This window comes from Lissotriton vulgaris, chromosome 10, assembly GCF_964263255.1.
Source record: "Lissotriton vulgaris chromosome 10, aLisVul1.2, whole genome shotgun sequence".
Taxonomy (NCBI): Eukaryota; Metazoa; Chordata; class Amphibia; order Caudata; family Salamandridae; genus Lissotriton; species Lissotriton vulgaris.
In genome coordinates, this window is record NC_141698.1 from 21,439,390 (window position 1) to 21,511,197 (window position 71,808).

Genomic DNA, 71,808 nt, shown 5'->3' on the forward strand with positions numbered 1-71,808 from the left:
AGGTGTAGGAGCCCCTTGATAAGGATCTACCAATGAAGGTGTAGGAGCCCCTTGATAAGGATCTCCCTGACGAGGGTGTAGGAGCCCCTTGATAAGGACCCCCCCTTGCCCGATGAAGGGGTAGGAGCCCCTTGATAAGGATTCCCCCGATGAAGATGGATTCCCCAATGAAGGTGTAGGAGCCCCTTGATAAGGACTCCCCCGATGAAGGTGTAAGAGCCCCTTGATAAGGACTCCCCCGATGAAGGTGTAAGAGCCCCTTGATAAGGATTCCCCGATGAAGGTGTAGGAGCCCCTTGATAAGGATTCCCAGATGAAGGTGTAGGAGCCCCTTGATAAGGATTCCCCCCAATGAAGGTGTAGGAGCCCCTTGATAAGGATCCCCCAATGAAGGTGTAGGAGCCCCTTGATAAGGTTCCCCTCGGTGAAGGTGTAGGAGCCCCTTGATAAGGATCTCCCTGACGAATGTGTAGGAGCCCTTTGATAAGGACCCCCCCCCCGATGAAGGTGTAGGAGCCCCTTGATAAGGATTCCCCCAATGAAGGTGTAGGAGCCCCTTGATAAGGATTCCCCCAATGAAGGTGTAGGAGCCCCTTGATAAGGATCTCCCCGATGAAGGTGTAGGAGCCCTTTGATAAGGATCTCCCCGATGAAGGTGTAGGAGCCCCTTGATAAGGATCTCCCCGATGAAGGTGTAGGAGCCCCTTGATAAGGATTCCCCTCGGTGAAGGTGTAGGAGCCCCTTAATAAGGATCTCCCCAATGAAGGTGTAGGAGCCCTTGATAAGGATCTCCCTGACGAGGGTGTAGGAGCCCCTTGATAAGGATTCCCCCAATGAAGGTGTAGGAGCCCCTTGATAAGGATTCCCCCAATGAAGGTGTAGGAGCCCCTTGATAAGGATTCCCCCAATGAAGGTGTAGGAGCCCCTTGATAAGGATTCCCCAATGAAGGTGTAGGAGCCCCTTGATAAGGATTCCCCAATGAAGGTGTAGGAGCCCCTTGACAATGATTCCCCCGATGAAGATGTAGGAGCCCCTTGATAAGGATTCCCCAATGAAGGTGTAGGAGCCCCTTGATAAGGATCCTCCTGACGAGGGTGTAGGAGCCCCTTGATAAGGACCCCCCCTTGCCCGATGAAGGGGTAGGAGCCCCTTGATAAGGATTCCCCCGATGAAGATGGATTCCCCAATGAAGGTGTAGGAGCCCCTTGATAAGGACTCCCCCGATGAAGGTGTAAGAGCCCCTCGATAAGGATTCCCCCAATGAAGGTGTAGGAGCCCCTCGATAAGGATTCCCCCAATGAAGGTGGAGGAGCCCCTTGATAAGGATTCCCCCAATGAAGGTGTAGGAGCCCCTTGATAAGGATTCCCCCAATGAAGGTGTAGGAGCCCCTTGATAAGGATTCCACAATGAAGGTGTAGGAGCCCCTTGATAAGGATTCCCCAATGAAGGTGTAGGAGCCCCTTGACAATGATTACCCCGATGAAGGTGTAGGAGCCCCTTGATAAGGATTCCCCCGATGAAGGTGTAGGAGCCCCTTGATAAGGATTCCCCAATGAAGGTGTTGGAGCCCCTTGATAAGGATCTCCCTGACGAGGGTGTAGGAGCCCCTTGATAAGGACCCCCCCCCCCGATGAAGGTGTAGGAGCCCCTTGATAAGGATTCCCCCAATGAAGGTGTAGGAGCCCCTTGATGAGGATCTCCCCGATGAAGGTGTAGGAGCCCCTTGATAAGGATTCCCCAATGAAGGTGTAGGAGCCCCTTGATAAGGATTCCCCAATGAAGGTGTAGGAGCCCCTTGATAAGGATCTCCCTGACGAGGGTGTAGGAGCCCCTTGATAAGGACCCCCCCCCCCGATGAAGGTGTAGGAGCCCCTTGATAAGGATTCCCCCAATGAAGGTGTAGGAGCCCCTTGATGAGGATCTCCCCGATGAAGGTGTAGGAGCCCCTTGATAAGGATCTCCCTGACGAGGGTGTAGGAGCCCCTTGATAAGGACCCCCCCGATGAAGGTGTAGGAGCCCCTTGATAAGGACCCCCCCCCGAGGAAGATGTAGGAGCCCCTTGATAACGTTCCCCCGAGGAAGGTGTAGGAGCCCCTTGATAAGGATCTACCAATGAAGGTGTAGGAGCCCCTTGATAAGGACCTCCCAATGAAGGTGTAGGAGCCCCTTGATAAGGATTCCCCCGATGAAGGTGTAGGAGCCCCTTGATAAGGATTCCCCCGATGAAGGTGTAGGAGCCCCTTGATAAGGATTCCCCCGATGAAGGTGTAGGAGCCCCTTGATAAGGATTCCCCAATGAAGGTGTAGGAGCCCCTTGATAAGGATTCCCCCCCGAGGAAGATGTAGGAGCCCCTTGATAAGGTACCCCCGAGGAAGGTGTAGGAGCCCCTTGATAAGGACCTACCAATGAAGGTGTAGGAGCCCCTTGATAAGGACCCCCCCCCCCCACCAGGAAGGTGTAGGAGCCCCTTGATAAGGATCCCCTCAGTGAAGGTGTAAGAGCCCCTTGATAAGGATTCCCCAATGAAGGTGTAGGAGCCCCTTGATAAGGATCTCCCTGACGAGGGTGTAGGAGCCCCTTGATAAGGACCCCCCCGATGAAGGTGTAGGAGCCCCTTGATAAGGACCCCCCCCCCCCTGCCCGATGAAGGGGTAGGAGCCCCTTGATAAAGATTCCCCCGATGAAGATGGATTCCCCAATGAAGGTGTAGGAGCCCCTTGATTAAGGATCCCCCAATGAAGGTGTAGCAGCCCCTTGATAAGGACTCCCCTGATGAAGGTGTAAGAGCCCCTTGATAAGGATTCCCCGATGAAGGTGTAGGAGCCCCTTGATAAGGATTCCCAGATGAAGGTGTAGGAGCCCCTTGATAAGGATTCCCAGATGAAGGTGTAGGAGCCCCTTGATAAGGATTCTCCCAATGAAGGTGTAGGAGCCCCTTGATAAGGTTCCCCTCGGTGAAGGTGTAGGAGCCCCTTGATAAGGATCTCCCCAATGAAGGTGTAGGAGCCCCTTGATAAGGTTCCCCTCGGTGAAGGTGTAGGAGCCCCTTGATAAGGATTCCCCAATGAAGGTGTAGGAGCCCCTTGATAAGGATTCCCCCCAATGAAGGTGTAGGAGCCCCTTGATAAGGATCCCCCAATGAAGGTGTAGGAGCCCCTTGATAAGGATCTCCCTGACGAGGGTGTAGGAGCCCCTTGATAAGGACCCCCCAATGAAGGTGTAGGAGCCCCTTGATGAGGATCTCCCCGATGAAGGTGTAGGAGCCCCTTGATAAGGATTCCCCAATGAAGGTGTAGGAGCCCCTTGATAAGGATCTCCCTGACGAGGGTGTAGGAGCCCCTTGATAAGGACCCCCCCCCGATGAAGGTGTAGGAGCCCCTTGATAAGGATTCCCCCAATGAAGGTGTAGGAGCCCCTTGATAAGGATTCCCCAATGAAGGTGTAGGAGCCCCTTGATAAGGATCTCCCTGATGAGGGTGTAGGAGCCCCTTGATAAGGATCTCCCTGACGAAGGTGTAGGAGCCCCTTGATAAGGACCCCCCCCGATGAAGGTGTAGGAGCCCCTCGATAAGGACCCCGATGAAGGTGTAGGAGCCCCTCGATAAGGACCCCGATGAAGGTGTAGGAGCCCCTTGATAAGGATCTCCTTGACAAGGGTGTAGGAGCCCCTTGATAAGGACCCCCCCGATGAAGGTGTAGGAGCCCCTTGATAAGGACCCCCCCCCCCCCGATGAAGGTGTAGGAGCCCCTTGATAAGGATCTCCCTGACAAGGGTGTAGGAGCCCCTTGATAAGGTTCCCCTCGGTGAAGGTGTAGGAGCCCCTTGATAAGGACTACCTCCCCCCGAGGAAGGTGTAGGAGCCCCTTGATAAGGACCCCCCCCCCGATGAAGGGGTAGGCGCCCCTTGATAAGGATTCCCCAGATGAAGGGGTAGGAGCCCCTTGATAAGGATTCCCCAGATGAAGGTGTAGGAGTCCCTTGATAAGGACCCCCCTCCCCCCAATGAAGGTGTAGGAGCCCCTTGATAAGGATTCCCCAATGAAGGTGTAGGAACCCCTTGATAAGGATCTCCCCAGGTGAAGGTGTAGGAGCTCCTTGATAAGGATTCCCCCGATGAAGGTGTAGGAGCCCCTTGATAAGGATCCCCCAATGAAGGTGTAGGAGACCCTTGATAAGGACCCCCCCCCCCCGATGAAGGTGTAGGAGCCCCTTGATAAGGATCCCCCAATGAAGGCGTAGGAGCCCCTTGATAAGGATCCCCCAATGAAGGTGTAGGAGCCCCTTGATAAGGATCCCCCAATGAAGGTGTAGGAGCCCCTTGATAAGTATCTCCCCGACGAGGGTGTAGGAGCCCCTTGATAAGGACCCCCCCAATGAAGGTCTAGGACCCCTTGATGAGGATCCCCTGATGAGGGTGTATAGAGGTGTAAGGGGCTCCAAGGTTTCCCTGATGAAGATGTATGCAACTTTTGATGATGTTCCCTGATGCAGGTGTATTGGGCAGTTGGTAGGGTTCCACAAATGTGGGTGTATGGGGCTCTTGATAAGGTCTCCCCGATGAGGGTGTGAGCATGCTCTTGGCCAAGTTCCTCCTGTGGCTGCTAAAAAGGTGTCCTGAGGACGTTCGCCACTATGATGGTATAAAGGGACACCTGAGATGGCTTTGTCTGGTGCCACTGAAGATGAGGTGATGCTCTTACGGCTTCCACAGATGCCGGTGTTTGGAGACATCAGAAGGATCATCTTGGGGCTCCGGCATGTTTGGTCTTCATCAGGTCCACTCACGAGCCCAGCCTGTTTCTTTAGGCTGGTGTGTCAGAGCGCTCTTCCTCCTCCTCCTCCTCCTCATGTGCATCTGCCCTGGGTCTCTGAGGAGGGGGTGCATGTTTGTATCCAGAGGGTAACTCAGGAGAAGTGCCCCATCATTAGGCTTGCAGCCAGGAGGAGCAAGGTTGGGGTGCCCGGCCGCGAGAGCTGGTCCTGTCCATTGTTTCCCACTCTGATCGAGCTGAGCTGCACCTCTATGGGGTAGTGATCGCTGACCTCGAGAGCCTGGCGGGAGAAAGAAGGATGAGACAAGTATTCGTAATGAGCCCGGTACCCAAATAAATGGCACATCGATACAGAGATGCTGCAGGCAGACAAGCCCACCAGGACTGCCTACTCCGTCAGTTCACTGCTGCCGCAACAACAATACACAACTTACTTAGTCTCCTGCTCTCTCTTTGTAATATGATAAAGTTTCTTAAAATGCCAAAGACAAAGAATAGCAATAAAAACATTCTGGGAAATGATACTTTCTCCTACTTCCATGATTTCCCTACTTCTTTAACCCACTATGACATTGACCGCATTTAGTACAAGCGGCCTCTTAAGCAGAATTACTTGCGAAGCTTGTCAACAATTACATGGGGCACAAATGGATCCAACCACTTGACAGCAACTCACATTCAACACTAAACAACTTCAAATGCAACTTATTGACAAATCTCTAATTAAATAACCACATCTCCACTCAAACACAAAATCCCATGGTAGCTGAACGGTAAGGCGGCACCTGAACCAGCCAGTGGCATCTCAACTAAACAAATTGACCAGACCTAAACATAACCACTAACTCATAATTCAGCATAACCACAAAACCATCTCAGATCAGCAGATGAAACAATGACACAACTGCTACATCACATCTTACGGTAAACGCCAGGTCACATTTCAGCATAACCACGTAGTTCTCTCTCTACCTGCCTAACAAACCACACATTTCAATTAAACCACTAGACCACATTAACGAAGCAGCAAGACCCCAATCTGATTTAGCCACCCAACAGAATCTCAAATGATGACACAATTCACTCTTACCTCAGCCTCCGTGAGACCCAGGATTTGTGGGAAATCGTAGGCTCCGGCTGAACCTGGGATGACTTCTCTGCTGAGCTTCTCTCCATATATAACAATCCTGTGGGGGAAGAAATGGTTCAATCCACTTGTGCGCATGCACATTTATTCTTCTGAGCTTTCAACTTCTCAACCTAGCAGATCTGAAAACTGACATTCTGGTTTTGGGATTAAATAATAAGGGATTCTCGCTGGCATGGGGAATCCATGGCGTACCTTGACGGCATCAGTCACACCTGATATTAAGGTGATGTGTATCCAGGGATGAGATAAGGAAATGCTGGATGCTGTCAAATGGCTGGAGTACCTGAAATCCAGGTCTAAAATAGTGTCCCGCCGGGGGCAGAGCGTGCCAGCGTCCAGCACTCAGTGGCTGACATCCACCAGAACAGGAATGAGTAAATCCATGAACATCAAGTGAAAGGAGGTCCTCTCTCCAAGGGCAGGCTAAATCTTAAAACCGATTCATTTTGGGACCTCCAGTGTGTATTCTGAGACTCAACATTTGGTCTGTGCCGGAGTGTGGAGAACTGCAAGACGTGGGAGCTAATCCGTCACCAGGCTTGACCATCCAAGTTCACTGATTCTACCTGCTTTAAGGCAGAGGGAAGCCCCACACTCAATATTTCTGACAGCCTCTGAAGATTGAAATAAAGCGCCCTGGATTAGCATCGGAATCCACCACTGAACTTTATAGAAGGTAGGATTCCCCAGGGGTTTGTGCTCACTTATTGCCCCAATTCAGGAAGGACCTCAAGACCTGGCTCTTCGGATGATCCCAGCGCTCAGAGCCCCCCCCCCCCCCCCCCCCCCCCACCCCGCATCCTGGGACCCTCACGGGTGAGTAGTTGCGCTTTACAAACCCTTATTGATGGAATCTTTGTGGCTTCTCTGAAAGTGTTTATTGGCCTCTTAATTTCTTCCCATTGGCCCCATAATGAGTTAATTCTTGCACACAACTAGGGAGGAGTGCACCCGTAGTGCCTAGACACTGGTTTGTTGACTATCCTTAGATTAGTTACACTGGAGAAGCGTTTCCAATAGTGAGCAGGAGACACAGGGTTTCACTCTGCCCAGTGACATGTACGGCTTGTGGTCGGCTTTGTTCTCACACAGCATGGTGAAGAAAGAAATACATCAAACAACTTCTGCCTGTAGGTCAGCTGTGCTTGTCCTCAAATCAATTTACTGAATTTTTCAAAAGACACAAAAGTGTTACAAGTAGGGTAAATTAGCAAACAAAGGGACTAACAGCATAAAGAGAGCAATACAATATGCATGATGTAGCAACCACTTCCATTACACAGCGTCGAAGATGCAACCTCCCCCATAAGAAAACAGAAAACTACTCTGAAGTCCAAACGAGCTTTTACTTTGCACTTGGACTAAATTTTGGACTCAAGCGTATTCCTATATAGAACCAGGGCAGGAGTGTGAGGCAAGAGGTGGCAGCAGATGAGGAGTGTGAGATGAGGTGTCAGTAGGTCAGGAGTGTGAGGTGAGAGGTGTCAGCAGAGGAGTGTGAGATGAGAGGTGGCAGCAGATGAGTAGTGTGAGATGAGAGGTGTCAGCAGGGCAGGAGTGTGAGATGAGAGGTGGCAGCAGATGAGGAGTGTGAGATGAGGTGTCAGTAGGTCAGGAGTGTGAGGTGAGAGGTGTCAGCAGAGGAGTGTGAGATGAGAGGTGGCAGCAGATGAGTAGTGTGAGATGAGAGGTGTCAGCAGGGCAGGAGTGTGAGATGAGAGGTGGCAGCAGATGAGGAGTGTGAGATGAGGTGTCAGTAGGTCAGGAGTGTGAGGTGAGAGGTGTCAGCAGAGGAGTGTGAGATGAGAGGTGGCAGCAGATGAGTAGTGTGAGATGAGAGGTGTCAGCAGGGCAGGAGTGTGAGATGAGAGGTGGCAGCAGATGAGGAGTGTGAGATGAGGTGTCAGTAGGTCAGGAGTGTGAGGTGAGAGGTGTCAGCAGAGGAGTGTGAGATGAGAGGTGGCAGCAGATGAGTAGTGTGAGATGAGAGGTGTCAGCAGGGCAGGAGTGTGAGATGAGAGGTGGCAGCAGATGAGGAGTGTGAGATGAGGTGTCAGTAGGTCAGGAGTGTGAGGTGAGAGGTGTCAGCAGAGGAGTGTGAGATGAGAGGTGGCAGCAGATGAGTAGTGTGAGATGAGAGGTGTCAGCAGGGCAGGAGTGTGAGATGAGAGGTGGCAGCAGATGAGGAGTGTGAGATGAGGTGTCAGTAGGTCAGGAGTGTGAGGTGAGAGGTGTCAGCAGAGGAGTGTGAGATGAGAGGTGGCAGCAGATGAGTAGTGTGAGATGAGAGGTGTCAGCAGGGCAGGAGTGTGAGATGAGAGGTGGCAGCAGATGAGGAGTGTGAGATGAGGTGTCAGTAGGTCAGGAGTGTGAGGTGAGAGGTGTCAGCAGAGGAGTGTGAGATGAGAGGTGGCAGCAGATGAGTAGTGTGAGATGAGAGGTGTCAGCAGGGCAGGAGTGTGAGATGAGAGGTGGCAGCAGATGAGGAGTGTGAGATGAGGTGTCAGTAGGTCAGGAGTGTGAGGTGAGAGGTGTCAGCAGAGGAGTGTGAGATGAGAGGTGGCAGCAGATGAGTAGTGTGAGATGAGAGGTGTCAGCAGGGCAGGAGTGTGAGATGAGAGGTGGCAGCAGATGAGGAGTGTGAGATGAGGTGTCAGTAGGTCAGGAGTGTGAGGTGAGAGGTGTCAGCAGAGGAGTGTGAGATGAGAGGTGGCAGCAGATGAGTAGTGTGAGATGAGAGGTGTCAGCAGGGCAGGAGTGTGAGATGAGAGGTGGCAGCAGATGAGGAGTGTGAGATGAGGTGTCAGTAGGTCAGGAGTGTGAGGTGAGAGGTGTCAGCAGAGGAGTGTGAGATGAGAGGTGGCAGCAGATGAGTAGTGTGAGATGAGAGGTGTCAGCAGGGCAGGAGTGTGAGATGAGAGGTGGCAGCAGATGAGGAGTGTGAGATGAGGTGTCAGTAGGTCAGGAGTGTGAGGTGAGAGGTGTCAGCAGAGGAGTGTGAGATGAGAGGTGGCAGCAGATGAGTAGTGTGAGATGAGAGGTGTCAGCAGGGCAGGAGTGTGAGATGAGAGGTGGCAGCAGATGAGGAGTGTGAGATGAGGTGTCAGTAGGTCAGGAGTGTGAGGTGAGAGGTGTCAGCAGAGGAGTGTGAGATGAGAGGTGGCAGCAGATGAGTAGTGTGAGATGAGAGGTGTCAGCAGGGCAGGAGTGTGAGATGAGAGGTGGCAGCAGATGAGGAGTGTGAGATGAGGTGTCAGTAGGTCAGGAGTGTGAGGTGAGAGGTGTCAGCAGAGGAGTGTGAGATGAGAGGTGGCAGCAGATGAGTAGTGTGAGATGAGAGGTGTCAGCAGGGCAGGAGTGTGAGATGAGAGGTGGCAGCAGATGAGGAGTGTGAGATGGTGTCCGTAGGTCAGGAGTGTGAGGCGACAGGTGTCAGCAGATGAGGAGTGTGAGATGAGAGGTGGCAGCAGATGAGTGTGAGGCGACAGGTGTCAGCAGATGAGGAGTGTGAGGCGAGAGGTGGCAGATGAGTGTGAGATGGAAGGTGTTAGCAGGGGAGGAGTGTGAGAAGAGTGATGTAGGCAAGGTTCGAGAGTGAGGCAAGAGGTGTCAGAAGAAGAGTGAGGCTACAGATGTCGGCAGTGGAGGAGTGTGGGGCTAGAGGTCTTGGAAGGGGGAGGAGGGTGAGGCAAGGTGTCGGGAGGGGTGTGGGAGGGTGATTTCAGCAGGGAAGGAGTGTAAGGGAGGTGTGTTAGTGGAGCTATGTGTGGCAAGAGGTGTCACTAGGGGAGGAGTGTGGTGCTATAGGTGTTGGCAGGGGAGGAGTGTTGGGAGAGTGGTGTAGGCAGGGGAGGAGTGTCAGGTAAGAGGTGTTGTCAAAGGAGGAGTCTGAGGCAAGAGCTGTCGGTAGTGGAGGAGTGTGAAGCTAGAGGTGTTGGCAGGGGGAGGAGTGCGAGGCAAGAGGTCGGCAGGTGAGGAGTGTGGTGCTGGAGGTGTTGGCAGGGAGGAGTGTGAAGCAAGAGTTGGTGGTAGGTGAGGCGTGTGGGGCAGGTGTGGCATGCGGAGTGAGCCACATATAGGGAGGCATGCAGAGTATGAGTGGTAATGGAGAGGTGTCATTGAGGGAAAGTGAGAGACAAGGAGTGCATTTGAGTGAGAAAATACATATCTGGGGCAGATGGGTCTCTGGGATGGGGCAGGTGCAGTACATAGATTTGCGATAGGGCAGATTGCTGGCTCATCACAGTAGCCATGAAAGACATTGGTGGGGAGCAGGTTGAACACAGGGACAAGAGTCCTCCAGGACACCACAAGGAGTCGGGGAGGAAGTGGAGCTGTCCCCCGAGAGGGGACCCAGAGCTGGGTGTTTTGGTACAGTGTCCTCAGAGGTTGGCGGAGGCAAGTGTTTCTTGGAGGGGACGCATAGACCTGTTCCTAGTAGATAGTGTGACCTGCACTATTGCATGGGAATACACTGGTGCCCCCCCACATTGGTGGCACAATGGACGTGACCCCATTATTTATTTATTTAGTATATTTGTAGAGCGCAAAACCTGTCACCCAAAGGGCATCCTGGCGCTTGACCTAGAACCATAGACTTTAACAAACTCAGGCCATTTATGGAAACAGGTGGGTTTTTAACGCTTTTCTAAAAGGAAGGTAGTCCTTGTGGCTTCTCAGAGAGAGTGGCAGGGAGTTCCCAAGTTTGGCCGCTGCGACACTAAAGGAGCGGCCACCCATCCTCACTCTGTGAAACCTCGGAACTACAAGAAGATGCGCTGAAGAAGAGCGGAGGGGCCGCGAAGCAGAGTACCAAGCAAACATCTTTTGCAAAGGAATGGGGCCCTGTTGGTGAACAGCTTTAAACACAAGGCACGCAGCTTTATATTGTACCCGCAGATGAACCGGGAGCCAGTGTAGGTCTCTTAATGCGAGAGTGGAGGAGCTGGACCTAGGGCGGGAGAGAGCCAGCTTGGCGGCCATGTTTTGCACCCGCTGTAGCTTACTAGTCAGGTTTTTTGGGGCCTCCAAAAGAAGCCCATTGCAGTAGTCGAGGCGACTTAATATGGTCCCACGAACTACTTCCGGCCTTGCTTGAGCGGGGAGAAGGGGCAAAACCTTGCGCAGCATGTGCAGCAGCATCATACACGTAGAAGTGGTTTTATTGACGTGTATGTCAAGCTGTAGGTTAGGGCCAAAAATCACCCCCAAATTACGGACTGATTCCGCCGCCAGTACTGGCTCGAGGAAGGTACTAGGCCAAAAGTTCTCTGGGAGTGCCCACGGAATCCTGTCGATGGAACAATGGAGTACCTCAGTCTTGGAGCTATTAAATTGTAGGGAATTAGCTCGTAGCCAGTCTGCTGTGGCTGCCATGCAGCGATGGAAAGTATACCTGTCATAGGCGCAGTTTGTGTTTGCTCGGACCGTTGTGTCCACCTCGTCTCCAATGAGCCACGAGAGGCTGGGCTCCGTGCGCAGCCGGATCAGGGGCCACCTCTTCTTGGCCACATAGTCACAATCAGCATTGAAGTCTCCCAGAAACATGATGCTCTGGAAAAGAAGAGCAGAGGCCATGAAGGAAGTGTCTGCGTCACCGGTGGAACTGCCCGTCTCACATGAACAACCCCGACCTCTGAAAGGAGAGCACGTGGCCCCTGCACCCCAGTAACAGCTGTCCTTCACTACCCAACACCTGGCATGGGGCATAGCTATCAATAGTACAATGTGCAGTGGCACCGGGGCTCAGAGACTGGAGGGGCACATTACACCACATAGATTGCTGTCTTTTACTAACCAACCGATGCATTAGGTTCCTTGGTACCCTTGCACGCGCCCACGTGGCACCAGCAGGAAGCGTGTTAGAGGACCAGGTAGGACGCGTGCGTGTACCAGACAGTGAAGTAACCACTAGAGAACCTAATAGCGGTGATGCAGCAAAGTAACCACTGGACAACTTAAAGCGGTGATGTACCATGGAGTGAAGTAACTACTGGAGTGCCTGATAGCGGTGATGTACCATTTAGTGATATAACCATAGTGGTGATGTATCACGCAGGGGTGTAACCACTAGAGACCTGACAGCAGTAAAGTACCACACAATAAAGTAACCTGTTCTTACCTCCGGCTTCCATCGGTCCTTCACGGCTTCAAAGACGTCATAGAGGGCGTCAATCTCTTTAACAGCGTCCGGCGGCGAGGTGTGCTGTGGCACGAGCACCAGGTCCTTCAGAACTGAGAGGCAAGGCAAGATATGTCAGTGGTGGACATGGGCGAGGGGGGCTCGAAGGTCATTGCAGGAACACCTCCTCTAGTGCCGATGACGGCAATGGTAATCTGGACTTTACAGTAGTTCATATATGCACAGGGTACAAGGGCATATCCCCTACATGCACCAGGTACAAGGGCATACCCCCTACATGCACAGGGTGCAAAGGCATACCCCCTACATGCACAGGGTGCAAGGGCATACCCCCTACATGCACAGGGTGCAAGGGCATACCCCCTACATGCACAGGGTGCAAGGGCATACCCCCTACATGCACAGGGTGCAAGGGCATACCCTCTACATGCACAGGGTGCAAGGGCATACCCTCTACATGCACAGGGTGCAAGGGCATACCCCCTACATGTAGAGACACAGGGCCTGGTTCAGACTTGGATGGGAATAGAAAATTCGGGGATTTCGTGTGGAGAATCTCAGTGGCTTATTTTGAGCCTTTTGTGTCGCTGTTGCATCACTTTGTGACACTGCATAAGAAACGAGCCACATTGCGCCATATTTACAAAGTGACGCATCTAAGCAGATGCATCACTTTCTAAAGCCCTGCTCTACATTATACCAGAGTCAGGTATAATGTATGCAGGGTGGGCATTTCGACACAGGAAAGGCGTGTTAAAGTGTCACAGTGAAATCTATGAGATTTCACTGTGACACTCCTAGGACGCCACTGCATCAACATCCACCGCCTGCCTCATAGCAGGCGTATGACTGACACAGGCGCCTTTAACATGGGACTTGCCAATGTGCAATGACCCATTGCTGGAGTAGCGTCACTTTTGCGACCCACTCCAGCAATGAGTCATTACTGTGCCTACAGATACGTCAAATACTGGCGTGTCTCTAAATCCTTGCAACATGTAGTTGCCGTACAGTAAATACGGTGCATCCATGGTGTAGCAAGGAGGGTGCGCTGAAAAGTGTTGCATCGCTGTTCTCACGCAGCAATGCAACACTTTTCATAAATGAGACCCTAAATCTGGAGGAGACACCACCAGTGGTAAATCCCCCACCAAACAATTCCCTTGGTGAAGGAGATTCCAGCAATGGCTTCCCCTGTGGATTCAGTCAGCACTTCCTTGCATATTTCAAGAGGATTTTACATTCCCTCCCAACTTTAAGTTGGGTCCTTCGATTTTATTACGCAGGCCCAGGTGCTGTGTTATCACATGTTAACACCAGTCCTGTCTTGAGAGGAAAGACATGCGCTTAACCGGCCTGAGAAAGTCCTACGTTTCTCTTCTCTTGCAGACTACCAACAAGTCACTCTATTGTCTTTAATGTCTTTCCTGAACTATTACTTCATCCTTGGAGAGAAGGGATCTAGGATTGGGCACAACGACTAGACCTACTTCCTCGTTCTTCCTGGAGGGACTTCCTGTTTCAGGTGTCAGTGCAGTATTGCTGTAAAAGAGGCTGCTGGTGCCTGCTGGCTCCAAGGACACCTCATCTGCTGTAACTGCAGTTGGCTGCTGGTTCTCGTTCCGATGTCTAGACACCTTGAGGGACCCTGCCAGTCCCTAACAATAGCTCCTCAGCCCTATGCAGCACAAGCGTAGGAGCTATACTGAGAATAGAATTTTATTGCACAAGTAATTAAAATCATTGCAATCACAAATACAGAGATACGGAATAAAATATATAGGCTTCAATTTTAACAATTTTAAGCATTTACATTAAAAAGATTAAAACGGATAATGGTGGAATGAGCTTTATGGTTCTATGGATTTTTCGGAGGCCAGATGTCTGCATAGGTGAATCCTACATCTGGCCCCAGAACCCCTTATGCGGTCTCTCCTTTCATTTCTCGACTGCACATATTTCTTGATTTTCCTGTATTTTAATTTCTGGAGTTGGCTGCCCCTCTCCATTCCAAAGGATACTAAACCTCCTGCCCCGGGGTGAGCTACTTAGGCTGACTGCCCAGCTTGCGACTGAGTCTACGCTGATCTATTTGTCTTTTAAGGGTTCCAGATTGTTGGCAATTCCACCACTTTTCCCCTAGCTGGCCCTCATCTAGTCCTGCCTTCATTGGTTGCTTAAATATGGGAGCTGCTAGTCACATCGCTCTGTCCACCTGTCACCCCGTACCCCGCCCCCTAGTGTCTTGTACCTGAGGTTGGCAAATGGAAACGGACGACAAACGGCTCGCGGGCGAAGATATCGGGCCTTTCCGGGTGGTTGTCTTCATACTGGTAAGTGTCCTTCACCTCGGCTCGGTCTGACCTGCAAAGGTAGAGATGACGTTAGAGGATCATAGGCTTTACCACACTCAGGTCAGACCTGTGGTGATCACAGCCTGAGACAGGTCTTGGGAAGTTGTTGTGTCCACCACCCCCACTCCCCACCACCATCAGCCATCAGCCCCTGCCAACTTAAGCATCATCAATGAGGCCCAAAGCCTGAGCTGCGGCCTCTTACGCTAACCCTTGCTCACCCTAGGGTAGCAGGCCAAGTCCAACGCTACCGTTTCAGAACATGGCAGAGAGAAAAAATACAAAGGAGTCTATAGTAGTTTGAGGCACAATCTTGAGAGAGAACATGTATAGAAAGAAAAGTCCACCATGGAGATGATGGTGAAACCATATGTGATCCCCGTAGGCCTCAAATGGCGAACAGCCTGGCTCCTCCAGATCAGGGAAGGGTGCCACTTGGCACTCTTGAAGGGGCAACCAATTGTGCCCGTCATACCCAAGCTAACAGGAATTCAGAAGCTGGCCCACCTGTAATACAACTCCCCGCTGGAGTAGCTACCATGGTAACAAATCAAAGGAACCATCTACACACATTTTGGCAAACCTAACTCCCAACACCCGGGAAGCACAAAGAGGCCACCTTCAGTGGTGTGAAGCTGCCTAGGGCCTCTTCGAAGTGAAGTACGCGTCTGCACTTGCACTCCAGGTCTGGGCCTGGGCCAGAGCATCTCGCATCCTCCATCAATGACTGACAGGTTGGATGCAGAGCTTCTCCCATCTAGTATCAGTGGCGCCCGACAACACCTGGACCACGCCACAAAAACGAAGAGCTAATGGCCACATGCATGAGCGCTGTATTTTGCAAGTCCCTAATTACGACTTTTTGTGACTCACAATTAGAAAGTTGCAAAACGCAATGTACAACAGTGTGTTTGACACGGTTTGCGATTCCCAGTGGGTCGCAAATGGACCTGCCCCACCAATATTCATGAGGCAGGTCGCAATTTCCGACTCATTTGGAAAGGCTTGTTACCACAGGGATGGTGGTCTACTGGGTTTGCTTTTAAATAAAGCAACTTTTTTTATGCAGTCTGTTTTTCTTTAAAAGGAAACGGAATGAGTTGTAAAAAGGAAAATGAAACATTTCAGTTTTATTTTTTAAGAGTAGGCAGTGGTCTGTGGGACCTACTTGAAGAAGTAGGCCGTAAACTGCAAATGTTTTGCGACCTCATTCCGATCACAAAACATTTATTCATCCCCCTTTGGCTTGCTATTAGGAAGGGCGCCCTTGACACAGCCCTTCCTAATACAGACTCACTAACCCTATTTTGAGAGTCAGTAATAGCTTACCGACCTGCAAAATAGGGTTAGTACATGCCAAAAGGCTATTACCGGTCGCAAATGGCCAGATTCTCCATTTGTGACCAATAAAAACCTGTCATACATGTGGCCCCAGCAACCGTAGGAGGCTGGGGAGAATCTACACTAAAACAGACCCCAAAAATACAGGGGTGAAGATCATAAGGGTTAAGGGAACCCAGGATGCAAAGCGAAATACCAAGGCAGAGTGGCCCACTCAGGGCAAACCACCCAAAAAATGAGCACGATAGATCCCTAAACAGGACAGAGAAGAGGCCCCCACAAGCAGCATCTGCTCAGCGCTACAAGAGTAAGGAAAACCTATCCATACCCCAGACTGGAGACCATCCGTGGAAAACAGACAAGCGCTACACTGCGAAGAGCATAACTTGACTATAAAGGCAGTGGTGCTGGTGAGATATATAAGAGAGAGAGAGAGAGAGACAGACAGACGAGGGACATCCTCGAAGCCGCTCACCTGTACACAAAGACATACTTCTCCAGGTAGCTTTTTCTGCCCAGCGATGCGCTGCTGATGTGCCTGAAGGCCTCAACGCCATGAACCCTGTCCGAAAGAAGAGGGGTTAAAATGTTGTGCTCACAGGCGTGCCTTCACTCCTCTGACCCATTGCCTTACATTCAAACAACTCCTTCCGCTGGGCGTCAGTCTGACCACTAGGCCATGGAGGCAGAGCACCAGTGCCCCCCCCCCCCCTTAGGCCTCCGAGTCAGTCCTTCAGACTCCCTGGCCCTGAAGTCACTCTCTGGACCCAATGTTTCCACCAACCCTCAGTCTCTCCTGAGTGAGCTCCCAAGCAGCGAGGTTGCCTCCAAGGATCCTACGCCGTCCAAAATCTCATCCACTGATCCCCACAACTGGCAGAGGGTCCATCCTCTGTGGACTCTCATTCTCTGCACACACCACTCCTTCCCCCCCCCCTGCCTGCAAGACAAGCGGACCACCCACTCCCAACCCTGTCACACTCATCCGCCACAACACCCCAGAATCCTACCGCAACCTCAGTCTACAACTGCCCCTTAATCTTGCCAAGTGCAACCCCCCCCCCCATCCCCAAATTGCTCACCTGTTGAGCTCCTTCATCAGCGCCACCACAGCTCTCCCCTTGGCGTCCTGCACTTCCTGCAGGAGGCAGATGTCACAGCGCGCCACAATCTGGGGGCGAAAACAGGTGTGGGCATGAGTAAGGGGGCGTTGATAGGCTGAGACCACAGCAGGGCCAGACACACAGCCAGGGTCCTCCCAGACAGCCCTGGTCTACGCTGGTGTGAGTAGGGGCACTGGTGAGCATAGGAAATGAGGCGAAAATCACCAACAGGGCCCCTACCTCCCCCCAACAATTTTGGGTCAGTATATGAGGTAACAAATGGAACCCTAGAGGGGCCCGCTACTTGCGGGCATGCCTCTCGCGCTGGACTCTTGTCATGTTTCAACTTGTGCAAAACTCTGCAAAAAGCAGAGTTCAAGAGAGGATGAACCTATGCGAACTTTATAAGCGGAGTCACAGCTGCCTGAGCCTGTATAATCCCCGTATCACTGAGGAGTGAGTAGGCACAATCTGTGTAAAATGAGACTGGAGGACCGAGCCTGTATGATCTGTGTACCCTGAGGGACTGGACTCGACGGAACCTGTATGATCTGTGTAACGCAAGGGACCAGACTGGACTGAACCTGTATGATCTGTGCGACATGAGAGATTGGACTGGACGGAACCTGTAGGATCTACGTTACATGAGGGACTGAACTAGACCGAATCAGTATAATCTACGTAACAGGGACTGGACTAGACCAAACCTGTAAGATCTGTGTAACGTGTGGGACTGGACTAGACCAAACCTGTAAGATCTGTGTAACGTGTGGGACCGGACTGGACCAAACCTGTATGATCTGTGTAACATGAGGTACTGGATCCTGTATGATCTGCATGACGTGAGGGGCTGGAACGGACCAAAGGACCAAACCTGTATTATCCATGTAACACGAGGGACTGGAATGGACTGAACCTGTATGATCTGTGTAACATGGACTGGACGAAACCTGTTTGATCTGTGTAACAGTGACTGGACTGGACGAAACCTGTATTATCGGTTGTAGGAAAGTGCCCCTTTCTGCATGGTTACCCCCCCCCCCCCCACACTTCTTGCCTGATATCTGATGCAACCTGACTTGAAATGCCCTGGGTCCCTGCTAATCAGGTTCACAGGGCCTGTGTTCTTCCCCAAGACTGTACCTTTATACCAGAGGTCTTCAAACTTTTGGATGCAGAGACCCCCCTCTCAACATTTTCAAGCGTAAGGACCCCCTCCTGACAAAAATTTCTAAACCTCTAGGTTATGAGGAAGGTGAGGACCAAATTAAGCGACAGGCTTTACTAAATTGTGTGAGTAGAAAATGTAAATAATGTTCTGTGATGCTGCGTATTTTGGGGTAGCATTGCTTTATTATTTAGAATTTTTTAAACACAGTAATACCGAGGAAAGATTTCACCCCATCAGTACCAGTTTATAACCAAAATACAGCAATTAACATCAGAAAGATGTCTAGTCAACCTCTGTGAAGGGCCTCCCAATCCGCAGGAATATGCGCTGCCACATTAGAAGCTCACCTGGCCATGGCCAGGAGCTGTAAGGGTGAGTGCACGGTGATCAGCGCCAGTGCACGGTGATCAGCGCCAGTGCATGGTGATCGCTGGAAGTGCAGGGTGAACGTGAAAGTGAAGGCGAGAATGAGAAGTGAGTAGTCTGAAAGCAGGGTGCATTCCCAGAAACTTGAAGGATTTCAGATATAAGTTAAATTATTGCTATAATGGCATTAATCAGGGTTCGAGGATGGAGGAAATAAATAATGTGCTGATCCTGCAACAAACTTCCAGTCTAATGATTAGGGTTACCAGCTCATTATTTTGATGGCCCAGAAAAAAGCAGTCACCTACAGCTGTATTTTTTGCACTTATCTGTGAATACTTAGAACAGCAAAAATAAATAGAAAGCACTTTTAATTGTGTTCTAGGGATGCCTTAATGATCCATGACTAATAATTAAAGAGAATAAAGACAGAAAAGTCACATACCTAATTAATACATACTTTTTTATTTATAACTCAATTTAGTGTCAAGAGTAGGCTTCTGCAGGATCTTTAAACAACACATAGCAGGGGACGCCCTTTCAGAATCTCTCAGCGTGTCAGCGTGCCTGCGTTTGCCTACTCCTTGGGACTGAGTGCCAGTCATCGTCAGTTTCACCCTACCACTCGCGGAACCCGCTCCGCGGGTCCCGCATCGCTGGAGTGTTTGTGTTCTCCTTCGTGCCAGTAAAGGAACAGCTGTGGGAAGTGCTTAACGGGGCTGCGAGCGAGCGCGCCTGCTCCTCGAGGGACTTCATCTCCCAGGAGCGAGCGCCAGCCCGGAGCAGGATCACCTGGGCCGCTCTCCCCGACCCCTCCCACCCTTCCACCGAGGAGTTTTAACCAGCTCTAGCTGTGTCCAGAGCGGGACGCCCTTTCAGAATCTCTCAGCGTGTCAGCGTGCCTGCGTTTGCCTACTCCTTGGGACTGAGTGCCAGTCATCGTCAGTTTCACCCTACCACTCGCGGAACCCGCTCCGCGGGTCCCGCATCGCTGGAGTGTTTGTGTTCTCCTTCGTGCCAGTAAAGGAACAGCTGTGGGAAGTGCTTAACGGGGCTGCGAGCGAGCGCGCCTGCTCCTCGAGGGACTTCATCTCCCAGGAGCGAGCGCCAGCCCGGAGCAGGATCACCTGGGCCGCTCTCCCCGACCCCTCCCACCCTTCCACCGAGGAGTTTTAACCAGCTCTAGCTGTGTCCAGAGCGGGACGCCCTTTCAGAATCTCTCAGCGTGTCAGCGTGCCTGCGTTTGCCTACTCCTTGGGACTGAGTGCCAGTCATCGTCAGTTTCACCCTACCACTCGCGGAACCCGCTCCGCGGGTCCCGCATCGCTGGAGTGTTTGTGTTCTCCTTCGTGCCAGTAAAGGAACAGCTGTGGGAGGTGCTTAACGGGGCTGCGAGCGAGCGCGCCTGCTCCTCGAGGGACTTCATCTCCCAGGAGCGAGCGCCAGCCCGGAGCAGGATCACCTGGGCCGCTCTCCCCGACCCCTCCCACCCTTCCACCGAGGAGTTTTAACCAGCTCTAGCTGTGTCCAGAGCGGGACGCCCTTTCAGAATCTCTCAGCGTGTCAGCGTGCCTGCGTTTGCCTACTCCTTGGGACTGAGTGCCAGTCATCGTCAGTTTCACCCTACCACTCGCGGAACCCGCTCCGCGGGTCCCGCATCGCTGGAGTGTTTGTGTTCTCCTTCGTGCCAGTAAAGGAACAGCTGTGGGAAGTGCTTAACGGGGCTGCGAGCGAGCGCGCCTGCTCCTCGAGGGACTTCATCTCCCAGGAGCGAGCGCCAGCCCGGAGCAGGATCACCTGGGCCGCTCTCCCCGACCCCTCCCACTCCTTCCACCTTTTGTGGGCAAGGCCTATTTTACCAGATTACACTCCCGCAGCGCGGGAGAGCGCGCGGGAGAAGCCCGGGACAAGGGCGGGACCGTCTGTGGCCGTCCGGGGCCGCAGGAGGCCGGGCTGGGCCACCCCATTAACACCTACGATCCAGGTACTGATTAACCTATTGACTTTGTCACTGATCCGTGATTTGTTAGCTGTTTGGTGGGAATAAGGGCGGTTTTTTGTACTATAGCTTGCTCTTCTAGTATTTCTACCCTGTTGCCTCCTCTGGGTGAAACAGAGCCTGCTGTCATGGGCCCTCTCGATTCCTACTTTAAGCGTTTGCCACAGGATATTGACAAAGAGATCGCTCTGGCGGAAAGACGGGCCGGGCGTAGGCTCTCGATTGAACTTCTGAGAAACCCGCCTGAGAAAAACCAAGGTCTGAATTTCCCAGCGCTGGTTACACCTTTGTCATCCATTGTTCTACCAGCTACCCAGGACCTATTACTCGATTTGCCTCTGCATACTGAGTTAGCTGGTAATTGTACTTTGGACACTGTAGCAACTAATCTATCCGTGGCGCACTCGGATGAATCTAGTCAGTCAGCAAAAGGGAAAGGAGCTTTAGGAAAAAAATGTGTACAATTGGAAGTTACCAAAACAAAGCCTGGTGTTAAAAGGAAATGGGGAGTTACTGCAAAAAAATCACAACTCCAAAAACCTGCAAGAAAGTACAGGAAGCTGGGTAATAAAACAATCTTAAGCCATGTCCCCCCAAAGAATGGCGCACCAATACCAATGGGGGTAGCTGAAGCAGTCCCAGTAGAAGTGGACTCTACCATTTCGGTGCCTCCGACCACGTTAACGGTGCCAGTTTCAGACCCAACCATCATAGTACCCTTGGGGTCACCATCTCCCAATCACGACCTTCTGTTACAAATGGAAAAAATAATGTGCTCCCTTCTAAATCCAGTAGTGTCAAGACTTAACAAGCTAGCTGAACAACTTAATCACCTGGAGCAAGCTAGCCTAGATAACTTTTTTTCTATTAAATCTTTAATTAAGTCTGACAAAAAAATAGGTGTGACTGGGTTACATCAACAAATAGTCGATAAAGATCAAAGAGCCGTGTTGGTTGACATACAATCCCCTCTTGTAAGTGGTATTCCTGAACAGGATAAAAAAGGGGGGAAAAGTAAGAATGTACCTGATCCAATGTCCAGTAAAACCATTAATAATAGCGGGAAAACTAAGCCCAATAACACCACCAACAAGGGTAGTAAGGATAATGTAAAAAATCCACCTATCACTATTAGCAAAAATGTCACGCTTCTGCCGACCGACTTGGGAAAAACTATGGCCCAACGGTCAGGAATTGCTAAAACCCATCCTAGTAATGGTACCGGGAGTAATGCCCATTGTATCGAGAATGGGTCTAATACTCGTGTGACAGTTGAAAATAGCCTTACTCAGAGATGTGTTCCTCCAGAACCAGCACAAGCAAAGACCCTAATATCTAAACAGCCCACTAGGATCCCGCCAGTACAGCTCACCCCGGACTCCTACCCTTATGTGGCTATTCTTACTAACGTCCCACCCTTAACGGAGGGCCAAAAAGAAACTTATGACATGTTAAAAAACAAGGCTATGCATTGGCTCTCTGTTAATAGACCACTGCCAGGGGGTGTGGATGGCCTGATAATTGGGGCCAGAAGGGTCAATTGGATAGGGAACACCTTAAAAAAACAGGGGGGGGGAGTGTATTATAATTAACTTTCAGGATCCAAGGGTTGTGGGGCTGATTACGGGACCGGGTTGGAACATAAATATTGGTGGGATAGGGGTTGTGGACCTCACTTTCTTTTACCCCAGACCAGTGACCTACCCAGGGGGTTGTAGGGAGCAACCGAGACCTAGCCCTTGTACCTGGGCAGAGGCTGGTCCCCCTGCTGCTCCCATATTTAGACCAAATAATTGTTATGTACAGGCATTTAACCCCTTCAATGGGCAGGGGCAGACGGGGTGGGGATGTTGACAGAGACCAGTTGAACTACGTTTGGAAGAAGAAACGGATGGGGGAAGTCGCTTTGATGTAATATTGATACCCCAGGTTGATGAAACGAGTAAAAATTTCGAAGTGGTGAATGTGAGGGATGGGGGCATTATTGCATGTTCGGAGGGATGTGTGGGTGAACCAGCCCTCCCAACTACCACTTGCACCAAGGAGGGTTCAGATGCAAATTGTGCTGATATTGTTTTAAGTGAGGATTGTGACGGTGTGAAGCAGGTTGTTTTGCCGCCCACGGCACCCAACGCAAAGGCGATTGGTATAGAAAATACCCTGGAGAGTCTTCTGTCATGGAATATAGCGGGTTTGGGGGCTAGACTGCTGTCACAGCATTGGATAGATTTCGTAAGTGGGTTTGAAATGTGTTTATTTCAAGAGACGTGGGCTTGTGACCCAATCCATTTCCCGGGGTATTTAAATTTTTGTATCCCTGCAACGAGAGGCCCCAGGGGTAGACCTAAGGGAGGCCTTGCAGTTTGGATTAAGCAAAATTCAAATGTAAAAGTAAAAATGATTGATCTAGGATGCAGGGATATACAACTATTGAGATTATCCGTAGGCAAGGGTGGCATGATAGACCTTTACAACATATATGCAAGGGGCAAGAGTCTTGGTGATTCGGCCACTTTAGAAGTTCTATCCGCCTCCCTTGAATCCCAGTCACTTGGAAATAGAGTAATTTTGGCTGGTGATTTGAATAGGACATTTGAGCCTCTAGAAAACACTGCATACCCAATAGGATTAGAGGAAGATGCCATTTGGGGCATCCCAAGCCTAAACCTCCTACCCGTGAAGCGGTGGACACAAGATATTCTATCATTGAATGCGTTATGTTTGGAGCATGGTCTGAGGGCCCTTAATGGCAGGACTAAAAGTGACCAATGTGGTAATTCCACTTTTGACAATGGATATAACAAAAGCAGGATTGACTACGTCATCTGTAGTCTTGAGCTATGGTGTGGCGTGGGTGACATGGAAATTGTGGGGAGAGTAGAAAGTGATCACAACCCCGTCTGTGTCTCCCACTCATGGTGGAGGGCCGCACGGGCAAACCCAGTCTCAGGTAGTGGGAGCATGTCTGTTATGGCCAATGACTCCAGAAGGGTGAAATGGCCACATGTCCTGGCCAATTTGGCCACCCTGGAGTCTATCAACATGGAGGTAGGCAATGCTATTGCCGCCATGGAAAAGGCAGATCCTGTATTACCGGGCTCTGTCCAAATAACTAATATACATGACACATTCTTCTCTTTGATAAAACCGCATTTTAGTAAGCCATCGAAGACTAATAGAAAAGTACCAATCACAATGGCATCTTGGTTCAACAAACAGTGTAGGGTAGCTAGGCTGGAGTTGGGCAGATCACTCAAAAGCAGGGACAAGGCCTCTATCAGAGCCAACAGGAAACATTATAATGATAGTATCCGACAGGCCAAGAAGCTGTGGGATGAGGAGTACTGGGAGGAGCTACTGGAGGCCTCAGGGCAAAAGGATTCCAGAGCTTTCTGGAAAATTGTGAAATGGGGAAGGGGGGGCGCCCCCAAAAATCCCGACAACAATGTCGATGAGACATTGTGGGTCGAGTATTTTAAACCTCAGTATGCTGAGTGCAGGGATATAGTGGCCACAGATCCAATCCCTATGGTTTTTTGTAAGGAAGACCTATTCCAAAAGAAGGATGCGGAATTTGTAATTTCAACGCTGCAGGGGGGAAAAGCCCCCGGGCTAGACGGAATCCCATCAGACATCTTTAAACACGACAAGGTCCAGTGGGCAAAATATGCGACCCTGTTGGGAAACGGTCTGGCCAAAGGGGCAAAAATCCCAAATATATGGAAGGGGGCAGTAATAATACCGATTTTCAAGAAAGGCGACCGGTCACTCCCGGCAAATTATAGACCAATAAGTTTGTTGGCTACTATGCAAAAAGTAGTGGGGAAGATGCTGGTCGACAAACTTATGGCCTGGGTAGATGACAACAATGCCTTATCCCCCTTTCAGGCAGGATTTAGACGTGCAACTAGTACGGTCGACCAAATTTTTCGCTTCACCATGCTACGGTGGGGGACTGTACTCCTGGGTAAAGGCAGCCTTTATGTAGCATTCGTAGATCTAAGGGCGGCCTTTGATCTGGTGCCCAGGTGCACGCTGTGGGAGGTTCTGTCTAAAATAGGGGTCCCACTTGACTTGCTCACATTGATAATGCGGCTCCACGAATGCAACTACGCCAAGGTTCAGTGGGGAAGGAATGGGGAATCCACTTCCAATTTTCCTGTCGAGCGGGGGGTGCGGCAGGGTTGCGCAATGGCACCCCTGCTGTTCTCTCTGTTCATTAATGGCATCGTAGACAGGATATTGGACGCAGTGGTTGACGCACCTTCGTTAGCGGGCATCAGAGTTCCAATTCTGATGTTCGCAGACGACACCTTGATTGTGTCCAAGACCCCATCGGGCCTCCAGCGAGCCCTGAACATATTTGATGCATTCTGCAAAGAACGAGGTTTAGAGGTCAATGTAAACAAAACCAAGCTGATGGCCTTTGGGCAAAAGTGCCAACCCAAACCCAAGGTATTTTTGAACAATATTAAACTGGAGCTTGTAGATGTTTTCACTTACCTTGGGGTGGAGATATCAAGCAAACTGGGTTGGTCAAGGCACATAGAGAAGGCGGTGCTGAAACACCAGCAAATTTCAGGAGTCCTTAGGGCCGAGCAAGTAAAATCTAAAACCAGGCCTATAAAACCTGTTCTCATGGTCTATGACGCAAAAGCCTTGGGCGCAACCCTTTATGGGGCTGAAGTCTGGGGCTTTGAGAGTCTTACCACCCTTCAAAGATCGGAGAACAGGTTTGCGAGAGGGATAACTAGTCTTCCCCAAAGTACCCCATTAATACCACTTTGCTTTGATCTAGGCAGAAGACCGCTTAGTGATCGAGCCCGGCTGAGGCCTATCCTCTATTGGAGACGGCTATGGACAACCATGGAAATAAGACATTATGCTGAGGGGTTCCTAGCGTTAGCCAAATCAGACGTTTTTCACAAAATTAAATGGCTAAAAATGCTAAGGGACGTCCTCGCTGAGCTTGGGCTCTCCAACCTATGGGAAAACCCCCTCGGGGTAGTATTCCCTAGTAAATCCCGTATCAAAGAAATATATTGGAACCATATTGACCAGAAACTTTGGAGGAGCGTAACCTCGGAATCCATGGGGGGTAGATTTATGGAAATCAAACAAAGACCATCCCTAGAAAAGTATTGGGACTATATAACTGTCCCATTAGACAGGAAATTATTTTTCCAGTTAAGGGCAGGTTCTCTCCCCCTGAGATGTTTGACTTCCGGTTGGAGAACTGGTAGTGGTTTGTGCTGCCCGTCATGTGGGGCCCCCAATGAAAATATTGCACATTTTCTATTCGTTTGCGAGGCCTATGCAAATCCAAGGAAATCTTGGTTGGCTCCAGTATGTAGAAATCTTGGTGTCCGTAGCGGTGTTGAGGGGTTGAGAATCATTTGTTCCTCCACTGAATTGTCCATCGTAGTTGGAACAGCAAAATACTTGGGGTGGGCATGGTCCATAAGGAGGAGGGCTCTATCCCTCAATGTGCTTTGAATTTTACATTTTCCCTTAGTTGACTTACCCCTGCAGACATCAACTGGGAGACATATATGAATTTTAAATATAAAATGCGGCTAACATGCATGGTATGAGTACCTATTTAAATCTTGGGAATGGTCTGTTACGCGGAGGTTCCTATACCTCATCCTGCATCTAGTTTTCGCATATTATGAAAAAGCTTATTTTTTAACTGGTAATAATTTTTATGTTAATATACTATGTATTTCCAATTACAAATGTTTGTAACAAAATGTCGAAGTTTTAAAAAATGTGTATGTATTTTTATGTATGTGCTTTTATGAGTGTACAACTCGAATAAAGCTTTCAAATCTCAAAATCTCACATAGCAGGCATGTTTCTTTTGGCAACCCAACTTTATATTTATTTTCATTAAATGCATTCACACTACAGCAGTAAGTCTAAAAATACAAATGTAAGAAAGAGTGGGGGCCCAGGGGGTACTGGAACCATAAACAAGCATTTGCAATGCAATAGGTCTCGCATTAGGAAGTTTGAGCTATTGGCATTGTAAATGACAATTTTTTTATTTATATTTTGTTTTTGAAAATAACTAAATTAATAGCTGTCATTTACAATGCCAATAGTTATAACTTTCGCAAATGTGACACCTATAGCATTTGTAATGCAATATGTGTTGTATTTACGTGACTTACATGTATTGATATTACAAATAACAATGGCTTTTAATTTTTTTTAAATAGTTAATAATTAAATAAAAGTTATTGTAATTTATAATGGCAATAGCTTAAAGTTTTGTAAATAACTTTTGTGAAGATTATGTTCAGTGTATTTTATTGTGACGAAATTCCAAGAACAGAAGTGAAATATTAACATGTTTTTGTTACATTTGTAATAAAGCTTCAAACATTGAGAGAGCATATTTAAACCAGGTGTTGTTGAATGGTCGCAGAGATTGATGTTGTAATGGCAAACGAGTGATGCTGTGGCGTTCAGTGATGCTGTGGTAGCACAGTGATTTTGTGAGGGTGAGGGGGTGTGAGCGTGAGGGGGTGTGAGCGTGAGGGGGTGTGAGGTTGAGTGAGGGGGTGTGAGGTTGAGTGAGGGGGTGTGAGGTTGAGTGAGGGGGTGTGAGGTTGAGTGAGGGGGTGTGAGGTTGAGTGAGGGGGTGTGAGGTTGAGTGAGGGGGTGTGAGGTTGAGTGAGGGGGTGTGAGGTTGAGTGAGGGGGTGTGAGGTTGAGTGAGGGGGTGTGAGGTTGAGTGAGGGGGTGTGAGGTTGAGTGAGGGGGTGTGAGGTTGAGTGAGGGGGTGTGAGGTTGAGTGAGGGGGTGTGAGGTTGAGTGAGGGGGTGTGAGGTTGAGTGAGGGGGTGTGAGGTTGAGTGAGGGGGTGTGAGGTTGAGTGAGGGGGTGTGAGGTTGAGTGAGGGGGTGTGAGGTTGAGTGAGGGGGTGTGAGGTTGAGTGAGGGGGTGTGAGGGTGAGTGAGGGGGTGTGAGGGTGAGTGAGGGGGTGTGAGGGTGAGTGAGGGGGTGCGAGGGTGAGTGAGGGGGTGCGAGGGTGGGTGAGGGGGTGCGAGGGTGGGTGAGGGGGTGTGAGGGGGTGTGAGTGTGAGGGTGAGTGAAGGGGTGTGAGGGTGAGGGTGTGTGAGGGTGAGGTTGTGTGAGGGTGAGGTTGTGTGGGGGTGAGGGTGGGTGAGGGAGAGGGGGTGAGAGAGGGGGGTGAGGGAGAGGGGGGTGAGGGAGGGTGTGTGAGGGTGAGGGTGAGGGTGAGGGTGAGGGTGAGGGTGAGGGTGAGGGTGAGGGTGTGTGAGGGTGAGGGTGAGGATGTGTGAGGGTGAGGGTGAGGATGTGTGAGGGTGAGGATGTGTGAGGGTGAGGATGTGTGAGGGTGAGGGTGAGGGTGAGGATGTGTGAGGGTGAGGATGTGTGAGGGTGAGGATGTGTGAGGGTGAGGATGTGTGAGGGTGAGGATGTGTGAGGGTGAGGATGTGTGAGGGTGTGTGAGGGTGAGGGTGAGGGTGTGTGAGGGTGAGGATGTGTGAGGGTGAGGATGTGTGAGGGTGAGGATGTGTGAGGGTGAGGATGTGTGAGGGTGAGGATGTGTGAGGGTGAGGATGTGTGAGGGTGAGGATGTGTGAGGGTGAGGGTGAGGGTGTGTGAGGGTGAGGGTGTGTGAGGGTGAGGGTGAGGGTGTGTGAGGGTGAGGGTGTGTGAGGGTGAGGGTGAGGATGTGTGGGGGTGAGGATGTGTGGGGGTGAGGATGTGTGGGGGTGAGGATGTGTGGGGGTGAGGATGTGTGGGGGTGAGGATGTGTGGGGGTGAGGATGTGTGGGGGTGAGGATGTGTGGGGGTGAGGATGTGTGGGGGTGAGGGGGTGTGAGAGTGTGGGTGAGGGGTGCAAGGGTGTGAGGGTACACGATTGGTTCGGGCCCCATGCTGGTGGGCTGAGTGCGAGGCCCTGGGCAGCTGCCCACGCTCCCCATGCCTAGCGCCGGCCCTGCGTATACGTACCTGCTTTTGTTATGTATATGTCTACTAGACCTCAATGAAACATTTGTTGTTATCCTATCGTTTAAGCTATGTTTTTTTTAACAATCCCCCCCAATCTGTTGTTAACCACGCCTATCCTTTGACAAATTTCTACCTCACCTACAGCTCAGCCCTGAAGCATGTTCCCCTCACCAGCCACTTTATATGCAAATGTATATGCTTTTGTAGTGACCATGTTTATCAGACCACAATGGAACGTCTGTTTTTATTGTATTGCATATTCTGTGTTTTTGATCAACTCTTGGAATCTTGTTTAGGCACCTGTGAAGCGCTCGGATACCTCCGGGTCTAGCCAATGCTATATAAAAACCTGTCAAATAAAAATAAATAAATACCCAAAAGGAACCTCCGATCTTCTAACCTCGAACTGGCCAAAACCCCTCGCATCCGCAGAGCCAGAGCAGGTGAAAGATCCTTCTCACATTGCGGCCATAACCTGGAAAGAGCTCCCGGCACGCGGCAGGCATCAGACTCGCCCCCCCACCCTGAACACCTTCAGGAAGGCCCTCAAGACCTGGCTTTTCAACTAAACAGAGCTGCAGAACCCCCACCCCCTAGAGCCTTGAGACTCTCACGGGCGAGTAGAACGCTTAAAACCCCTGGTTGATTGATTTATTGATTGAAGATCTAGAACTTTCCACTCTATTTCTGAGCTTCGGAAGCAGTCTAATGTGTGCTTGCTCTCAATGTGTGTTTAGAACAAGCACACATTGTTTACATAAAGTAGAGTAGCAGAACCTAGCATAACATAATGCAAATTAATTTTAATGACACATTTTCTGTAGCTTAAGTACTAGCATTGAAAGATAAATTACATTTACAAACTTTAAGCCCTTCATTTAAACCCCATCATCTACTTTAATAATGCAGTGTCGCTCATTCAACACCAAAACGTCCCTCATTCAAACCCCAAATGTCTGCCATTTTTTTTCAAAATGTCTTTATTAAAACCCAAAAATGTTCCAGATATTCCATATAATTTCAAACCCAAAGTGTACAACGCTCGAAAGGCAGTATTCATTCTCAGCACCGCTCAAAGCCAAGTCTCCGTACCAAAACCTGTAAACACCCCCTCCTTTAAATACCTCACACGATTAATATTAAAAAAGTCCCTCGTTTAAACATGTTATAGTTAACAACAATAACATGAAAGAAAAAAGCTCAATAGACTATTGAACTACATTGCGTCGCTTGTATAGACGGGGGTACCAGGAACTACAATTTCATATAACATCATTTAAAGTGCTAAAAAGGCAGATATTTTGCCGGCAACAAACAGTAACACAAGTGAGGAACGAAGGAACAACAGAGATAATAGGTATAAGCTTGAATAAATCTATTTTTTTAAGAAGAAAAAAAAAAAAAAAAAAAAAAAAAAAAAAAAAAAAAAAAAATCGCCTGAGGAAATGCCGCACTCACAGAATTTCCGGCCCTTAATCTAAAACGCTCGCGCACTGTTCGTCGTGTCTTGACGCAAGTGCCACTCTCACGATTCATGGTCCGTAAACTCCCGCTAACGATCTTGCGCAGTGTGGCGGCCATGTCATACCCAGGCAAGATATCAGTATTTTCCTATGCTGTTACGAGATAAAGTACGCATTAATCTTCTCTACTCGAATTCCGAAAGCGAGGCACACTACCCTTTTGCGATCAAAAGCACGTGAACATATTGAAATAATTACATTTAAAAATAGACTATTTAGTGGGACAGAAAATGTCAAGGAATTAGACGTAAAACAAACTTCTTACGCACTATACTATCTAGAAAGAAGTCCAACCAGCGAAAGCCTAGTTATGGGTATAAAAAGATACAAAACACCTTCTGCGGCGTGCGAAAATCTACCCATGTGCATTTATTTATTATTTATTGGGTTGATTATATTGGGGGGGGGGGGGGGGAGGGGGGCATTTCCGTCAGCAGATAGAGGTCTGACATCCACCCAATTACATACAGAAACAACAGTGGCAACTACCAATACTACTAGGAACGAGAGTGCCGCTGCGCTGCCTGCGGCGACCCGGAAGCTCTTGGCCGGCCAGCCAATCCGCTCGCGGCCGACCGGAAGTCCCGCCTCCCGACGTCCGCGAGCTGCCGGCGCATGGAGCGCCCTGCCGTCCGGTGTAGCCCGGGTCCCCAGGAGGGGGCCGGGGAGAAGGAGGAGTGTGGCGCCTGTTGCGGGGCTCCTCTGACCTGAGGGAGCCCCGATTTAGATGAGGAGACGCGCCGTGAGGAGCCCCGCCGGAAGAACGCAGTTGGTGAGTGGGGCCCAGGGCTGATGTGAAGTGCGTGCATGCCTGTGTGTATGCCTGGGGGGAGGGGGGGGGGAGGGGGGAGGGGGGGAGGGGGGGGGGGGAGTGTGTGCGCGCGCGTGTGTGTGCGTGTGCACGAGGGAACGTGTGTGTGCGCATGTGTGACTGTGTGATTGAGAGAGAATGCGAGGTAGGGGATAGTGTGCCTGTATGTGTGCCTGTATGTGTGCCGTGTGCATGCGCGCGCCTGTGTGTGTGTGCGCGTGCATGCAGAGGGGTGGGGGCTGTCTGTGTCTGTGTGTGAGCAAGGGCTTTGCACCGCGCATGCGCAGCTACCAGACGCTTGCTCCAGAGGTGAAATCTGACCTCGTCAAAGCGCGCGTCTGGTAGCTGTCCACATTCCTAAATACGGGCCACAATAGGTCTGAAGCAGACACCTTCAATGCTCACGCATGGAGGGTAGGTCTGCTCGACCTAAAAACGAATCTTTGGTAATCGGTTAACAAAGGCATGTAAATATGCTAATGGTCTTTAAAGGCCTGTGAAAACTCTGGCTGGAGATAAGACTCCAGACACTGCCCAGCCGAGGCCCCAGGAGCGCGAGCTGCACATCAGCAGCCCGGGCTGAGACACAGGATGGGGGAAGAAGGGGGGCTGAAGCCCTGGAGGCAGAAGTGACACTGAAGGCACGACCCCCTTTGCATCGTTCCACGGCCCCCCTGGGGGTCGCACCCCACAGTTTGAAGACCCCTGCTTTATACCCACAATTGGCACACAGGTGAGACCCTTGTAAAAGGTAGCATATGTACTAAGGGCACTGTGACTAGGGAAGCCTCTATGGACTGCATCACCCATTGTGCCATCTTAAGGGGCCTTGCACTGTACCACCCACACACTGCCATTGCAGGCTGCATGTTTTGGCCCAGAGAAAAGTAAAGAGTCGACATGGAACACATCCCTGTGTGCCATACCTGCAACCCACTGCCTGAGGCCTAGGTAAGTCACCCTTCCAGAAAGGTGCACTAGCCCTAAGGTGAGGGTAAAGTGGCACGAGCCCTAGACCCCTACAGTGTCTAAGTCCATTCTTAGACATTGCAAGTGTAGTAAAGCCATAAAGAGTATATAGTCTGGAAGTTGGTCATTACGAACTCCACAGCTTCACAATGGCTTTACTAAAAACTGGGAAGTCTGGTAGAAAACTTCTCAGCACATTAGACCCACACGGATGATAGTGTGGGATTTAATGTAAAATACACTCAGGGAGTATCAGAGATGCACCCTGAAAACCGACCAGCTGTGGTGTGGTTCCTGAATGGCTGCCTGCCATGCGGCACCACCAGAGAGGTTTCTGGACCCCTGGGTGGACTCTCTGGGTCCAGAAACAAAGCCCATCCTGGGCAGATGTGTTAATGCTCCTCCCCCAAGATGGGCTGGATCCACGAAGCTTCGAAGGCCTGCCACCTTTGGAAGCTGCCCTTGTCTTTTTCTGCCCCCAGCAACTGGCTCCCACTGGTTCTGCTACCCACTTTGGGAGGGAGAATCGCGAGAAAACCAAGCTAGGAAGAGAGGTGTGCCCACCTTTGCCAACCCCACTCCTCAGGTGGGGGAGGCGAGGTGAAGCACAACTCTGAGTCCCCTCCATCTTGAAGATGAGGGGATCCAACCAATTAGAAAGAGGATCATGCCCCCTCCCACTGGAGGGTGGCGTAATAGGGGGGGTGTACCCACCCCATGGAATGGACCCATTGGTCCCGACCTGAACACCCTTTTAAACACCCCTAAATTTAGTATTTAGGGGCAACCCGGAACCTTGCCTCTTCAGATTCGAGGAAGAAAGAAGGACTGAAGAGCTGCGCTGAGCAAGTAAGAAGAGGACACCCACTGCTTTGGCCCCAGCGCTTCTGGCCCGTCCCATCTACGACCTGCCTACAGGACGAACCCCGGCGAATCCAGCAGCCAGCAACCCCCCCCCCCCCCCCCCCAAGCCTGGAGGACCTGCCTGCACTCAACTAACCAACTTTGTCTCCTGTGAGCACCAGATTTGCTCACACCAAGACTCAACCAGAGAATCTGGATTCGGGCGACTCAACGATTCTGCACCCTACACCCAGAACCAGAGTTCGAGTGGCCCAACACCACAAGAAGGTCTCCCCAGCGACCCCGACCTGGGATCTGGTCACCCCCCACCTCCCTCAAGCTTCAAGATGACGCCTGCAGCCACAACCTGAAGGGCCCCCGCGACCGGAGCTGGTAAAGAAACCCGATGCCAAAAGACACCCTGCACCCAATGCCCCATGGCCTTGGGTGGTCCAACCAACTGTGTCCAGGCATCCCCCCAAGAACCCACCTTACCTCTCTAGCCAGTGGTCACCTTCAGGAAGTTTCTCTCCCTGCCTGAGCCTGCAGCAACTTTGCCGAACCGAAGGTCTCCATTGAGAATCACAGGGTCCCCAAAGTCTTCATTCCACCCTGCACCCTGCACCCTGCAGCCGCAGCCTCACTGGTGGCGCAGCTCCTATGCTGTTGGCCCCTGCAGTGCGGACCTTAACCCCAAGAGCTTTGCTCCTACACCAGAGTGGCCTGCTCGTAAGCAGTCCCTAGCCAAAGGCCCCCTTGGCTAACATTGGACCCCTGCACTCTGCACCGGGCCGCCCCAGTGCTGCTGGTGGTGCAACTTGAGTGCCTACCGAGGCCTTGGGGAACCTCGGTTCTAACCTCCAAAACACCCACTCATAAGTTAAATACTTACCTGTGAAACTGATAACCATTTTTCTCCCATAGGGATCAATGTTTTTGTAACCCTAACAATGTTATGTGCTGAACTGATGTTTGTATGGAGAAAGAATAACTTAACTGCAAACCTTTAAAAGTCTTACTTACCTTGTATTGTGAGATCCCTCTGTGTGGTATCTAGGCATACCACCCCAAGTAGTCTATGTAATCTGAAAGTAATCAAAAAGTATCCTAAAAGCAATTGGTGTGTAATTTAAACTGATTTTTGAAAACATACCAACCTATAACAATTGCAAATCCACTTCCAATTGCATTTCTGTGTAAAGGTTTACAATTGAAAGTACATTTTACCCTCCAGTACCAAGTCCTCCTTGGTTCTAGAAATAAAATCCAAGTATACCTTTCTTATGCTTAGCCAATTGGTCTGGATTCTGTCGCGGAGTGTGTGTTATCAGTTCGTGAGTGATACAATAAATGCTAAACACACCCTCTGGATAAGCTCAACTACTCGCCCACACTACCACAAAGAGCTGTGAGTACTTACCTAATTAAACCTCTGCTAAACCTTTGGGGACTCCCTGGACTCTGCACACTATACCTTAGTCTGTGCACACTATACCTCACTTTGGTATAGTATATACAGACCACAATCCACAAAAAATAGAGAGTTACCCCAGTTAGACCAGAAAGGACCGGGTAGTTATCACTTAAAAAAATCAAGATTCCCTATGTGCCGTGTTAATGACCTCAAGTAGTATACACTCAACCAAGTCACTATCAAATTACGTATATCTAACAATTGAAACTGATTAAAATACATTTATTACATACAGTATACAAAAAGATCTTTTTAATTTCGTTTTTTAAAATTTGTTATCAACATTACATATTAATCAAAACTTTTCTTTAAAACTTTACAGTTTTATTACAACATCAATTTTGTAAACATAAAAAATTGTAGCAAAGAACATGGGTCAAGTATAGTATATAGAGAGGCAGCTTCCTACAACTGTAGAATGCAGGGGACAGGGCTGGACCAACGGACCGAACCAGAAGGAATTGTGTAACATGAGGGACTGGGCTAGACTGAGCCTGTATTATCTGTGTAACGTGAAGGGCTGGAAGCAACCAGTATGATCTGTGTAACATGAGGGACCGGACTGGATAGAACCTGCATGATATGTGCAACATGAGGACCCGGGATGGATCGTGGAGCAGTGCTGAGACAGAGCGCGTTTATGTGGTAAGACACCCAACGCCCGGCATTCCAAGGGGCTCTCATCTCCCAGGTCCTGAACCCGGTGATCCGTCCTATTAGGACAGACTTCACCTGCTTGTAACGCAGGGACTTTACCCTTGGCATGCCATTCTGACTCTGTAGGCCCGTAAACTTCAACCACACCGTGTCATCCCGTAGGGCTCCCACCTTCTAGATACCAGTATTGTCCCACTGCCTGTGGTCCTACACCCCACATAGCTCCGCCAATGCGCTAGAATCCCACAGCGTTGTCTCAGAGCGCTGGTCTGCCCACCCAGCCTAGCCTCCGTGCCATGTGCCTCTAGGTCCATAAGCTCTGCGGGGTACGTCAATCTCCTTGTACAGTAGAGCCACCGTCTGAAACTGTGAGGCTCCGAAGCCCTGATGTCGGGCATCAGGGCCGGCTCCCTCTGGTCCACATAGGACCAGTCGTCAACCACCAGCAGGCGGGCGACAAGTAGTACAAAGCCAAGTCTGGCAAAGCGATCCCTCGCCCCTTGTCCGTCTCATCAGAGTTAAGGGCAGTCCGTGGAGTGCCTCCACCCCTCAAACGTTCGAACCTCTGCCTCTACTGCCTGAAAAAAGTGGGCAGGGACCTCCAACATCGAATTTTGCAAACCATTAAAGGTACTTGGGAAAGTAAATCATTTTATATAGGGCCGTCCCACCTAGTATGGAGAGGGGGAGCCGGCGCCATTGTTCCACATCTCAGCAGAAATTCACCAAGAAGGACCAGAACAACGCGGAAGTAACCACTTCTGCATCGTTCTGGTCCTTCGTGGTGAATATGGAACCTGCAGGAGTACATCTGATAGCGGGAAACCTACTGCCCCCACCCCCCTCCCCGGCACCGCTAGTGCCTCTTACCTTGACGATGGTGTCACGGATGGGACCTTTGGCCAACTTTGCCTCCCCGAAGCGTTTGGCGTTGAAGGCACAGATCCTTACAGGGGTGGCCACGCGACAGACGAGCCAGAACAGCACCAGTTCCAGGGCACCGGGGACCCTCATGTCTGAAGACCCCAATCAGACCCACAGCTTCAGATCCAGAGATTGCATAACAGGGCCCGGTGAAGGCCACCTATTCCTGAGACCTGGGGAGGCGAAACATATTCTTGAAACAAACATTCACATATAATAAAATCTATAGGACACGCATGACGTCAAAAGGAAGAACGGTCACAGGGGCAGAATTGTGCGCTGCGGTCTAATAGTGAGTTCAGGAATTGAATCCTCCTATGAATTATGCCTATAATCAGGGCCACTGGAATAATGTGGCAGGGGAGAGCCAAATTATGCATCAGGGTGAATGAAATTATGCATCAAGAAAAGGCAAATTATGCGGCGCAATGCAGCACATTTTATTATAGTATTTCATTATTTTGTCATTTTTACACTTTTTAACACTGTCCGAGTACAATTTGCACCTCATTTGTGCCAATTTAATACCTATACTTAGCAATAAGCAGCAGAAAGGCGACCAGTTCATCTTTGTAAAAAGCCTTCCACTGCGTGACAACACATGTAACTTTTGAACCGCTTGAGCTAGAAATTATTATATTTTGGTGTTTAAACCTGTAGATTATGCATCAGATTATGGCTTGTGTGGCAGATTCAGAAAAAAACATAATTATGTGAAGAGCGCTCCGGAAGCAATATCCCACATTTCCAGTGGCCCTGATCGCCTATAATCTTGGGAAAAACAAAGTTGATGGGAAGACTGCCGGAATTATTCTCAGCAATTACCATGAGCACCATTCTGGTCCACCCTCATTTTCACCACTGCACACCTCGCCCAACCTGTGTGATCTTGGGGCAGTGCCACAACCGTCATATTTGTTGCCCTCTCAAACTTTATTCAACTAAAACAGAATTCCTTCTCTTCTTCTCCAGACTCTCCACCTTAAATATGGCTTGAAAATCTTTAAGACTTCAGCATCTTTCCCTTGCTGCGTTCCTTCACCAAACCACTAGAAGCTTCATGTACAAAGATTAAAAATACGAAATTTTTGCAACTAATAACCATTCGCAGATTGCAATTTCATATTTGTAATGTACGAAAAATGGGGTCAGTGATATCAATATTGCGAGACATTGACAAAGGTATTAAAACCTTTATTTGGGGATTTCTGAGACCTAGGCTTAAAATCTCCAAATTGATTGATCACAGGTGATTTGGGTGCCTTAGTTTAGAGGGCATTGAGCATTACTATACAGCCCTCAATTCATCTCAATTGGTTTAAATTTGGCCCAGACAGGATGACCCCCCCCCTCCACTTTGGGTTCTCATTGAAAGAAAATCTGTGGAGGCAACTTCAGGTTTAGAAATGTTCTATACTCATAAATCGACTGCTTTACAAACTTCCAACCCTATTATTTAATCTACATTTAAGGATTGGATACACGCACACAAATTACGAGAGTAACCCGAAACTACATAAAACGGCTCCCATATGGCAGAATGCTGAAATCAGAAGAGGTAATCAGACAATTTCCTGGGATAGATAGGACAGGCCATGTATTCTAATGTTGGATCACTTCCTCACTTTAGAAGGGGAGCTTTTAAAACCTCAAATGCTTCAGAATTAATTTGAATTCCCAAGCCCTAAGGAGGGGAAATGCACCTAAAACAAGCTCTATTTAGTAGACCAGGACTATGGTCCTATGTCCTTGAGGATTTGCCAGTGTTACAAAACTTTTATGGCTTTGTGCCAAATAAGGAAACTTCTGGCTAGGACAATAATTAAAATGTAGGAAGAAATTCAAAGGTGCAGTCTCTGGATTTTATCATCTCGTAGTACATAAACTGCACTCGCCCATCACTAGCACAACTTCATGTCAAATGGCGGGGGTTACTCACTGAAGCTTATTCCGATGAGGAATGGGCGGGTGTTTATATGAACATGGATAAGGGAGTCAGAGAGGCCAGAAGGAAATTTACTATATTCAAAATTCTTCATAACTGGTACTGGCCGCTACAAAAACTCAAGTCTGCAGGTTTAATACACCAATATACCTACAGGAGGACTGCGATATACTACACATTTCATTCAGAGGCCCAATTTTGAAGGAATATTAGTCTTCCACAACTGCCTCTCTACACAGAGCTTAACATGTGTCCATTCCTTTAGCAGAATTAGATTATGCGAGGTTACTGATCTCTCAAATCTGACAAAGCATACGAGACGGTTGATGGCTATTGCACTCACTGTAGCAAAAATGTGCATATTACGACATTGGAGACCACCACCACAAAGTCCTACACATGATGAATGGCTTATTGAAATTTATAAAATGGCACTATATAAAAAAACTCATTTAAAGATTGCAGGACAATATCACAATTTTCCACGAAATTTGGAAACTTTTTCTAGCTGATACATATCCTATTTCTCGTAATACTTAAGTTTTTCCTTCTAATTAGGAAATGCAATAAGGGACTTCTTTTCGTTTTTGTCTCCTTATTAAATATCATCTTTATTTATATCCATGCTGTTATCATTAGGACTAACAATGCTGTAACCATTAACACTTATTTTAACGAGGACTTACTGTTCACCTATTGGACAATGTTAAATTAGAAGGGACATCTCCACTTAAAACTGTATATTTGTATGATATTATCTCTACTATCTTCTAACTATCTATAATATATGATTTACTACATATTGTATATGATCTCTTGTCTCCTCCTCTGTCCACCTTCCCTGTTTCTTTCTCTCCAGGTTTTGTTTTCAGAGCTTCCTTTATGAATATCTCTGATATTGTATCTATTAATATCTGTATTAGGTTTTTTTGGGTTTGGAAATCTGGGTAGTTAGCGTTTCATAGTATTTTACCGTGTGGCCATACTTTGATTTACTGTTCAATTCTTTTTTTGGGACATATTGTTAATATATGGACATGTATTTCTCAATGAAAATATATACTTTTAAAATGCATTCGGTATGTGGGTTGGGGCTGAGTCAGTCGTATGTCATGAGGTGAGGTCGTACGAAAAAGAGCTGCACCTCACTCCTGGGGCTCTGAATGACTGCAGGGCCGGGGCATGGTCAGTCTTACGGCAGATCAGAGTATGAAAGTCAGTTGGTGACCTGCGGAGCTCACCTGTTAAGGCTTCAGAGCACGGACAGTGTTACCCACGTGTCGGGTTCACCTGTGAAAGGCCAGTAGGGTCGGGACAAACACAGCGACAACCAGGGCTTTAAGTGGGCCGGGTCTCAAGGGGTCTGAGCACCGGCAGTTTTTTTCTGGGGGCCTCGAAACGGGTCTCTATCGGGCTCTGTTTTGAGCCCGGACACAGGCAGCACGTTTTTTTCCCGGATTGCAATGACCTCTGTTTGCTGTCACTGCAGTCCGGAAAAAAGTGCCATTGTTCAAAACAAAGCCTGATAGAGACCCGTTTCGAGACGGCACCAGGCACAAGGATGTGCGCTGCTCACACTTTACTACTTCTCAGTAGTAGAGAAGTTACAGCATGACGTCATGCCAGGGGAGCGTTGTGGGGGAAGAGAAATCCTTTGAGAGTCATTTTCTTTCTGGATTTCCCTTCTCTTTCTGAAACTCAGGAGCAGCAACATCGTGGTAGGGTCACCAAGGATTTAATTGGAAGCTTTTTCAATATTATATACAAGTTATAGTTGCAGCTTATTTATCTTCTGCAAGTAATAACCATTGACAAAGCCAATATTACTTACTTGTTGTAGGAATGATGTTACTTGTATCAAATATCTGAATGCAATGACGGAAACAGCAAATTACAAGTCGGGCGGCACACTATGCTAAGCACAGATTGTTTGCGTAAGTGATTTAAAGCCACGCCCCTAATTACACTGGCCACGCCCCTTTGAGAGACCCCCCAGTTTTTTCATCCCACTTAAAGCCCTGGCGACAACGCAAGTTCATCTTTGATAGCTGGTGGGGCAAGGCCGATGGTAAGGGACAAAAGTGAGCAAGGTCTCAAGCTCCCCTCTGAACATGTGGGTGGGCTGGGGAACAGTCAGCTACATGTTAGACACATGAGAGAGGCGGACAGGGCTGGGAATGAGTCAGGCACATCTCAGACTCACCCCGGAGAGATGGTCAGGGCTGGGGAAGACAAATGCAAAAATGATTTCAGCATTTCGTCCATCATTTGTTTGCGTAGCACTGTTCACCTCAAGTGGGATGGGTATATCCAGACGTGGGTCCCTTGCTCGCTGTGCCACTGGATTCAAGCAAGCCGGGCTGAAGACGGCTGAAAGCCTGAAACCGGTCTCAGGATGCTGGTTTCCGGTCCAGGGAAGACATGGCTTGGCAGTTCGGGCTGGACTGTTCCCATGAGGCACAGGGTCAGACTGATTTGCATATGGCCATGTCTGAACTGGGGTGGGGAAGTGAGCTAAACAATGGTGATGGATTCAACCCAGATCTGTGACTTGGGGTGAATGTATGCTTTATTCAGCATTCCGTCCATCATTTGTTTGCGTAGCAGGGCTGGGGAAGAGTCAGGCCCATCTGACTCACGCCCCCCCTCCCCCACCCAGTAGCAGACAGGGCAGTGAAAGAGTCAGGCCACATATCAGACTCACCTCAGAGAGGCAGACAGGACTGGGGAAGGGTCGGACCCACTTTAGACTCACTCTCGAGAGGATAGCAGGGCTGTGCAAGACTTAGACTCACTCTCAGATGAGGACAGGGCTGGGGCAGAGTCAGACACCTCAAACACCTCTGAGGGGAAAGCATGGCTGGGGAAGAGTCGGACACACATTAGACTCACTTCTGAGAGGTGGATAGGACTGGAGAAGAGGCAGACATCTCAAACTCACTCCCAAAAGGGTAGCAGGGCTGGGGAGGAGTCAGACGCACCTCTGAGAGTCGGACTCATCTCAGGCTCCGCTCTGAAAGACTGGCTGGGCGTGGTGTCTCAGGCCTTGCAGCTGCACCCCACCCCCCCCCCCCGCCTCCATGGCTCCGCCCTTCCTGGTTCTAAATGAGGTAGAGAGACTGCAGAGCTCTCTTGGGGAAACGGACTGTAAAACAGGAAGCCGCGCTTTCACTTCCGTGTCTGGGGAAGCTCGTGATTTGGGCAGCTAGGCTGGCATGGGCTGCTAGGCTGGCAAGGGCCGCCATCACTGGCTGCCCCTCCTAAGATGTGGTTCCTTGGTGAACCCATAACATTGGCACAGGTGCACCAGGCGGCATCAGCCTTGTGCCACGCACTGCAGGTTGACAGGTGCAGCTGTAATAAAACAAACGGGATGAAGGCTGCGAGTCATGACATTTCGCTTAATGTGTAATTTCGTGTACTTTTGGACGTTTTGCGTCATTTCCTGTCAAGAAAAGTATGCTGGTTTCAGTATAAAGGACAATGCGTATATGTGCACGGTTCTTATTCATTCGCATATATTGTTTTAACGGGAACAGGTTACTTTAAAAACAGGTTCCCCATCCGCAGTTTTTACAATCCAAACACCAGGGGCAGACTCCAGAATGTCCCTGCCTAGCCGCCACTTGTCGGTGAGGTGGCGTCTCCCCGGATCAGTGGCGCGTGCCTCTAGCCATACTATGAACGTCAGTTAGTGCAGCATGGGTAGGGACCAGACAGAGGAGATCTAAAGGAAACCTAAGTTGTAGAGAGATATATTAAAATTGCTTTCGCAAGTCTCGCAGATTAGAGAAAAGCAGGGCTGTGAGAACTAGTACATCTGTTCATACTGCTGTCCCAGTTTAGAACCTAAGATAACTTCAATTCTTTTAATATGACAGTATAGATTGCCTGTGTATTTTTTACCTCTTAAATGTCAATTGGAAGATTTTAGCACAAACATTTTTTAACTTTTTTAATTAACTATATACAATAAATGTATAAACGTTTCTGACCAATCACAGGAGGGGATGATCAAATTGCATTCACAATGACTTCTGGGGGATGTAGTTCATTGAAGTCTCCCCTTTTTGTCACAAACAGTCTGTTCGTGAGAAAGACTAATCCAGCCCCGATGAGTGCGGCAATTGATTTAACCGGCACTCGAAACGCGTCGGCAGACAAAGGAACTCAACTCCTTGGTTAAATATTGAAGATACACCCCCTTGTGTCCCTGATATTTCAGAGGAATTGATTTATCCTAAATAGAAGGGTGTTAGTTGTCTAATTTACCATTTTTGTATGACAACTTTGTATTTTGAATTGTGTATACATCGATTGTTTTTTGTGACATTTCATTCGTTTGTATGGATGTTTGATTATTATGAGTTAATTTGTAATTGTATGTCAAAACACATTTTCACGTTCATTTTCACTGTGTAAGGACTAATGTGGTGTTTAGTTTACTATGTGTTCTTTTTGTGATCAAAGATATTAATGTAAAAGAAATAAAAGGCAGAAATTACTGCTAAGGTAAATGTATTAGTTTGCGTTCATCTTACTTCATATGATTAAGTGTTGTGAAGTCACTAGAGGCATAGGTAATTTTTTTCTTATGTAGTTCCATGCAGTGGCCACCCTGTGCCAGCTCCACCCTGTGCCAGCTCCACCCTGTGCCAGCTCCATGCAGTGGCCACCCTGTGCCAGCTCCACCCTGTGCCAGCTCCATGCAGTGGCCACCCTGTGCCAGCTCCACCCTGTGCCAACTCCATGCAGTGGCCACCCTGTGCCAGTACCATGCAGTGGCCACCCTGAGCCAGCTCTACCCTGTGCCAACTCCATGCAGTGGCCACCCTGTGCCAGTACCATGCAGTGGCCACCCTGAGCCAGCTCTACCCTGTGCCAGCTCCATGCAGTCGCCACCCTGTGCCAGCTCCATGCAGTCGCCACCCCGTGCCAGCTCCATGCAGTCGCCACCCCGTGCCAGCTCCATGCAGTCGCCACCCCGTGCCAGCTCCATGCAGTCGCCACCCCGTGCCAGCTCCATGCAGTGGCCACCCCGTGCCAGCTCCATGCAGTGGCCACCCCGTGCCAGCTCCATGCAGTGGCCACCCCGTGCCAGCTCCATGCAGTCGCCACCCCGTGCCAGCTCCATGCAGTCGCCACCCCGTGCCAGCTCCATGCAGTCGCCACCCCGTGCCAGCTCCATGCAGTCGCCACCCCGTGCCAGCTCCATGCAGTCGCCACCCCGTGCCAGCTCCATGCAGTCGCCACCCCGTGCCAGCTCCATGCAGTCGCCACCCTGTGCCAGTTCCACCCTGTGCCAACTCCATGCAGTGGCCACCCTGTGCCAACTCCATGCAGTGGCCACCCTGTGCCAACTCCATGCAGTGGCCACCCTGTGCCAACTCCATGCAGTGGCCACCCTGTGCCAACTCCATGCAGTGGCCACCCTGTGCCAACTCCATGCAGTGGCCACCCTGTGCCAGTTCCATGCAGTGGCCACCCCGTGCCAGTTCCATGCAGTGGCCACCCCGTGCCAGTTCCATGCAGTGGCAACCCTGCGCCAGTTCCATGCAGTGGCAACCCTGCGCCAGTTCCATGCAGTGCCCACCAGCACCAGCCCACTGCAGGGCCCAGGGATGTAATTCCTGCTCACCACTAACCAGTGTCAGCGCCTCACTTCTCACTAGTGCTAGCTATGCATAGTGCCCCCCAGTGGCACAGTGCACCCCAGAATCAGCCCCTTACTCTGTCCACTGTTAGCTCCTCAGAATACCCTAAACTGCCAGTGCCACATACTGCCCAGCAGTGCCAGCTTTTTATATTGCCCCCACGTGCCAGGTGCTCAGTGCCTGCTACTGCCAGCTTTTCACACTACGCACGAGTGACAACTTTTCACACTACTCACCTCTGCTAGGATCATGCACGGCTAGTCACTGCCAACGACTGAGCTCAGCAATTGGTCAGCTTCTCACACTGCCCATCAGTGCCAGCAATCACACTACGCACCAGTACCAGCATCTTGCACTGTTCACAATGGTCAGTTCCTTACACTGCCCCACGGCCGCAGCTCCACACACCACCCTCGGTACCAGGTCCGCATACTGCCTGGCAGTAGACACTTCTGTTACCAGTGCCAGCTCCTCGCACTGCCCACCACACCACCCACCAGTGCCCCTCACCACCTGTGCCACCTCACACTGCCCACCGGTGCTCGCCCCCCGCACGGCTCCCCTCTCGTGGCTCCTCACTGCCGCCTCGTGCCCAGCTCGACCCCTCTGCCTCCTCGCTCGCACTGCCCACCGGATCTGCCTTTAGCTGGGCAGATTTTTCTTTAAATTACACATCTTTTACCCTGCTGGCAGCCTCTGCCCCTGCGCAGGGCAGTGCCAGCCCAGGGCGGCGCCCGCCCGCTGCCAGGCCTCATCTGTCACCGCCTGGCACAGCCCCTCCCAGACACCTCATGCTCACCAGTGTCTAACTTTAGGAAAAGGCGTTCCCGCGCGCACAGCCCACGGACATATCTTGTGCCAGCCACAGGGGGCCTGGAGGAGGGAAGGAGATTACGTCGGGCGTCCCGGGGTAGGGACGGTACCAAGGGTCTGACAGGGATTCAAAAGGGTCACCTGGTGACTGACGTCATATATGGCTGACATCCAAAGTCTGTCAGTGACAGGCACTCATATCGGACAGTGGTATACCCCGGACACCCAGTGCCTGCCGCTGATACATGGATAACACCCAGTGCCTGTCAGTTATACATGTCTGACACCCAGTGCCTGTCAGTGACATATGTGACACCCAGTGTGTGATGTCGGAGTATTCTGTGTTAGAATACTGGGGATCTGGAGTGTTGAGGGTGGAATGTACGGGGAGGCTAGAGAGACGGTTGAGGAGTCAGGGATTGATGAGGTTGATGTTGATGTCCCCTGACTGCAGAGTTGCCAATAAATAACTTGAGCATTAAGAAGTCTACGCCCATACTTTACACAGTGCCTGCCAGAGACATATGTGACACCCAGTGCCTGCAGTGATACATGTTTGGCCCCCAGTGCCTGTCAGTTATACATGTCTGACATCCAGTGCCTGCTGCTGATGTCTGACACCCAGTGCCCGCCAGTGATACATGCCCGACACCCAGTGCTGGACACTGGGTGGCAGCCTGAGATCACTGCCAGCCACTGGGTGGTAGCCTAAGGCTGGCACCCACTGTCTGGCGGTGATGCAAGGCTGGCACCCACTGTCTGGCGGTGATGCAAGGCTAGCACCCACTGTCTGGCGGTGATGCAAGGCTAGCACCCACTGTCTGGCGGTGATGCAAGGCTGGCACCCACTGTCTGGCGGTGATGCAAGGCTGGCACCCACTGTCTGGCGGTGATGCAAGGCTGGCACCCACTGTCTGGCGGTGATGTAAGGCTGGCACCCACTGTCTGGCGGTGATGTAAGGCTGGCACCCACTGTCTGGCGGTGATGTAAGGCTGGCACCCACTGTCTGACGGTGATGTAAGGCTAGCACCCACTGTCCGACGGTGATGTAAGGCTGGCACCCACTGTCCGACAGGGATGTAAGGCTGGCACCCACTGTCTGGCGGTGATGTAAGGCTGGCACCCACTGTCCGACGGGGATGTAAGGCTGGCACCCACTGTCCGACGGGGATGTAAGGCTGGCACCCACTGTCTGGCGGTGATGTAAGGCTGGCACCCACTGTCTGGCGGTGATGTAAGGCTGGCACCCACTGTCTGGCGGTGATGTAAGGCTGGCACCCACTGTCTGGCGGTGATGTAAGGCTAGCACCCACTGTCTGACGGTGATGTAAGGCTAGCACCCACTGTCTGACGGTGATGTAAGGCTGGCACCCACTGTCCGACGGGGATGTAAGGCTGGCACCCACTGTCCGACGGGGATGTAAGGCTGGCACCCACTGTCCGACGGGGATGTAAGGCTGGCACCCACTGTCCGACGGGGATGTAAGGCTGGCACCCACTGTCCGACGGGGATGTAAGGCTGGCACCCACTGTCCGACGGGGATGTAAGGCTGGCACCCACTGTCCGACGGGGATGTAAGGCTGGCACCCACTGTCCGACGGGGATGTAAGGCTGGCACCCACTGTCCGACGGGGATGTAAGGCTGGCACCCACTGTCTGACGGTGATGTAAGGCTGGCACCCACTGTCTGACGGTGATGTAAGGCTGGCACCCACTGTCCGACGGGGATGTAAGGCTGGCACCCACTGTCTGACGGTGATGTAAGGCTAGCACCCACTGTCTGACGGTGATGTAAGGCTAGCACCCACTGTCTGGCAGCGCTGTAAGGCTAGCACCCACTGTCTGGCAGCGATGTAAGGCTGGCACCCACTGTCTGACGGGGATGTAAGGCTAGCACCCAGTTCCTGGCAGTGATGTACGGCTGTCATCCAGTTTGACGGTGATGTAAGGCTGGCACACAGATCTGGCAGTGATGGTCAATGAACATGTTTTCTGGCAGCCGGTACCTGTCAGTGGCAAAGAACTGATGCCCTTCCCTGGGGAGTGATGCTGCTGCCAAGCTCTGGCAGGGCGGCAGTGCAGTCTGAAAAGAACCCTTGAGGGGACATGTGCGTATCAAGACATGAACAGCACGTCTAGCCTGCTCGTGGCATGAATACACCCGTACTGGATTTAGGACTCAGACTCACGACGTGTCACATATTAACTGTACGCAAAAAGAACAATTGATGGACAGAATGTTGAACAGTGTCAAACATTCCTCAAGAACAGAGATCTGGGCCTAGTCCATTGTTTTTTTGCTCCCCATGCCATTTCAGTTTAAACCCAGCCATATGCATATCAGTCTTGCCCCTGTTCCCTATGGGAACAGTCCAACCCGAACTGCCAAGCCAGGTCCTCCCTGGACCAGAAACAAGCATCCTGGGACCGGTTTTGGGGTTTCACCCCTCAGCCAGGATAGCTTGATTCCAGTGGCATGGAGAGCGCGGGACTCATGTCTGAGCATACCCGGCACACTCTGGGTGACAAATGCAAAAAAAAAACAATTGATGGACAGATTTAACCCAGATCTTTTGACTGGACGTGAATGTATGATTCATTCAGCATTCTCATCATTTGTTTGCGTAAAACTTTTCCCCCTAAGTTGGCAGGGTATGCCCAGACGTGGGCCCCTTGCTCACTGTGCCACTGGATTCAAGCTAGCCTGGCTGATGAGGGCTGATAGCCAGAAACCAGTCCCAGGATGCTTGTTTCCACACTCATGGATTCACGGGGTCTAGGCGAGACCCCCGCACTCTCATGGATTCACGGGGTCTGGGCGAGACCCCCGCACTCTCATGGATTCACGGGGTCTGGGCGAGACCCCCGCATTCTCATGGATACACGGGGTCTGGGTGAGACCCCCGCATTCTCATGGACACACGGGGTCTGGACGAGACTCCCGCACTCTCATGGACACACGGGGTCTAGGGGGGCTTCTGTTTTTTGGCTCTTGGTTGAACACTGATGGGCAGCCCACTGCTCTCCTGACACATACAATAACCCTGTATTCATTTGCAGGATCTGATGGTTTGTCTTTGATTGAATTTAGGCTTCTCTAAAAGCACCCATGAGCCTAGAGCGTGTTAGTGGTTTCACTACATTAAATGCAAGCTTAGAATAGATGCATTTGCTGATCTACAAAGTTCGTATGAATGACGTCAGATGAATCAAACTCCAGACGAGCGCCGCGTCAAAGAGAAGGAGGGACAGGAAAAGAGAAGTCAATATATTTCGATTTATTCAACCTACCGTGCAATACTCATTGCCAATATTGTGACACAGATCTGTCAATCAGACAGACTTACAACCTCTTCAGAAATAAGGATGGTAAAATTACCATGTCAGTGACTCGTGAGCTGACATACCACGTCAAAGGTTTGACAAATATTACGGAAAATAAGGGGGAGGAAAATAGAGTTGAAGACATTTTAACAAGACAGAAGAAAAGAAGACATCTTACCTCCCACTGCTGAGCTCAGGCAGTGTGAGCTGAAATCGAGGCAGGGGTGGGGGGAGGGGCTGGTTTGTCTCGTCTTGACTCATAGGCTCTGAGGAGAAAAGCAGATTCCACAGGAGACAGTAAATAAAGACTAGCAGATCTCCCAGCACACGATTGAGAAATTCAAAATAAACTCGCCACCAGCTCTGCACACATTTATCTTTTGTCCAGCTTTTTTATCTACCACCAAGATATTGTACGCCTGCTTCTAAGCACTGTAAATAACACTATTACTACTGCAATTCACTGAACTTGAAAGGATAAAAAGCGGAGTCTGCGTTGCCATGAGTTGCCCATGAGTCAGCTACCAGGTCGCAGGTTTGAGTTGCAGCCATGGGCGCAGGAGGCACCAAACCTTGAGAGAACGGGTACCACCAATGCAACTCAACTTGTCTGAAGCCTTCCTACTGAAACCCGCAAGTCACTCACTACTAACATGTTTAAGCATTAAAATACCAGGTTGTAAAATAAAATAGTAAAAAAGGAAAAAGAAAATCAGTGTGTAATAATTTACAAGTACAGCTACCACTGAAAAGGCTTGACGGGGGGGGGGGGGGGGGGCAGATGCTACTTGGCACAGTAAAGGAGTGAAAAGGCCTTGGGGGGAGAAGATCCCACTTCTGGAGACTCCATCGCTCAGGTACTCACTCTGAGCAAGTTGACACCACCGGTTTACTAAAGCCCTGACATCGCTTTATTGTGAATCTTTTAGCAATGAGACGGCAATGTGATCGGAACTATACTTTAAGATACTTTTGTAGTTTACATACAAAATATGGCACAAAAAAAAAATACTGTGGACCAGAATATATTACGTAAACTGCTGGATATAGGACCCCACTTGTGGTACGATACTATAGGAAGCGCTCATTTTGAGCCTTTGGCTAATCCAGACTAGAAAGATTCCTCCTTTATTAAACTAAGCAAAGCGCCAATGAGTCTGTGGATACCAAAATGATAGCAAGTTTAGGATTTTGTCTTAAGTTAGTTCTGTGAATCGGGCCCACAATCACTGTGGTCCAAGACATGTATGAGACTTTGGCCTGTCAGTCGACCATCAGACTCACCAAGGTGAGTGTGCCTGTGGGAATCCAAATCCCCTCCCACTGCAGCCATGTCTGTCACTGACATTACGCACAATGATGTAACCACATCAGTTATGGTATATGCGATGCAGGGAGGAGCAGGCATGCTACTGAGCAGCCTCACAGCCGAAAGACCGAATGATTCAGATCACAGGAAGGGCCTTATTACGAAGAGTGTCGAAAAGCCTCCAATCTCAGGCATTCTGAGCCTCATCGTCGGTTTCACTTCTAACTATCTAATTACAATCTAGGCGGTCGAAAGTGAAACCGGAGGGTCATTCCGGCTGGATTCTGACGGGCTCAAGGAGCCGGTCTGCCAATAGGCGACTGGCCCGTAATCGCTATGGACAGGGTTTCCGCTGTAGGGATTAAGAGCTCTGTTTCCGACAGGTTTCCATGCCGGTCTTTCTGACATGGTAAGCCTATCGGAAAGCGCCTACGGGGGCCCCTAGTAGGGCCCCCTTCTCCTTGCGGCCTCCTGTTGGGGCAGAGGAGGCACCTATGGTGCCCCCCTGTTAATCTCGGCATTGTGTGGCAGGCCCCTCGAGGTGCCTACCACGCAGTGCAGGGATTAACACAATCTCCCATTTCTCTATGGGAGAATGCAGTCGCATTGTAATTGCGGTGTCAGGAACGTCGACCGGAGGTCGGGCAGTTCCGCAAAGGTGTCAGTCAAAGGCAACTCTGACCGACATTGTAATTGAGCCCTTAGTGTGCACAACGCATCGCCTCCTAAGACCCTTTAAAGAACTCTGTCTTGGAATTGGATGCCTGAAGCAGAAAATGCTGAAACTCCAAATTGACCAGTCCGTGCAACCCATGGCTTTGTGACACCGTTGGGTGGCTTTTCAGATCCCTCCCAAAGTAGAACTCCGGAAATTTGAAGAGGAAGACATCATTGAAAAAGTGGATTGCCCCGCTCTCTGGCTGTCATCAATTGTTGTAACCCACCCACAAGCAACCAGTGGGGATGAGGCTCTGCATAGATACCTCTCCCAAATCTGAGAACCTGACTATAGAGACACCACTCTGACTGTGGGCTAGAGTGAAACAACAAGGTCCTGCTGGTTCTCCAAGATGGACCTCTGGTATCGCCAAATCTTGTGGAACTTGGATCCCGGTACATGACCACCTTCTCTACTCACCTACAACTCAGCAGATGCAAAAGACTGAATTTGCGAATATTCAGCACAGTAGAGGTCTTACAGAGAACCAAACGGGAAGTCCTGTCAGGGCTAACAGGTTATCAATGTGAGCAACAACATTTTGGTCTACGCCGACCATGAAGGAGCAGCACACACTCCTTCGGAAGGTACTCAAGAGTCTCTAACTGTGGTCCTACCCTCCACTGAGAGAAGTGTGAGCTTCTGAGACCGATTATCGGCCTCTTTGGGTACCACTTTTCAAGAGAGGGAGTGGCCCCCAACCCTGCCAAGGTGAAGGACATAAAATCAGCACTTGCCACGTCCTCTGTGCCCGAAGTAAGAAGCATCAAGGGCATGGTGAACTATTGAGGGCGTTTCAACAAAAACCTGACGGCCCTCACCGCTCCTCTTCGAGAACTTACAAAAGAATCGATCACCTGCGTGTGGGAGGAAGATGATGCTGCATCTTCTCAGAACACCAAAGATGCACTGTCTGCAGAGACCACCCTGGCCCACTTTAATCCAATGAAAGAAAGAAGGCTATTGGTGGATGCCAGCCCCACAGGAATTGGGCAGTTTTATCACGAAGATGCACCTGTGTGGAGTGGGCAGCAGCAGCCTTTGCAAGCAGGGCTCTCACCCACACTGAACCAATGTAGTCCCAGATTGTAAGGGGGGGGGCTATCCCACCCCCTGCGGTGCCAGCACTTTGACCTGCACTAGTGCACTGCTATGATATCCACACTCACGACAAGCCGCTTATTCCCCTGTTCTTAGGTTCAGTCCTGGAGCACTCTTGTGCGAAATCCAAGCCATGATCTCAGAACCCTGCAGGCTACCCATCACGCCATCTTTGTTCAACCAGGAGCACTGCTTAATTTGTTAGAAGAAAATAAACAAACAAGTGCCAGGGGTCTCAGCAGGGGGTCACTGCAGCTTGCACCACCCACTGCCCCTGCCCGCGCTACCAATGACAGTCAACACAACTACGAAGCATTGCACCCCTACAAGTGAGACTAGTCAAGCTACTCCAGGCACCCCAAGCTTTAAGAATGGCTTGGACAGCAGATAGCAGGCATTTCTAATGCATAGTGAATTACTAATCAACTGCTGCGCTAATATTTAAATCAGACAAACCGCGCCACCATGTGGCAGACTGTCATAGTGCTGGTGTTGAAAATTAAATGCCAGTGCCGAGCACCGGTACAAATTAAGCACTGGCACGAGTGAAGAAGAAACAAGCCACAAGAAAAGGAGGAGTGTGTACGACTGTGGGGACATAGCCTGGCCGTGTGGGGGACAAGTGTTAATCTTGCCAGGGGTAGATTATGCCCTATGGATTGAACAGAAGTGGATCAATTCAAACCGTGCATTCCATGTAACACCTTGACCCAGTCTCCATCGCCAATGGGTGTCGCCACGTCCTCTGCCCATGTGTCTTTCAGTGCGTCCAGTACATGTATGTTGTGTGACGCGAGGCCATGCTTTGCCATGCTGTATTCTAAGGTTATCGTGTGAAAGAGCACGAGTATATGGGATTGAATTCTATGGAGCTTTGTCTGTGGTGATAGGGTCGCCTGCTGCGTGGTTTTTAAAGTGTCCAAGATAAGGTTTCACGTCATAGAACAGTTCTATGTTACATGACATTAGAACGAAAGGGGATTACATTTAAACTACAGCATATTCAAGCATTATATAACACAGAATGGTAGAACATATACCAATATAGCGCAGGATAACAAACAAATGCGGCGCTACATAGAATTAACACTGGAGCAGCCTTTCAACGTGAAAGTGATTGGATGTCACCTCTCAGGCAAAAGCGCCCCGAAGCGGGCCTGTTTGGAGGTATAACGAAGACACCGCATGCTTACTTTAGAATATAGTCTGAAATGGGGCGTTAGTCTCTGAACACCCACCTCTTTTTGCTGCACCGACTGCCTGTTACCCCCACCCCTCCCCGATTCAACAGGGTATTTGAAACAGACTCAGGGGCGCCTTCATTGCCCGACACTCCCGTAGGGCCCCGGGGTTCCAGACCCCCCCTAGGGCCCCGGGGTTCCAGACCCCCCCCCGTAGGGCCCCAGAGTTTCCAGACCCCCCCGTGGGGCCCCAGAGTTTCCAGACCCCCCCCCCCCGTGGGGCCCAGAGTTTCCAGAATCCCCAGTGGGGCCCCAGAGTTTCCAGACCCCCTCCCGTGGGGCCCGAGTTTCCAGACCCTCCCGTGGGGCCACGAGTTTCCAGACCCCCTCCCGTGGGGCCCGAGTTTCCAGACCCTCCCGTGGGGCCCGAGTTTCCAGACCCTCCCGTGGGGCCCGAGTTTCCAGACCCTCCCGTGGGGCCCGAGTTTCCAGACCCTCCCGTGGGGCCGCGGTAAAGAGCGGCCTCGTTTCAGCGTCAATGGAAGGAGGAGGCGAAATTCAAATGGAGTTTCCACGAGTGGAAAGAGCAGGGCCGCCGCCTCTTTTAATGAGTTCAACGGTTTTCTGAACGTTTTAACCAGTAAATGTGAATGTCGACGGGTTCTTCTCGCCCTAATACTTCTTGCTTCGAAGCGCTCCCAAGTTTGGTGGGTGGAGTGATCTCAGCCCCAGCTTTCTGCCCAGGATCACACAATGGTGCGGTCTAGCATGCTGGCTGGTCTTCAAAGCCAGGGGTCCAGAGTCCATTAACTTACAGCCGAACCACACATCGAGAAGTGCACACACGTCAACGCAAACCCACAGCAGCCACCCTCCCTGCCTCCATGAAGAACTGCAGAGTGCGGAGGCTCAGTGAGTGCCAGGGCACGGGAACCCACGGCTGACACCCAAGATGGAAAGGCGCCGATGCCAAGGGGGGCTTTCATGACGCCAACAAACCTGCCTGACAGTGACTGACTGGCCCCAGCCCTACCGGACATCCAGTGAGACACCTTGCCTCCGGCAAGACTGACTCTGCGCCAGCCCTACTGCCCTCTAGGGTCACTCCTGCATGCGTGACATCTGCGTGACTCTGCCCCAGCCCTACTGCCCTTGGAGTCCCTCCTGCAAGTGTGACATCTGCGTGACTCTGCCCCAGCCCTACTGCCCTTGGAGTCCCTCCTGCAAGCGTGACATCTGCGTGACTCTGCCCCAGCCCTAATGCCCTTGGAGTCCCTCCTGCATGCGTGACATCTGCGTGACTCTGCCCCAGCCCTACTGCCCTTGGAGTCCCTCCTGCAAGCGTGACATCTGCGTGACTCTGCCCCAGCCCTACTGCCCTTGGAGTCCCTCCTGCAAGCGTGACATCTGCCCCAGCCCTACTGCCCTTGGAGTCCCCCCTGCAGGGCTAACATGCCTGCCTCCCCAGCCCTGCCAGCCCCTCTGAGGCGCCGCCCTCTCTGGTGTAACTGACTCCCTCCAGCCCCGCCGGCCTCCTACCGATGCTCCCCTTCGAACACTGGCTTCTGCCCCAGCCCTGCCGTCCCTCCGGCCGGGAGCCCCTCTACCCGGCCCCGTCTTACCTCCCGCGGCCGCCGTAGGGTCTCCAGTCCCGGGGCCGCTCCAGAGCTTAAACCGGCTGGAAGGCGAGGGGCGCCTCCGGCGCATGCGCGGCTGCTGGCCCCGCCCGCCCCACAGGGCGCGCTCTTATTGTATTTATATGAATGTATGTTTTGGCAGCTGACACGCGCCTGCCGCTCGGGCACTCTGATTGGACGACTGGGTAACCAATTAGGTGGGTGAGGGCGATAGGCTGTCCAATCAGAGCCTCTGCCCCCCAACCCTGCAGAGTCAGAGCCTTGTGTCTGCTCTGTAGGGGAAGTGACGGAGGGAGGGAGACCCACGTGAAGGAGAGACCTAAAATAGCTCCTCCCGCCCCCCTTGGAACCCAGCCCCCCCCGGGGACGAGTCCATCCATGCAGTGTTCAGAGGGCAGGGACTGCACCAACGGCCACGGCATTATTCATCCCCTACTGTGACCCATAAGGGTCACAGCAGTGCATGTAAAAAGTTAATACATTTATAAAATGCAATGGAAAGTCTTTGAAAAAAAGTAACTATTCACTGTGCTTGCACACGCAACTGTTGTGGTAACCTCTGTGCCCTTTCAAACTCTGCAAACCGCTCCAACATTCCTTAGAGTATTAACTGAATTGTACAGCAAGCACTGTCAAAGCCAATAGGTTTGGCTTTTAATATGCCAACACATACATGCAAAGACATTCACAAATATTCTTTGAATGTGTTGCATGCAAAATAAAACCACATTCATGCCAGGGTCCTTTTCCTGCTAGAAACTCGGGGCCTCATTTATGAAAAGTGATGCACCGCTGCGTGCAAACAGTGATGCGTCACTTTTCATAGCCTCCTTTCAACATGCTGGATATGTCATATTTACAGTATGACGCATCATATCGTAAGGAGTTACAGATACGTCAGTATTTCTGACGTATCTGTAGGCGCAAAAATGACGCATTGCTGGAGTGTGCCACAAAAGTGACACAACTCTCTCAATGGGTCATTTCACACGGGCAAGTCCCATTTCAAATGTGCCTGCGTCAGTGTTACGCCTGCTGTGAGGTAGCCGTAAGATATTGACACATTTGCGTCCTAGAAGTGACGCAGTGAAATCTCATAGATTTCACTGCGTCACTTCTATGAGGCTTACTTGCGTCAGAATGCCCACCCTGCATACATTATACCTGACACAGGTATAATGTGGCGCAGGGGTTTACAAAATGGCGCATCTACCTAGATGCATAACTTTGTAAAAATGACGCAACCTGGCGCATTTTCTACGCTGCTGATGCGTCACAAAAAGTGACACACCGGCGGCGCAAAAGTGACTCAAGGGCTCATAAATAAACCCTTCTGTTTGTTGGGGGGTAAAGATCAAGGCTCTCAGCTGATTCGTTGTGTGACACCCTTTTCTTTCTTCCAGGCCTGCTTCTTGGGTTTGAAGTTGCATTAAAGTTCCTGAACTGGCTGGTGTCTGCTGAATAAGATGCCTTCATATTTCTCTGCGAGGTCTCAGGATGAAAGTCAACATCTCACCTACCCACATGTTTCTCACACTCTGGAAGGACATTGCTAGTGGCAAGCCTCCGTGTTTCATGGAGTCTCAAAACTGTCTTGCTTCAGTGTCCCAAAGCGTCTCACGCCCGGCCAACCTCAGTCTTCTAGTGTCGCTCACGGCCCGCCTGTGCTTTACGGATTCATACATCTGCCTTGCCTAAGAGTTCCAAAATGTCTCACTCTTGGCCAGTCGCACTGTTTTACAATTCCACTCCTGGCCCACCTCAGCGGTTCACAGATTCTCACATCTACCTGGTCCTAGAGCTTCATAGGGTCTCACTCATGACCATTATCACTGTTCCACAGCGTCTTACCTGGCCAGCCTCAGGGTCCCTCAGGCTCTCACTCCTAGCCAGTCCCAGTGTTCCACCGGGTCTTACTTCAGGCCACCTTCAATATTTAGCACAGTCTTTCATTTGCTTACCCTCAGTGTTCCATAGGATCGCACTCCTTGCCAGACCCTATGTTCCAAATTTTCTCACTCCTGGCCAGCCTCTGTATCCCAAGAGGTCTCACTCGTGGCCAGACCCAGGGTTTCATTTGGGTCTTCAGGCCACCCTCAGTATATCACAGAGTCTCTCATTTGCTTACCCTCAGTGTTCCATAGGATCTCACTCCTAGCCAGCCCCTATGGTCCAAGGGGTCTCACTCCTGACCAGCCTCTGTGTTCCAAAGGGTCTCACTCCTGACCACCCTCAGTGTTCCATAGGATCTGACTCCTGGCCAGCCTCTGTGTTCCAAAGGGTCTCACTCCTGACCTGCCTTTGTGTTCCAAAGGGTCTCACTCCTGACCAGCCTCTGTGTTCCAAAGGGTCTCACTCCTTACCAGCCTCTGTGTTCCAAAGGGTCTCACTCCAGGCCAGCCGCTGTGTTCCAAAGGGTCTCACTCCTGAACTGCCTTTGTGTTCCAAAGGGTCTCACTCCTGACCAGCCTCTGTGTTCCAAAGGGTCTCACTCCTTACCAGCCTCTGTGTTCCAAAGGGTCTCACTCCAGGCCAGCCGCTGTGCTCCAAAGGGTCTCACTCCTGACCTACCTTTGAGTTCCAAAGGGTATCACTCCTGACCAGCCTCTGTGTTCCAAAGGGTCTCAATCGAGGCCAGCCGCTGTGTTCCAAAGGGTCTCACTCCTGACCTGCCTTTGTGTTCCAAAGGGTCTCACTCCTGACCAGCCTCTGTGTTCCAAAGGGTCTCACTCCTGACCAGCCTCTGTGTTCCAAGGGGTCTCACTCCTGACCAGCCTCTGTGTTCCAAGGAGTCTCACCCCAGGCCACCGTCAGTATATCACAGACGCTCTCACTTACCTACCCTCAGTGTTCTATAGAATCTCACTCCTGGCCATCCTCTGTGTTCCACAGCGCCTCACTCCTGGCCAGCCCCTATGTTCCAAAGGGACTCACTCCAGGCCAGCCGCTGTGTTCCCACACGCCTCACTCATGAGCACCCTCAGTGTTTCACGGCGCCTCACATCTGCCAACCCTGAGTGTCCTGGTCATTGTCACGCTCCATCGGGTATTACTCCTAGCCAGGGTCCATGTTCTATGAACTAGAGTTTCACTCCTGGCTAGCCTCATTGGCTCCACAGAGTGCAGCAGTCTCACTCCTTCAGCCTCTGGGGTTCCAAGGGGCTTCATGTCATCTCATACCTGGAAATACCCGAAAACCCCTATGGACCCTGTGACAGAACAGAGGTACAAGGCGCAAAAATGACCGCTGGGCCTCTTAACTATATGATCTGTTTGATAACTTCCCCCTCGCCTGTCTGCAAATCCTGATTCAACATTGTTTCCTTCTACTTTCATCTGATCTACCTACAAACTGCCTGAAAGCCTACTATCCTTGTACTGCTCTCAGTCTAATCTCCATTCTCCCTTTGCGTTTCGTGTTTAAACCTATTGTACGTAATACCTGTATTTTTTCACTGTGTATCTGATTACACAACATTGCACTCTCAATATTGCTTCCACTTTGTTTCCATGGAAACAGCATATTTGGCTTTGAAAATGTTCCTGCAATATTGAACATCTGATACTGCACCCACTGTACTTACTCAAAGTACACAGCACTCTGAACCCTGAGAGGGTAGAATGTGTACCGTACAAAATATGTTTGTATTTAAGAACATAAAAATGAAATATACCACCTGACAGAACAGAAAACTGAAGGAAACTGTCTCAGGTATGAGAGAACGATAAATTAAAGAATGAATGATGTGAGAGAAGAGGTGAACGTACAGAAGGAAAGAAGGCTTGTGAGGAGTGAGAGGAAGGAACATAAGGGAATGAGGCAGTGTCGGAGAATGAACAGAATAATAATGATGATACCTGAGGAGAAGCAGCAATAAAAGGAAAACAGTGGTATTATAAAAGAAAGGACGAGATAGAAAGAAAAATAAGGTATGAAAGGTGAGAAGAAGAAAAGACTATGAGAGGACACACACAAAATAATAAGAAAGGGGATGTTCTGAACCTGTCGAGGTTCCTCTCCTGAGGGTCAGGGCTACTGCGTCTTCCTCAGCACTTTCCTGAGATACTTCTGTCTGTGGCACAAGTGTGTGAGCATTTAAGTTTAATGGTATACAGTGCCTGGAAGCCACCTTTCAGATGCAATGCTGAGAGGCTTACACATCCCTGACTACAGATATTCTCAGGACCAGCTGCAACAATGACCCTGGATGCTGAAAAGGCATTTGATACGGTACACTGGGCCGTCTTAAATAGGGCCCTCGAATGGTTTGGGATGGGTAATGTATTTGCATATTATTGATCCTCTACTGAGCTGCCAGCAGGGCTTTTGTAGTGGATGGGTCGAGCTCTTTACTTTCTCCCTGTATCAGACAAGGGTGTCCTCTGAGCCTTTCCTTTTAGCAATGGAGACCCGAACATGTGCAGTGTCTGCCATCGTAACTAGGCATTAGACATTTATTAACTTGTTGCTGGCTTTAGTGCTTCATTGGCTGGAAGACGAAGATCCATCACTGCTTGCCCAAAGTCAAGTCAAGTAAAATAACAACGTTTATTAGACCATTGGCCTTCAAACAGCATAAAAACAACATATTATAAATAGCCTAAAATCATCACAAATGCATCAGTAACTCCATTAAAATAGGTCACCTATGGGCAGTGAATAAAGGACACACAAATATACATGCAATAAGACATAGTAACTAAATTCATAGTGTAAACATTATCAACACATCCCTACTAGGAATAAAAAAATGAAAAGTTGGCAGTTGGAAAGCTTTAGATTAATAAATGAAGTGCAAATGAATAGAGCTCATGCTTTAAAATCGCTATAGACCTAATACATTTAACCCCTATATTCTCAAATTCACTTTTTCATAAAATAACTTTTTACAGCCTTCATATATTTCCAATTGCAATATCAAGATTGGACATATCGGGGAGGAGCTACGCCGCGAACCAAGATGGCCGCATAAGCTCCCGGCTCCGCCGAACTCCGCCGGCGGCCCGTCTATCCTGTCGTTTATCCTCTACCCACGCCATGTGCCTGGATGTATGAAGGTTGCCTGATGCCGACGGTGCTTTCCCGGATTTCCTACCTCATTCAGCGACGAAGTTATGTCGTGTCCCATTTTTGGCCTACTCCCGGGCTGCCGCCGGGACCTCGATTTTTGAAACACCCGAGAGGGACCTGATCAACATCGGCGGTGGGACCGCGATTGTGGCCGGTCTTCCAGGTCTGAATAATTCTTTCCGCTCTTGACTCTTGTCCTCGTTGATGGATGGTACCGGAGAAGAGACACTGTGACGTGCTGCGATCCTCCTGCACCGCGGCTGTGGGTTGTGTGCCTGACCCTCGTTTCCCGGTCCGGGGGCTGACGGGCTGCACCCTCGGCCGGTGTCTGTGCTAAGTGTGCCAGTTCGGAGCGCCCTTGTTGTTGCGATCGCCAAATGTGTGCCCGGAGCCTGGCGATGTGGGCTGGAGATTGTGTCCCCCTCCGTCCTCTGGACCCCGGGATGGAGGGGATGGATGGCGGAAATTCATTGAGATCCGTAATGGCGGCGATTGGGGCGCTCCGCTCGCAATTCACCGGCGCATGTGTCTCCCTGGCGGCGAAACTGGATGATGTCTGCTCGCGACCGGCCACGGACGCTGCAGCGCCTGCACAGAAGTCTGCGGTCCAGACGAGCGATTTGACCCACCATCTGCAGGGGCCCGAGCGGCAGCCCGACTTTGCTCCTTTGAGAGTCGGCCTCACCTTTCCTTCATCTGCTACAGTACATGGTCTTCCCTCTACGTCTCCTATCCGATGGTGTGTCGTCGCTGGATGTCCTGTTCTTCATTGCCGAGTCTCAGGGTCCCGTCGAAGGGGATCGCCATTTTCCTTTGTTCCGGCCCATTTGCATACCGGATGCCGCCATTTTGAGACCGGACTTTGCTCCACCTTCACTGCCTTGGTCCGCCATGGACGCTTTGACTGCCTCTGGTCGGATGTGGCTTGGTCGGGATGTGCTCCGGAACGGATTCGCACTGGTCAGGGCTGACTTTGACTTTGAGGTTTTCTTGCTCCTCGCCACTGCTTTGGACCATTTGAGACGCTCCCTTGGTTTGCAACTGTTATGACTTTGGCGATAGATCTCCTCATGAGGCTTGCAGGGTTGACTTCTATTTCCCTGGGGTTGCTCCGTTTATTCTTGCCGGGACTGCACCGAATACCTCACCGGGCCGGGGGTGGGATGGGGGGGGGGGGTTTCCTGGTGACTGTCCTCCCCGTGATAATGCTGACCGTTTTGCTTTGTTGATGATGATTGTGTTATGGGGGGGTCACCGCCGGCGGGGGGTATCAGGTGTCCGGGGGCTTGTTTGTTTTTCTCCTCCTCCACTTCTTCTTATACTTTCCCTTCTGTGGGGCAGTTCCGGGGCGACAGGCACGCTGTTAGTGGGTTAGGCCGTAGCCATTACAGGCGTGCAGGGTGGCGGGTGCGGGGGGGGTTTGTTATTTTAGTTTGTTTTGTTCTATGGTCCCTATCGCTCTTTTCCGGCTTTGGGAGGGTTCTTTCATCTTTCGTAGGGTTGGCTGTCTCTTGGTCTTGCACCTCTCTTTTTTCTTTTTTCGGCTTCTCGACAAGCCCTTGTTTTTCTGTTCTTGGGGGGTAGACTCTTTGGGGTGATTTTTAGAAATGTGGATTATTGTAATGTGGTATATTGTCCAGTATTATCGCCGTGGCTGCCCGGATTGCATAGTCGCTTTAGTCATAGCCTATCTCCGACTGTAATTGGGGTAAGTCCCATTCGTCTCCTTTGTGCTCCTATCCTGTGAGGTGTGATGTCCTTGTTGTTGCAGCCCCTACTCTTTTCTAAAATTTAAAAATGAAAACCTCATATCCTGTTTCCGAGCCCCACAACCACATCTGGTATACTTTGATATATCCTGTTTACTGATTGGCTTCAGTTTCTCCTGTTTTCATTGATTGTCTTTGCGGCCGGCCATGATGGTTGTGGGCCTGCGCATGTATCTCCTTCTTTTTTGAATAAAGGTTTAAAAAAAAAAAAAAAAAAGATTGGACATATCAGGAGTTGGTCTGCAGCGTGGGCCTGTGATACAATACCATATTTTACAAAAATGGGACGTAAAAATAACTTCCGCTGGGTTAAAACAGTCACACAATCTACTGATATGTGCGGGATCTCACATTTTGTTCCTAACATGCATATACAATTGCCATCGGGCTGCAACCTTTCTGCTTTTGTTTCTCATTTATCAACCAAGGGTTAATACCAATTCTTAATCTTAAAATTTTGCATCTGAGCCAATATTTAGGTAATGTGTCCAGGTAAGGGTACCAGGCGTCATTTATCCAGGTAGCCCTCATAAATTGTACCGATCATCTCTCCATGTCTACCCTCCTAGACAGCTCCTGCCCCTGGGATCTGAGTGCACTTTTTGTAATTTCTATCTGGAGTGAGTGTTGATAAATTCTCACATTCAGGTTCTCGCAAACCATGCACAGTTTCTTTCTTGTCCCCCTGGCCCATTTTAAACTACTGAGCTGAAAGTGCTCAAAAGTGCCAGACCACATATCCAGAGCCTGATTATCTAGGGCCCAGATATCGCGCCTGTCGCTTCAAAGGTAGGAACTAGAGACCGCTGCAAGCTGACAGTTATTCCAAGGCTTCCTCTTTGAGGGAGGAGCAGGGGTTAAACGTCAAGGTTTATTTCTGAGGGTAGTGGGGGGGTAGAATGTCTAGCTCAGGCTGCACATATGTTACTCAAGACAATTAAATGGTCCAAGCACAGCTATTATTTTGGAAAAGATGTATGAATTGTACTGTTTTTAAGGAAACATGCTTGCTAACCCTATTCATTTTAAGGTTTCAACAATATTATTTGACTTTGCATCTTAAATTACTCTCTAACTAAACTGAGCTGTAATCTGCACAGAGGAGGTTTTACAATCAGTGGAATAGTCCACAATGGAGCGCTGAGTTGTATGTGTTCGAGTTTAACGCTGTCCAATACTTGGCACTCTTTGTCCTTTGTGGGGGCGATGGACAGTGATCACACAGGTCTTTGATGCCATGGGATGCATGGTCCTGACACAGAAGGTTGACAGGCAGCGCAGGGTGCATGAGCGTCCCACCTGTGGAACATGGGGCAGCCGGTGACTGAAGCGGAGACCGACAGGCCTTGAGCGCCACAATCACCTGAAGACATGATTCAGTCCATGGAGGTCGGGCTCATGGGTGACACATGGTTGTCAGTCACTGAACAAGTGATGGTTGATGTAGTATTCAGGTGCAAAGGCCTCTCAAAATCAGTGGGTGCAAAACAGGATGCAATGGGGTAGGGTTCACGTATGTGGGCCACTCACCATCCTTGGGCATAGAACAGGAGGAGTCACGCACGCTTCTTGGCTGTATGCAGGGGTGCAAACATCTGGGCTGTGTAGCAGTTCACAGCACCCAGTCTCTGCACGCTTGTTTTCATGGTCTCTGTCTAAACAGATCCTTCATGAGTAGAAGAATTTCTTCTCAGTTCCTGGTGATGGAGCGGTAATTTCTTCTGGTAATTTCTCAATGCAAAACCCTCATGCTACCTCTAATTTTACCGCTCAAAAGGTGTTGGGCCCTTCACACCATATATTACCTTCAGGAGACTTTAAATAAAGATGAACAGTCAAAAATGCAATTATTATTTTAAGCCAATAAAGAGAGTTGTTGAGTTTTAAAGGGTTTTATTTTCTAATCAAAAGTTAGGTTTTTATGACCCTTTATTCATCAGTGACATCAATCAGGTTACAGAATTTGGAAAACAGGTAAAATAGCATTAGTACAGAACTTATTACAGTCTGCATATAGCATTTACATGTAGGAAGGAAAAATGTGGCGCAGAATGTCATACAAAACTTTTAAAGAGTCTCTAAGAAAATAGTTTTGCAAGGGTAATCAATAGTCTCCCATTAAGAAAATTAAATGCATAAGTTGGACAAATCTTTTAAACCTAATTCTATCTATTCACTGCTCTTCTGCATTTCTGTCCGTTTCCAAAGAGCAAGCAACCCGCCCTTCGCAGAGAGGAATGTGGCCTATTGTGCCAAATATGACGTGCCAGGATTTTGCAATAATCAACAGGGAAACCCTCTTATCAGACTCTCCTCGGAATGCCCAAACAAAAATACCCGCCACGATCTCGTGCCTAACCCACAGAGATGCCTGTTCTAATCTGCGTCTCCTGTCAAGGCTCACACGCCCCCTCCTCCCTAATGTGCCCAGTGCCAGCTGGGTTAAAAGGAGCCGGTGGGGAAAAAAATGACAAAGAGCTTTGTAGCACTTCTCCTTATCTGGGTGCTATACTTAGAAAATTTGGCAGAGTGCTCCGCAGCATCTATCTATGGGGCCTATTGTAGAGTGGTGGGTCAGTGTCTGGTCAGCTAGTCAGCCCAGACGGACGATTCTCCAGTGTGTGCAGCCACCTTTATAGTGCCTTCAAGGTCAGGTACCACCCACAAATGTTGCAAGTGACAAGGTCCCATCTTTTGATTGGTCAAGGGAGGTGGTTAAGTCACTGTCACCACCTATAATTCTATGTTCCCCTATTACGTATTTCACGTGACATTACCCTCCCCTTAGAGTTTAAAAGTGTGCAACATTGTATCATTATTAGACATAAAAACAGCATCTCTTCAAGGGCAAAGGTGGGCGTTTCAGGAGAGTCCCAGCTTCGGTAGCCAACTGGCTAGGTTCCAATGCTGCAAGGCCCAGTTCTTAGGTCACGTGGGTTGGTCATGTGATGTAAACACATAATAAAAATAAAAAGAGGACATACTCTAGATACAGCACTAATGTGTACAATGTATACCATTTAATACTATAATGTTTACCTAACCCAGCTACTAATTTTAAAGCAGCTTTTTCTATTATTTATAATAACATGCAAAATAAATGTGCAATGTATAATAAAGCATGTTATGCTTTAGTGTAAAATTTAAAAGCACATACAGTTAATGTAACACACACAGAAACATGTTATCAATGTTTTAGATACCTTTTCATGTACAAAGCATTTTAGCACCATGTATAGTGATTGGTGCATTATTTTCACACATTATAAAAAGAGGTGTTTTAAACTAAACACGTTTATTAACTATGTACCAAGCTAAAGTCTTTTAAAACAGAAAATAGTGAATTCAGATTGCAATAGATGAGCTAGGAAGGAGAGAAACACATTTTATTCATCTTTAAAGCTAAAAAGGCCACTTTTCTTTATACTGTAAAAACACATGTTAATTCAGCACAAGCATTTCAGAAAGACTAGGTGTCACTTTTATATTTTTCATGTGCCTTTGGTTTTAACTTGCACCAAAATGTGTGTGGCAATTTAAATGCAGTCTGTCTGAAGCACAAAAAATAAAACAATGCCTGACTGCAGAGGAAATCTGCTCCATCACTGGGGTATTGCTTATTTTTGTTTGCAATTTTATATAGCACGGACATGGCCTGATGGCATCAGAGCGCTTTACAACAAGCGGGATATAATTTGAATTTTTTAATAATTTGTGGAGCGCACATTCACTAGGCAGTTTCTTGGCGCTATAGGATTTCAGAACTGAGGGGAATGTCGGGGGCTATAGGTTAAAAGCTTGCTGGAACAGAAAGGTCTTAGAGACTTTACGAAACTCAGTGTAGGAGGGGGAGGATCTGACGGAGGGGGGAAGGGAGTTCCAGAAAGTGGGCGCTAGTATCGAGAATTTCTGGCCGCCAGATCGTTTTGTCTTGAAACGGGGGATGACTAACAAGGATTTAGTGGAGGAACGTAAGCATTACAGCTGGTTACATTACTAGTAATTAAACTCAAATGATTACTTCGGTGGATGTCTGCAGGAGTAACCACAAGAAACAGCCACAGCAAATGGGCAGAGGAGATAAACATTTACAGCATCAATTTAGATGGTGGGGTCAACTAACGAAGACAGGTCCGAACGCCATGAAGTGAGGACAGAAGTCTGGTTGAGGGTGAATTAACCCAGATGTCTGTCAAAAAGGAGGTGCTTGAGGTCCGTCTTGAAGGTTGCTAGGCAGGAGGTTAGACGGAGGGAGGGAGGCCCAGAGTTCCGGATTCTAGTGGCGCTTCCAGAGAAAAACTGGTTTATGTATCATTCTCGACTGATGGCTATGGTGGAGGAGCGTCGCCCCACTGCTTTCTCGCAGTCCGAGAAGCCGAAACATAAAATGGTAATGGCTTTAAGTTTGTTTTGCGGGCGGGGCTGCTGTGCTCTCCAAGCAGGACAGGGGAAGAGTGGTTTGCCCACTCCTGAGTGCGCAAAGACTGTTTGGTCAGCCCTCTGGGGCCACCCAAACCAGTCATGCGCACTCTGGCCGTCTCCATGCAGGCTGCATTGCAACCTGCATGGAAAACATGCCCACCCCACTAGCCCCTAGCTGGGCGCCGTCTCGACCAATCACAACGCTGCATGGAGCGGTGTGATTGGCTTAGGGGAGGGAGCCTGGCTGCCTGCTTCCCGTCAGACACAGGAGAGCAGGAGGAGAGACAACACGTGACCCAGCAGAAAGGTAGGTTTCAATTTTTTTAAGTGTGACCCCCCCCATGGCCACCCCCCCCACCCCCAACAGCAAACCATGCCAGTCCCTAATGGGGTGGGTTCCAGTGACAGGCATTGGACATTTCTGGAACCCCTGTTTGCTTCGAAATGTTTTAATTTCTTGTTCAGTTAGGAGGGTGAGGAGAAGTGCAGCATTCTGTAGGTAATGCAAGCGATTTTGATTTGGGCCTGCGCTTCAACGAGGAGCCATTTCACCACCCCAGTCCAGATCCAGCCATATGCAAATCAGTCTTGACCCTGTGCCTCATGGGAATAGTCCAGGCCAAATTGCCAAGCCAGGTCTTCCCTGGACTGGAAACAAGCATACTGGGACCGGTTTCAGAGTAACACCTCTCATCAGCCAGGCTAGCTTGAATCCAGTGGCAGTGAGCAAGGGACCCATGTCTGGGCATACCCTGCCATCTTAGGGTGAACAAAGAAAACACAAGGAGATGATGGACGGCCCCAGGACGCTTGTTTCCGGTCCAGGGAGGACCTGGCCTGGCAGCTCCGCTGGACTGTTTCCATGGGGAACAGGTTCAAGGCTGATTTGCATATGGCTGGGCATAAACTGGAATGGCGTGGCAGGCAAAATAACAATGGATTAAACCTAGATCTGTGACTGGGGGTGAATGTTTGACAATGTTCAACATTCCGTCCATCATCTTTTCGGGTTGCGCCATTGTCAGGGGTACAGTCTGGGCTTACAACATGTCCTCAGCATGCTCACATTAATAAGAAAGGATTTGTGCTTTTGAACAATAAATACAAGTTCCAACAGCAATAACATATGTACAACAATATTACTTACACTGCAGACAGTGCCCTTCCCTGATTCATAATTTTATACTATAAACTGGCAGCCAAAGGGGTTTGTGCTGCAGGGAGTTTAGCCTACTTGTCCAACATGAAACTAGTTGTCCTTGACCCCAAACATTAGGTCCTGGGCATCGGGCTATAGGAACTCCACACTCCTGCAGTTATAAACCGTACAGCTCGCAGCTGGGGTCTGATGCTCACAGCTGGTGTCTGATACGAGTATCTGACAGTGTTATAAACCGAACACCCAGTGCCTGACAGATATATACTATGTAAGGCTCACACCCGGGGTCTAACACGAGTATCTGAGGCTGTTATGAACCGGACAACCAGTGCCTGACAGATATACCATGTACTCCTCACACCCGTGGTCTAATACGAGTATCTGATACTGTTATGAACCAGACACCCAGTGCCTGACAGATATACCATGTACTCCCCACACCCGTTGTCTAACACGAGTATCTGATGCTGTTATGAACCTGACACCCAATGCCTGAGAGACATACCATGTACTCCTCACACCCGGGGTCTAACACGGGTATCTGATGCTGTTATAAACCGGACACCCAGTGCCTGGCAGATATATCATGTAAAGAAAAAAGGGGGTTCCTTTCTGTGGTTCTTAGTTATTGAATATAATGTACTTTGTAAAGTAAAACACCAATACTTTTCTGTCCTCAGATGTATACTGTATGTCCCACAAATTGTATCAGGAAAACTAAATTATCGTTAAAAACATGTTTATTAAAAGATACAGATTTACTCAGATAATGTTGAATAAACACAGATTATACACATAAAACATTTTTTACACAACTCATAATATATTCACATTACAATGTGCTTCATTACAGTAGTATATAAACGGTTAAAAGTAGCCAAAATGTCGACGCGTTTCGGTGTTTTAGATCGATGGCACACCTTCCTCAGGACTACATTAAAATTCTTGAATCTAAAAAGTATATGGACAATAGATTAGTATACATTCAATGAGGAATTTAAATTACAGAAAAGTTTTTGGAATTCTAATAGTGTCTATATTGCAAGTACCAAATTTCTTACATCTTTCACGGTTTTCAATTCGCGGTACCAGTCTTAATCCTGGGGACAGAGTAACATTATCCACTAGTCTGGGTCTTTGTATTCCCTTGATCAACCTGTGTATAGAGGTATGCGTTCTATGAATATTTTATATGAACAACCATCTGATGTTGGTGTACTTGCAGAACATTTGAATTTCATGCTTACTTAAAATTTATGATCGTGGCGTTGTGGATCGATCTGCATATGAGTCAGAGGGATGAGATTATAGCCAGCTCAGTAGTTTATCGGGCGTCTTTCCACTCCTCGGTTTCAATTGAGCGTAGTTAGAGTGAAATTCTTCTTATTAAAGTTGAAAGCAATTCTTTTCTCTAGATAAACAGTAGATACAGTGAACAGATGTTAAGAGTCACCCTATTTACTTCAGCGATTTAAATAACTTAATACTAGCAAATAAGGAAGAACCATCTTCTATGGATTCTTACTTGTAGGCACATCATGGTTATTTATTGATAGTCAGTTCAAGGATGGAACAATAGAACTGACAAGTGCCAGAAGCATAGTTAGAATGGGATGCTTTTTGTTAAGAATAGGGACAGTACTTTTCTCTATATAAACAGTGAACTTGGTCTACTAGTATTACACACCATAGTTAAAAAAGGGTTTAAACTGCTAAGAATTCACATTAAGAACGGACCCCAGATGTGGGTTGTTCATTTAAATGCACACCGTGACTTTTTAGTAATAGTCAGTTTGGGGATATGAGCTGACATGAGTGCACAGTATATTAAGAAGGGGCTTAAGATAGTACGATGCGCTCAAGTAAAGCGTTGTACACATGGTTTAACTCCTGTGATTTAAAGAGGTCTTTAAATCACAGGAGTTAAACCATGTGTACAACGCTTGTGTACAACCCACATCTGGGGTCCGTTCTTAATGTGAATTCTTAGCAGTTTAAACCCTTTTTAGGTTTCGCTGGGGAACGGAGCCTTTAGGCTCCGCCTCCAGAGAAATCTCTTGATTACAGTAAGGACTCTGGAATACGCCCCCCTGTCCCATTGGCTAGCTCCATAAATGGAGGCTAGCCATTGGAACAGAGAGGCGTCCGTCATGGCCGGAGGAGACTCGGGGGCGTTCCCGAGATTCTTTGGCTTTTGCCGACATCACGCGACGTCAGGCGAAAGCCGGGAACGCCCCCGAATCTGTTCCGGCATTGCCGGCACCTCCCTTGCTGCTCGGGACGGGTCTCCTTATTATGCCCAGGTCTGCAGGTGAGTGACCTTCCCCCTCCCTCCCTTTCTCCCCCTCCCTCCCTCCCTTACTGCTCGATCCCCGCCCGGGGGTTTCTTCAGCCGGCCGGCCAATCCTAGCGCGGCCGGCCGGAAGTGCCCGCCCCCCCGCCGCCCGGGGGAAGAAGGAAGACGGCGGCCCACAAGAAGTATGGCGGCCCACGCGGGGCTCCCGTGGCCTGCCTGGAGGGAGCCCCGGAAGAAGCGGAGGACGTTGCCGGTCTCCCATGCTGAAGAGGGAGACCGGAGAAGTCAACAGATTGCCGCCGTCGCAAGGAGCCCCCCGGCGGCGGGGGGGGGGGCGGACCGGAGAGCGCGGTGAGAGCAGAGTTGTGCATGTATATCTACTGGTTTTATTTAGGCATGAATGGCCCCGCAGTCCGTGCGCCGTCCCCCCCCCCCCGTCCTGTGCCCGTTCCCGCCCCCCTCCCTCCCTGTGCTCGTGGTGCTTGTTTTTTATTTAGGCATGAATGGCCCCGCAGTCCGTGCACCAATGACACCCTTGCAGCGTGGGCAGTCCTACGGTCTGGTGATGTAAATGGGCATATGCAGTTTTATTTTAAAAGGAATGCACATGATGCACCTTTCTGTGTTGCTTCCATGCACCGGTTTTGAAAAGAGGCCTGTTTACACTAAATTCTTCAAAGTTGAAAATCGTGCAGCGGGTGCAGTGCACTCGGGAACGAGTTATCTCCAGATTTCCCAATGTTGCCGGTCGTTTCTTCACTGCCTCTTCTGTTGGCGGATCCGCTCTGTTCTGGTTTTATTTAGGCATGAATGGCCCCGCAGTCCGTGCGCCGTCCCCCCCCCCCGTCCTGTGCCCGTTCCCGCCCCCCTCCCTCCCTGTGCTCGTGGTGCTTGTTTTTTATTTAGGCATGAATGGCCCCGCAGTCCGTGCACCAATGACACCCTTGCAGCGTGGGCAGTCCTACGGTCTGGTGATGTAAATGGGCATATGCAGTTTTATTTTAAAAGGAATGCACATGATGCAGCTTTCTGTGTTGCTTACATGCACCGGTTTTGAAAAGAGGCCTGTTTACACTAAATTCTTCAAAGTTGAAAATCGTGCAGCGGGTGCAGTGCACTCGGGAACGAGTTATCTCCAGATTTCCCAATGTTGCCGGTCGTTTCTTCACTGCCTCTTCTGTTGGCGGATCCGCTCTGTTCTCTTGAGATGACTCAGCTGTTGAGGCAGGCACCATGGCCGTGTCCATTAATGCGAGTAGTGCAACCTAATTAATTTGTACCGAGTGCAACAGAAAGTGCATCCCTTCCAAGTGGAACTCAAATAGGAAGGAGCTACCAATCGTTACAGAAACAGAATGCTGTAACTCCCTGCAGCTAGTAAGGTGCTTGCCCAGATAAAACCATGTACCTTCTAGTAAATATTTTAAGCGACACTCCATGAGGCATCGATGTTTCACGGAGGAAGTAGGGACTGACAGTATACAAATTGCACGTCATGACTGAGCACTTTTTTAAACAAAAAAATCACTGTTGAGCATTTAGGCTGTTGGGTTTGCCGTGCGCCGTCCCCCCCCCCCGTCCTGTGCCCGTTCCCGCCCCCCTCCCTCCCTGTGCTTGTGGTGCTTGTTTTTTATTTAGGCATGAATGGCCCCGCAGTCCGTGCACCAATGACACCCTTGCAGCGTGGGCAGTCCTACGGTCTGGTGATGTAAATGGGCATATGCAGTTTTATTTTAAAAGGAATGCACATGATGCAGCTTTCTGTGTTGCTTCCATGCACCGGTTTTGAAAAGAGGCCTGTTTACACTAAATTCTTCAAAGTTGAAAATCGTGCAGCGGGTGCAGTGCACTCGGGAACGAGTTATCTCCAGATTTCCCAATGTTGCCGGTCGTTTCTTCACTGCCTCTTCTGTTGGCGGATCCGCTCTGTTCTCTTGAGATGACTCAGCTGTTAAGGCAGGCACCATGGCCGTGTCCATTAATGCGAGTAGTGCAACCTAATTAATTTGTACCGAGTGCAACAGAAAGTGCATCCCTTCCAAGTGGAACTCAAATAGGAAGGAGCTACCAATCGTTACAGAAACAGAATGCTGTAACTCCCTGCAGCTAGTAAGGTGCTTGCCCAGATAAAACCATGTACCTTCTAGTAAATATTTTAAGCGACACTCCATGAGGCATCGATGTTTCACGGAGGAAGTAGGGACTGACAGTATACAAATTGCACGTCATGACTGAGCACTTTTTTAAACAAAAAAATCACTGTTGACCATTTAGGCTGTTGGGTTTGTTTGTCAATTATATTTTGTCAAGCAGCATGTAATGAGGAGAAGGCCAGGAAACTGGTACATGGATTAGTGTGAGACAACAAAAGCAGTTTATGACTCCTAGTGAAAGGATAGAGGAATATACATTTGTTGGGGGTGTAATGAACAGGAAGAAGGATCGTCTGGTGCTGTAGTGTGCTTCATCTGTGGTAGTCTTGTGGTCAAGAGACCGTGAATTGTCCTCACCCTTCTGCGAATATTGTTTTATAATTTTCACACCATCACATAAATTCCTAAAAAAAATCCCACACCAGCCAGCTATATTTAAAATAGGTCTAAAATCACTGTGGGTGAAAGTAGTACAGTCACTCCTTAAACACGCTAAGAACATAGTCCTCTACTTTCTTTAGCTTGAACCTACTTCTTTGGAGAGGCAGTGCTCTTTATCTTAAATGCTTTAGTTTGATTAGGACATTCGAGGCTCTAAAAGTAAAGGGGAGTGACCACTATCCATTAAATACAATTCAAAATTTGGCACATTTCAAGGAAGACAAAGGTGCTCCCTATAAAGGTTATGTATCCAAAACAGCTAAGGACAATCATTTCTGAAAAAACATCTACATTTATTAAAGGTCCTCAAACACAAGTATAGAGAATTCGCTGATGAAGAATTACACTCTGATGACTTACTATGGTATGAGGACATAATTAAAGAGGTTGTTGCGTGCCTAAAAGTCAAATTGAAGGCCTTTAATAACATTCAAGATCAAAATAAGAGTGAGAAGTATTAGGAAAATAGCTGGTTTGATATGGAATGCAGACTTCCAAAACGAAGAATAAGGAAGCTTGAAAGATATATAAAGTTCTCTAAAAATAAAGTGGTTATATTCTATCTTCAAAATTTAAGGAAAGAGCTTAAAAACATGGCAGCAAGTAAGCAGCAGGTATTTAAAGTAAAATGCTGGAAAGTAATGCTCGAAACAATTGAGTCAAACAACGTAAGGAAATTTTGGAGACTGGTATAGAATGGGATTGAAAAAGCGCAGGGGAAACTGACAGGTTTGATAGGAGAGTATGCTTGGGTAGAATACCTGGAGGCAGTCTACAATAAAGATGCCATCATTTGTTAGCCTGATAACATTTCTTGCTAATAGAGATCAAAGAGGGGTTCTCAATACCAATCATTAAGAAAACAACTGAGATGCTAAAACTTACAAGAGCAGGCGGCACAGATAACTTATCAGCAGTAATAATAAAAACAGCTATTCCTTGGTGGAACAACTTGCTCCACCTGCTTTTTCAAACAAATTCTCCTGAAAAGAGCTTCCTAGATTGCTGGAAGGGGCAGTCCCTCGAATCTGGGGTACACCTCCTCCACCTCTGGCCAAGTTCGACCCCCCGCCCCACGTATGCAGCTCTCCCTTCATTGTTTACCTCCTCTCTTTCATCACTTCTCCCTTACCCTCCCTCTATTTCATGCTAGAGGCTTCATGCGAGCCTCAGCTGGTGAAACTCTGCTTCTGTGCCACCCCTGACCTCTGTGTGGGG

General features: G+C 49.5%; 1 protein-coding gene across 1 annotated transcript; it reads right to left on the reverse strand.

The window, feature by feature from the left end:
* Window positions 1-4,399: 4,399 nt before the first annotated feature.
* On the reverse strand, window positions 4,400-35,764 carry LOC147684366 (deoxyribonuclease-1-like 1). Its single transcript, XM_086942337.1, has 8 exons — window positions 35,542-35,764; window positions 16,848-16,936; window positions 16,241-16,327; window positions 14,322-14,434; window positions 12,050-12,162; window positions 11,324-11,481; window positions 5,869-5,965; window positions 4,400-5,058 (listed from the first exon to the last, which is right to left on the reverse strand). Exons 1-8 carry the CDS (start codon window positions 35,683-35,685, stop codon window positions 4,912-4,914), a joined length of 948 nt encoding a protein of 315 aa, XP_086798463.1. The 5' UTR covers window positions 35,686-35,764; the 3' UTR covers window positions 4,400-4,911.
* Between the last annotated feature and the right edge of the window lie 36,044 nt (window positions 35,765-71,808).

Coding starts and splice junctions, on each gene's coding strand:
- LOC147684366 (XM_086942337.1), bottom strand. CDS start 35,685: ATGAGGGTCCCCGGTGCCCTGGAACTGGTGCTGTTCTGGCTCGTCTGT. Junction 12,163..14,321: donor TTTCCATTTGCCAACCTCAG/GTACAAGACACT, acceptor CTTGCCTCTCAG/TTCTGAAGGACCTGGTGCTC. Junction 5,966..11,323: donor ACAAACTGCGCCTATGACAG/GTATACTTTCCA, acceptor CTTCCCCCACAG/GATTGTTATATATGGAGAGA.